Source organism: Chelmon rostratus, chromosome 24 (assembly GCF_017976325.1).
Source record: "Chelmon rostratus isolate fCheRos1 chromosome 24, fCheRos1.pri, whole genome shotgun sequence".
Lineage (NCBI taxonomy): Eukaryota > Metazoa > Chordata > Actinopteri > Chaetodontiformes > Chaetodontidae > Chelmon > Chelmon rostratus.
In genome coordinates, this window is record NC_055681.1 from 12,658,039 (window position 1) to 12,715,509 (window position 57,471).

The 57,471-nt window shown below is 44.5% G+C and overlaps 2 protein-coding genes across 3 annotated transcripts; both read right to left on the reverse strand.

Annotated features, from left to right (window-relative positions):
* Nucleotides 1–589: 589 nt before the first annotated feature.
* On the reverse strand, nt 590–28,215 carry LOC121627529 (transmembrane protein FAM155A-like). The gene is made up of 3 exons (XM_041966477.1): nt 27,280–28,215; nt 3,536–3,707; nt 590–888 (listed from the first exon to the last, which is right to left on the reverse strand). The coding sequence occupies exons 1-3, from the start codon at nt 27,964–27,966 to the stop codon at nt 590–592; spliced, it is 1,158 nt and encodes a 385-aa protein (XP_041822411.1). The 5' UTR covers nt 27,967–28,215.
* Nucleotides 28,216–31,946: 3,731 nt separating this feature from the next.
* On the reverse strand, nt 31,947–37,381 carry lig4 (ligase IV, DNA, ATP-dependent). Of its 2 annotated transcripts, none has more exons than XR_006008021.1 (3): nt 37,310–37,375; nt 33,576–35,646; nt 31,947–33,266 (listed from the first exon to the last, which is right to left on the reverse strand). XR_006008021.1 is itself a non-coding variant. In XM_041966238.1 (3 exons), exons 2-3 carry the CDS (start codon nt 33,917–33,919, stop codon nt 32,603–32,605), a joined length of 1,008 nt encoding a protein of 335 aa, XP_041822172.1. In that variant the 5' UTR covers nt 33,920–35,646; nt 37,310–37,381; the 3' UTR covers nt 31,947–32,602. The 2 variants fall into 2 exon arrangements, 1 of the variants encoding a protein (XP_041822172.1); XM_041966238.1 differs by having other exon boundaries at nt 37,310–37,381.
* Nucleotides 37,382–57,471: the final 20,090 nt, after the last annotated feature.

The window sequence follows — 57,471 nt, forward strand, 5'->3', positions numbered from 1 at the left end:
TGAATGATGGATGAGCTGTTCCTGGCAGGCCCTCGAGCAGCATCACATACAAGGTAGTAAGACGATGCCTCGGAGGTGATGGGGAGTAGGAAGTGGAACACAGCTGATATGTCAAAACATTCTGGCACCTTAAAAAAGAAAATACAGCGAAAAAAAATCTGAAGGTAATGATGAGCGAGAGCGCACACTTCATCAATGTCCATTTCTTCCTGTGACGAGCCATCCACACACACACCGAAAACGTCGGGAGGGGAGGGGAGGGAGGGAGGAAAGGAGGGAGAGGGAGGGACAATATGCTAGAAAACATTTGGATGGAATAGAAACAATGAGCAGGTTTCAAGTGGCAAGAGGTCAGTTCTTTAGGGGGGTGGTTCGCAAACACCTCGGTTCGGTCCGTGTCCAGTCCCAGCACCCTTAGCTCCCGTTAAAACCCTCCCACTTCCTGTGGTTGATGGTTCATCTGCGGCAGATTGTAGAGGCATTTCCAGCATGTCTCGCCAGACGTGTCCCTGGCAGCCATGACATTGTAAAAGCCATAATCCTCTCGAGCGACATCACTCATTACAAGCACCAGATTCAACCCCGAGGTTCACTCCTCGTTCGAAGCGCTCTCCTCCGGCGAGAAAATGGCAGCCACGCCCACCAACGTAGAATTATGGGAGGCCGAAATGATGATGACAGTGTGTAGGAGGACGAGGGCCAGCAGGCAGATCTTCAGCCGCCCGCTGCACAGTCTCGGGTTGGCAGCGGAGGTGACCGAGGCCCCCTCGGGCTGGCAGGAAGAAGCAGTCCTTTTTAGTGTCCCGCCTGAAGGGTTGTCCATTTTGGAGTCCCATCGGACGTCGCAGCACTCCGCCTCACTGTCTGATAGATGATCTCCCAAGAGCCCTGAGAAAGAGATGACACAGGAGAGAAACGCTGACTTTCCCCTGCTGCATAGTGTCTGTCTATTAATAACAGTCAAGGTGATTTAGTGTGCTGACAGCTGATACCACTAAAAATTTGTTAAAAAAAAAAAATCTGAATGAAGTTGCCAATAAATGACTTTCTGTTGAGCAGAAAAGCATGATGGGACATTAAAGTCAGACTATGTAACTTCTGATAAATAGCAACCACTGGCAGATACAATTACGTGATCAGGGTGAAATAAGTGGAAGTACAAAAGAGTATTGAAAGCCATGAAATGCCTCAGTGACGTCTGTTCTACAGGTATGTCTGTCAAAGGTTTGCTCACATAAGCTGACATTCCCTGCAGGGGCCAGGCCCACTGAGAGAGAGTGCATTTCATTCAGTTTATTTGTGGGAGGAGAAGAAAAAATGTGCATTGTCACTTTAAAATTCTCCAGCGAAAGTATCGTGGGTTCAGCTTTTAAACGCCCTTTAAAACTTGATGTCATCTTAAAAGGACAGGTCCACAGTATTTCCACCTTAAAACAGCAGTGAGGCGGCCTTGTTAACAGCGAGGCAGTTTTTGCTTCCTGTAATCATGAGCATCCCTGTCCCTACTGGCCATTGAAAGGTCCCCTCCTAACATGCTTGCAATGCAGAAATGCAGAAATCCAGCCAATTAAATACGTGATAAAACAACTGTGCTTCATGCTAACAGTGATGCAAAATGAACATTAGGTAGTCCTGCTCATTGATTTGCAATGGCAGAATCTCATATGACACATTAGACAGATTTCTATTGTCTCATGACATGGATATCTTATGAATGACTTGCTAATTTATGTCCAATGCTAGCCAGATAAATCACACAGATACTGTATAGGTATAATCCAACATAGCCCGTCTTTAGGAATAATTTTAGGATTGAATGGAAGTAGGGCATCAGTTCAGTTAAAAACAGCATCTGTTATTAACAACAATCAAATTTGCATTCAGTAGTTGAACTGCAGCAGTGATGGTCACCGCATCCGCGCTGACCCTCCTTTTGGACGTCCATCAGCTCTGTAGACGGATCACCGGACCTCCGATTGTGGCCGTGTGATCAGGACGCCGAGGGCCAGACACAGTGACCGTGAGCTGAACTCAAATTAAAGCCCGCGTCCAGGCAGAGGGTGACGTCTCGCTGCGTCGGTCGATGGCTCGGGAAGCGTTAACTCGCCAGCGTATGAAAGGAGCTGTCGCTGCGCTCTGCTGCACGGGGCAAACCCTCACTCACCGAACGAAAGCAGAGGGAGAGAGCAGTCGGAGGATGGTGAGAACGGATCTAGACCTGGCTCATCTGACATGGATAAAGTTTATTTCTGGGCTGAAAACTCATCAGGAATTGCGAAAAAAAAAATTGACCAAAATCCTGCATTAAGGACGTTAAATGTTGCCACACTGGTAGACTAAATGTGTCTCATCCACAGCTCACCTGCACAGGTGTTTGAACTTATTCTCCCTGAACAGACCCCTCCTCAGGACTGCATGGGCATGTACAGATGGTTTGACTGACATCTCCCTGAGTCCCCTGTAGCTTTTATTGCTCCTGTGAAGGTGAAACTTACACCCTTGTCATTCCTATTAGGGACGGTATGAAAAGTATATTTAAATTTTTAAATATAGCAAGATCCTGTCCAAATTTTCAAGACCAGTAACACCCTCCCCCCTCCCCCAAAATAGCTCAAAATATATTGCTGAGTTGACCACGACTAACTAAATTTGAGGTTGTATAAGCGAAACCTTCATCTATGATTGGAAATAGCCACCAATATTCACATTAGAAGTGGTTAGAAATGTCTAAATGAATGGCTTTTAACTTACATTTACAATATTAACGCCTGAAAGAGTGACGGGATTGTCTTCTGGGAATGATAAAGCGCACCTTTATGACCCAGTGCGCACACTAAACCCATCATCTGCGATGCGATTCGCCTCTCTGCCGCTCAGCCAAACGAAAAGTACAGCACCACCCTCCCCCTTTTCTGACCGCCCCTCCTCCACTGTTCATTTTGCCACCGTCCCTTAGCTCTGGAACATTTCGGTGACCTCGCATAATTCCACCGAGCATCAACCTGAGCAGAGCTCTCAGCAGCCAGAATAACTGCAAACACCAGCGTGGCTGTGCGGGGACTTGAAGATGATGCTGTTGCGTTGCTCAGCTCTCCCAGATAACTTGTTTGTTGACACACAGCCAGCGCCCGGTCCTCTGAGACAGAGTCCTTGCTGAGTACTACTGTCTAAACTGCAGTAAATATTGAGAGACAAGCCAAAACCAATTCATCAATGCATTGTTAAAATGTCCTTGTCTGAGCTCGGCTGTGCTCAAAAACACCACTAGATGTCATCAGAAAGCCTTCAGAAGCGCTGTGCTGTTTTCCTGGAGGAATGCCGTCCAGTAAATAAGGAGACCCACACTGTGCATGAATTAATACGTGCATTCATTTATAAAACGCTGTTCGCCGACAGAAACGAAATTGGGAGGTTTTCTCTGAGGCAGTGGAGAATGCAAGGCCACCCAAACACCCACACATGTAAACATGCACTCCGCTCTTATCTGCTGCAGATGTAAACAGGAAGTAGCATCGGACGGTGAGCGGGTATTCACCTGTGCAGATGAAGCTGGGGCTGCCGCCGTGGATCAGGTCATCGTTGTCGGGCAGGATGAACGGACAGCTTTGCTGGACCTCCAGGCAGTACTGGTGGCACGGTACCCTCTTCTGACAGGACTGCTGGGTGGTGGGGAAATACTGAGCGCACAGCCAGGGCTTATAGGCCGTCTGAGGAGGAGAGGGAAGAAGAGGAGGTGACGTTAACAGATGCTGGTTCATGATCCACTTAAAGACTGGCCCTCCCTCTGTTAGCAGTCATTTGTCCATTTGTTATCTTAACACCTTTTCCCATAAAGTAATTACCTGTGCACTTAATCCACTGAGCATCGCTTTTCCAAAATGGATTCCCGGCACTTCATGCATTAATGGAAAGCTCGGGAGAGTCGAGGCTAGTCTGCTAGCAGAGCCGCTGGGATACTGGATCAATCCCGCCGCAGAGCCGTGCCAAATACAGTGTAATGATTTGCTTCTTTATGCAGCAGTGTGAGGATTTTTCAACTTTTCACAATAACGTTCACAATAATAGAATCTCAAATAGATTATAAATATAGGCTTTTCAAAATCCAAACTTATACAAATTATATACAGACAATATATATATTTCACAACTCTAGCTGGCAATATCTTACTTTTAAAGGTGCAACATTCATTTGGGACATAGGCGCTTCAAATAAATACTCTGAAGTATCAATTCACATAAGCAGTTTCTTTCTTTTGGCTAGTTAAAAAAGTTAATATATGTAACATCAACCCTTTTACACAAAGCAGTGTACCAGATTGTTCACAGCACCGTGGTGGTACACTTCCTCCAGAGCGAAATATCTACATATAAAGTTGCACCTTTGAGGTGAACTTACAACACAAAAGGCACAGAGGATGCAGTGAAATTCTCAACTGGGTTTGTAAAAAAACATTAGTATTATACTAATTTTAGGGCCAACCCTAATTTCTTATTCATAATGTCTGTTATAATGTCTTTTATACGCCAGACTAGTGCTGCAACTGTGTAATAAATTTCTTCAATAATCTATTAGTTTCATCTGGAAAACGTGGACGCTTAGGTGATTTTACTTGAAAAACTTTCAATATTGTTGCTGATTAAAATTTCTGTCAATCAACGAGTCGTTTCAGCTCTACACCACGCAGCTTTGGAGTGGATCACCAAAACCCTTTCAGTCCTCTTCCGAGTTAGACTTGCTGTAGTTCACTGTGATTGGGGATGTAATACTAAATGCACAGACTTCTGTGCATAAGGAGACAGATGGTGACATGTAATAGCCAAAGCCTCGGGCTTGGAAAGCTTAGCAAAACAAAATGAACCAAGGGCAAACCACAGTCTGGATTCATTCTCATTTTTAGCTGTTTCTTCATGTGCTTTTTACTGGGATTAACACCAGAGAAGGGAAATTACAGCAAAGAGCACAGACAATCCATTGTACAGGGACTTTAATCGGATTTGTTTCGCCAAAATCTCCACCAACCTGGTGGGAAGAAAGGTCATCCGAACTCTCTCTGATAAACAGCCTACATGTGGCCGTGCGACCTATGCTACGAGGCTGGTTTGCTCGTAAATGAGCAGCATGGCCCTAAGTAGGGTTTAGAAAAAGGGCTACATGCGACGTGAGAGCGACGGGCCAAACTTTGGATCGGACAAAGCAAAAGAAACACCGCATGTGCCAGCAGAAAACACGAGCTCACTGTGCGTCGACACTAAACCGACACTGGATTTTCAAGATCCAATAGTGATTCGAGAGCTAGAATAATAAGTCTGCGTTTTTCTTTCTAATCATATACACACAACATAAACACAAATGTTTCATAGGGATCTCCTAAATTTGGTCTTGAATAGATTGTGACCAATATGTAGTTGAACATTTACAGTTACAAAACTTCAAGTCAGTCATTGAATTTCAATACACGCCTACAATAAACACAAAAACAACAATAATATTCTTAAGTTGATTAGCAGCATTTAGAAGACAGACACATAGAGCTATAATCAACTCATGAACTCATGTAAAGAAGACTACGAGTAAAGCCATGCTAGAGGTGCTAAGGCCAGCATTTTAGCAGCTATGATGTTTAACATGCTAACTGCGGCTAATTGGGAACCACAAAGTTTCTCATTGATGAGACACCTCGACATGTGCAGCCCACACAATTTCACTCTGTTGTCAACATCAGCGACTTGGACCTGCTCGCGTCACAGCTGTTCCTATCAGTCAGCTGCGTCTCCTGATGACGCCACGGTGTGTCACCTCTCGTCTTGCAGGATTCGGTAAGACGTGCAGGGGAAAGGTCTGTACTCTAAATAATAGAAGACGTGCCAGGATTCAGTGAGGAAAAGTGTTGAGAGTCGTTGGACTATCGGACGCATGCGAGCAAAGGGGTACAACAACCATCTCCAAGTCATTAATCACAGACCAAACAAACCATTAGAGTAAATCAGATAATTACCAAGTGCAAGAATAATGAAGTGTTCAGCATTAGGAGAGTTTTGCACACACACAAATGCAATATTTTGTAAGACACGTCACCTCGTCGCTCGACGCTCTGCAAATCGGCTTCACTTGAATTCACATGTCACTCAAGTAAAAGCAAAATTTCAGAAAATGTTTGCAAAAAATGTGCTTGTTTGATGTTTTTTTGCCTTTTTCAAAAAAGAGTTAAAGCACTTAATTGTGTTGTGTTGTAATGGTACAATAGCTTTCCGACTAGAGAACTGGCGGCGCCACCTACTGCTTATCTCCATGCATCCACTTCCAATAACCGCATAGTGGTAGTGGATGGACACAAGCGTTCATTCACATTTTCTTTTGCCGATTTTCTTGATATTCGCTTAAAATGTGTGATGCTTTGTCAAAAAATGAGTAGGACCCCATCGCGCATAGTTCAAAGATCATTGAGAAAATAGGTTTTTAGGGCCTTGAAAGTAGTAATATGAGGAATTATCATGGAAAAACACTTTCTGTCTTGCAGTTGAGAATAATTGGTTTTACATTTCCTGTTTGTTGTTCAAGTTTAGCCTTTGCTATTTGCAATTACAGCCACCTACAGAAACGTCATCGCAAACACAGATCCCACGGAGAACGATGCCACAGTGGAGAACACGCCGCACGCACAGTTAATTATTCCCTGTGTTATTTAACCACAGAGGAACATCTATGGCTTGAGAGGGAGGGTGGTTAACTGGCAGTGTGGTTTTAAAGTGTCATGGGTGTTAAATTACAGCCAGGACCTCCACGTGGCTAAAAAGGTAAATCTGCCCCTGCGCCAACCTCCCCTGCGCTCTCAAATGCAGAGAAATCAAATGGGCGTCTGATTTGTTTCCTGTTTAGAGCGACATACAAAGATAACAAACACTGCACAGGCAATTATAATAATTATAATAATCTGATTATGGTGATGAGAATGATAATGATGAGAACAGCGTGGACCCAAATGCTTTGTAAAATCAGAGCTATTCCAGACACGTATGACTTCATGTTGATACACTGTGTGTGTGGTAGGGTTAAATCCCCGTACCTGTTTGCCAGGAAATACACTCATCCCTCAAAAAAAAAGGTCACCACTCTGGATTTCAAGATCTGTCTGGATCTACCCTGGCGCAGGGTAAAAAACGTTTTTCTGCTGATATTCACGTTCATTCTAACCGTGGTGACTACACCTCCTTGTATGTTCGAGGGTAATTTGGATAAATCACACCGACAGTTTAATTCCCATGATCCTCTGCTTTTGGCAGGAGTGTTCTCACCATAGAGGGGCTCTGCGTAGAGGAGAAACTGGCTCCAGGCCAAGATAAAATCCCTCAGATCATTGATTACATGTGTGTTTTAAGAGTTTGTGGTATTTTGTCGGAGCCAGAGGTGTTAAATCCATGACAGAGGATTTTCAGCGTGGCGGCTTCCTGTCTGTGCAAATGGCTGCTGTTTAATTCGCGATGATTTAGCATAAATTCTTGCCAGCGGTGAGATAATCCGTCTAGGGATGCTGCGGCTATCAAAAGAGAACCAAAACAATACGATCGCAGTCAGACAGGAAATCTGGGTCCTCCTGAAGATGTATGCTGGCAGTTGCCAAGGTAACGGCTTGTTCTGCTTTTCATTAGAGCTCAATGGGTACTGCCCCACTCTCTGTTGGTTTTCTGTTTGTGTGCACATGTTTAAGCGTGCAACCAGGCCTGTGTGTGTGTGTAAATGCGTGCGTGCGTGTGCTCAGCGTGAAAAGGGAAGCGTATGAGAGCAAATTGAGTTAGTCAGGAAGCAGGCCTGGAGTCTGATTTGATCAGTCTAATGTGTGATCAGTGTGAATGGGAACCTGGCACTCAAAAAGCCTCTGTCGCCATGCAGCTTAGTCTGCTTCAAACAATGTACTGAAGCCCCGAGACACAGACAGGAAAGACACCAAGCTGGCAACCGTTTCAGCCTGGCCTTTATGTCTGCAGCTGATTTCATTGCCATTCGTACACACAGCGTTTCACCCCCCCATCCTTTGGGTGGCCAATACTTCAAATCAAGATCAAGACGGTGGTCCTGATGTTGTGGACATTTTCATTAGAGATGAGATTAGAGATGTAAAATATGCCAACGAGACATTTTCTGCCAGTGCTTACATGCACTTCTTTTGTAGACTAAAAATAACATTTAAAAATTAAGATTCAAACACTGCTGCTTTGGCAGATAAGTGTCAGCGCGGCGCTGGCATCTGTATTTCACCACAGTGATTACTATTATATAAGAGGCAGACTGTAGAACAGTCATGGACGGCTTCTTATTGTCTGTAGCGTGCAGTCCTTCTACTCTGGGACCAGCTGCTGCACCAGCCAGAACATACTGTTCAGAACTTTATTTTAAATTACTCTTGGTTTGCAGTATACATTACTTCTTCATCCATATTTTATTAATTAACTTCAAACCTTGACATCTTTTTGCCTTGTTACACATCAAGAAACCTCAGACTTTCCTCCTGAGTCCAACCTAAATGAGAAGAGAGCAGATGCATCAAGGTGATTTTAAAAAGTCAAAGTGAATTTTGAATTCTCTTCACTTTTTGTGTAAAGTCATATTAAGTATGGTGATACTGCAGCTACTTGACACAAATATTTTTAGGTGTATTTGGAGAAATTGCAACTTTTCAAGCCTCTTTTCCCTATGTCAACAAGCCCACGTGGTGTTAGTAATTAATTGAATCTGTCCCTTTGCAACATTCAGCATTTATGATTCAAGATTGCCATTATTGTCATTGAGCATAACATGTCAATGAAATTTGCGTTGCAACCCCCATGTTAGAAACAAGATATTAAGAAAGATAAGAATGAAAGAAAGAAAGATAATAAAATAGGATAAACATACTAGAATAAAATAAACTAACATGCAGTAAAAATATGTGTAAATGCAATAAAAATATACCAGAAATGAAAATATACCAAGACAATAAAAATATACTAAAGCAATAAACAATAAAATATACCAACAGCTGCTGAAATATACTAAAATGTATATACTGAGTGCAAATAGCTGACAGTTTAGTTAAGTGTGTGTGGACTAAAATGTTAAGTACACAGAAGGTGCAGGTCGAGGTGGAGGTGAAGGTGGAGGAGCACCCATTGTGCTGTTTAGTGTGTATTGCAGTGGAAAGTAGCACGCTAGTTTAGCTAGCTCGAGTGGAATTTGCTAATTCTCCCACTCGGAAAGTGGAAGCTACTTAAATTAAGTTGAGTGGAACCAGATAGTATTTTCACTTGGATGGCGGGAGCTAGTTAGAGTAGCTTGAGCGTAAGCTGCTAGTTTCTCCACACAGAAAGTGGCGGCTAGTTAGCATAGCTTGAGTGGAGGCTGCTAGCTCTTCGCTTGAAGAGTGGAAGCTACTTAGATTAGCTTCAGTGGAACCTGCCAGTATATACACACAGAAAGTGGAAGCTAGTTAGCCTTGCTTAAGTGGAAGTTGCTTGTTTTTCCACACAGAAAGTAGAAGCTAGTTAGCATAGCTTGAGTGGAAGTTGCTAGTTTTTTCACACAGAATGTGGAAGCTAGTTAGCATAGCTTGAGTGGAAGCCGCTAGCTCTTCACTTGGAGAGGGGAAGCTACTTAGATTAGCTTCAGTGGAACCTGCCAGTATTTACATGCAGAAAGTGGAAGCTAGTTAGCCTTGCTTGAGTGGAAGCTGTTCGTGTTTCCAATTAGAAGGTAGAAGCTAGTTAGCCTAGCTTGAGTGGAAGCTAGTTAGGCTTGCTTTCTCATATTATAACTGATTCCCACTGGACAGTAGCTCTAATTCACGTTATCTTTACTCTTGCTGACTTCCTGGCATCTCCCACACACTCAGTGTTGTCTTCGTTACACATTAGAGGAGCTATTATGATATCATTAGCATTAGCTGTCGTTGTTTCATGCTCGTAGTCCTGAGCAGTCCTCTGCACTTGAATCACTGAATCACAGGTGGGATTAATGCCACCTGGAGATTAGAAAATGAAATTTAAATTTCTAATTTCTGGTAATAACAAATTTAACCAAATAACTGCACAAGGCAAAACGAACATATATGCTGATGTCACAGCAGAAACGGATTTTAATTTCAGTTCAATTTAAATTCTACTAGTTTGAGTTTTCTGCCTGGCACATAGAATAATCAACAGTTTGGACAAATGTGCATCTTATGCCTTCAGGGGGGGTTCTGCCTGTGTGCTGTCATGTAGCATCAATCAATCTGAGAGCAAAAAAACATTTTCAAATCGAATGTCGGCTCAGTGGGAAGTGTGTGTGTGTGTGTGTGTGTGTGTGTGTGTGTGTGGTGGCCCCTCTCTTTTGATAATGTACAGATTTTACGCCTGGCAGGAAGTGAGCCGTACTTGTGAAAGGATGAGGAGAATTACTTGGCTGTTTTGGTGCTCAACGCGATATAAATTAGCGACCACAGAGAGAAATGTCACGTTCGCGATGTGATGAGATAACCTGTGTTTAATACTACAAAGGGTTTCTCGCTGCTCGGCTTCAAGGGGATCCACGGCTCAGCTCAGATGGATAACACACCCCCCTGTGACTTTTCTGTTGGAAGAGCGGGTCAGCTTTGGTCATCCCACCGGCGTCCAGCAGCTCACCGGCATCGACCGTCTCAGGCTGACAGCTCCTGGAAATCTGACATGCAAAGCAGCTCTTTCCTCCATCCCACTTCGCCCTGGCGCAGGGCTTCCCCTCGCCGTTCCCATTCACATGCCTGTCATTTGACACAGCGAGGACTGTGGGAGAGCTTGAGCAGCTGAGCAGCGGAGAAATATAAGTGCTCAGTATTTATTCCCGAGCAAAATTACCACCACCATGAGAAACCGTCAAACTAAAGTTACTCCTCAGCGGCAGCCGCAACATAAAATCACAGAAGAAACACTTAAAAAAGAAGCATCCGCGCTATTAAATGTGTTTTCATCCATTTCTGCTTCACACTTGTGCCGAGTATTCACTTAGAAGATGCACTTGCAGTATTTCATCAACCAAAAATCGATATTCTAAATATCCAAGATGCATCTGAGTGTTGGAAAAGTATTCTAAGTATTAGAAAAGGGCAACGGAAAGAAAATCTCCACCAGTCCAGAATTTATTTCTTTTATGAGGTGTAACGCCTGCTGGACAGATGTTTACGTAGAATATTAAAAGTAGCTGCTTTAAAAGTAATTACTAGAAACTGAAAGAAAATAAAAAGTAATGTTGACTGCTTTGAAACAACATGGGTTAAATAGCTGTGCAGTTAAAAATCATGGAAGTATTGAAGGTAAACTAATGTGTGTAGGTACATGTACGTGAGAGGATATGTATATTTGTACACATGTATAGGTTTATTAGCGTACATAATAATGCATGTACTGCACCTAAGTGCACATGTATTTATTTTGATGTATTATTGAAATGCTGCATTCAGGACCCATTTTTTCTTTCTTTCACTTTCTTATTTTCTTAAAATAATTTTTATCTTGTTATTAAAACTTTTTTTCAAGAAAATATTAGAAATTGATATTGCAGCTTACATCCACAACTGTTCCCAGATCGCCGCAGAGTCAGCCGTGTTGTGGCTGGCTGCTCGCAGCGCCCAGCGTTCGGTAATGACATCATCCACGTCAGAGGTAGTTGTCTAGAGACGCCGGATGTTAATAACATGCCACCACGAGCTCAGAGGGGAATAGCACCAGCATATCATAACAAAATATTGGAATATGCGTTTATAGAGGCTGCACATGGATGCCCCGAGTACTCGCATTATACGGATATATGCGCCGCTCCTCTGGGGGCTAATTTCTTCAGAACGAGTAAATGGTCGTATTTAATGCTACAAATAAGGTCCAGGTTGTAAAAACCGAAAGTTATCCTTTCATTGTCTGGGTAGTTAAAATGTGTGTGTGATGTTTAATGTATCTACAGTGGTGCAGTACCAAAACAAATGTCACAAAACCACAAATTTAGCCAACAGCAGCCTATCCCTGAACTACACTTCCTAAATCAAGCGCCACATTAACTGTACTCACGCTGGTTTAAGCTCGCGGGTTTGTAAAAACTTTAACTCAACACGCCACCAAGTATCAACTGTCTCTTTGTTCCCAGCAGGACGGTGTTGTCGCGCGCACACGGCGGCTATAAAGTGGAATGACAGAGACGGCTATAAAAAGCGTATGAGTCAGCTGCAGAGTGAGATCCCGGTTAGAAGCTGAATGACACAGATCATTACCACTCACACAAATCACGGCCCGGGTAGAACAGGAAGCAGCTCTCACACTACCTGGACTATTTTCAGCTGTGTTTCTCCCTTTGATGAGGAGCTTTTTTTCTTTTTTTTCTTCAAAGCACCAAAATGTACTGAGTGTGCACAATATAAAGCAGATTCCTGACACTGATGACACTCAAATTAGGACATTTTTGAGGTGGAGCTGAATATGCAGTCACCTGGTCTGCTTCATGAGTCTGGGTGGCCAAAAATCGAAAGAGCATTTTCATATTTCTAGACACACTACATGAAAGAAACGCCATCAGTCCTGACAAAATGTTGTTGACAGGACTTTGATTCACTCACAACTCAAATCTCAGCGGCCGCCTCGGGTCACTGACGCAACCCTGGGATAATCCAGCAGGACAGGGACGCGTACTGGAGTCTGTCTTCCCGCATTGATGTTGGTACTTATTACATCCCATTCCCTGGTGATGTAACGAATCCAGGCGCCGTATGTGTGCTTCTGGAAAATGACACTCTGAGGCAGAGCGTTTTTCGTCAAATTAGATGGTTTGCAATTTCAGTGCAACCCTTGTTTGTACGTTCGCCGTGTCATCTTCTGCCAATGAGTGCTCTCTTGAAAAAACAGGGTCAAAGAGGGGCTGCGGCGGAGGACTACAAATGTGACTGAGCTTAAAATGGGTTTTCTTTTTGGAATAGCATTCTGGCAAGCAATGGCCTGAGGGTTCGAAGACAGAGGGGGAGCTCAGCCCAACCTATAGGTCCTGCAAAGATCAATAACACCTCTGACACGAGCAGACTGACACTCCACGCAGGGTTTTTCCCTCAATTCTAAGCAAGCTGTTGAATATTTTTAGCTTACTTGCATTGTCAATAATGAAAGCATATTTGAAGTTATAATCCTTAAATTTTCCAGTATAACTTCCTTGGGGAAATGCAGGTGTGCATGCTTGTGTGATGCGCATGCTTAAGTGGAAAGCACTTAGGGAGCGCATGCACAGTCCTCTAAATTTGTATTTTAATAATGATAATAAGGAAAGAGCAAAACCTCGAAGACTGAGGGTCGACAAGACAGAACAAAAGCACACTCGGTCCATCCTCTTCACTTGCAAACAGAGATATTAAATTAAATATTACTTTATATATATACCCTAATAGAAATATTGAATCTGTATGGAGATAAATAGTCTCAAAAGTGGGGACGGTTGTGTGTTTCATTGTCCACAAATAAGAACCAAGATTTGCAAATGTGTGTGACGACCTGTGAGCAAATAACTCTGCATTGTCCAATTAAACATACAATACAAGCAACAAAAATTCACATATATGCGCAATAATTTAGTCAAGCTGGGTGTGAATTTGTGAATTTTTAAGAAAAACAAAATCTGGGTTTATGCTCTTTAACTGAAACTGTGTATTTATGTCAGTGGATTACAGAATATGCTTACAGTTAATGGTACACAAACCAACCTCTTCAACAAGACTGTTAAACATCATCATAAACCTGAATGAAGCCAAATGTTTGAACATATGTTGCTTCTTTTTAAAATAATGGAACAGTATCTGTGTTTCTAATGAGATAGAAAACACTTATTTTCCACAAGCCCCCAAACAATTGGTCTTTATTTTTTGTCAAATGGTTATAATACACATGCTCCCCTGAAACAATGCTGAAGCTCTCTGTGTGTGTGTGTGTGTGTGTGCGTGTGAGACACTCGGACGTTTTTTCAAGTCAACATCTTGTTTCAAATCTCAGGTTTAACTAACACTAATCAGAACTCATTTATTTGTGCAAATGGCTGTAAATAAATGCTGCTGGTGCATCCTCGCGTTTCCTTTGCACACAGAAATCTCAAGTACTGAAACATTCATATTCACGAGCGATGCAGCTTTGCATCAACCTGTGGACATGATGCTGAAACCATAAGAAGCAGATTTTTTTGTACAGTTTTAGTCATAAAGCTTTTGTTTTGTCCTTCACATCAGCAGTAAGTCAGTAAAGTAGCATCAGATCCGCCCACAACATGAAGATGTACATTCTGATCTTGCAACGTTGATTAGTGATGCATCAATAGTATTGACAGGCTTCCAGAAACCCTGAACCTTTTAACTGGAAATGCCCTGTAGAGCATTATGGAGTGCCGGCGCATGAGGTCTGACCGGCCAGCTGGGTGGACATGAGGAACGGGTGGCATCCGCTTCCCTGAACCGTGTTTTGTAGATCAGTTCTGAGAAAACATGGTCATGAATGTGTATGGCGGGATTTGTTTTCAGCCCGGTTGAACGCGCAGGCGCAGCAATGGATCGTTCAGATCACAAAACAGGTAGATCTAAGAAGCGGCTTTCCATCTGCTGTGGGAGACAAACCCGATTTCCGGTAGACACGAGATTGTTTCCCAGGTTTGGTTTCACGTTGCGTAGATTAAGTCGCGCTCCGGTCGTAGCATCCCTGTTGGCTCGGTTCCAGCTCTGCAGCTCTCCTCTCCGAAGGTTTAAAGAATTCATTTTCGGCTCGATCAGAGCTCTGGGAGGCTGCTGGATGGGTCAGGGTGGCTCTGCTTTGTCTATCGATGCAGAGCCAGCCGACTGCGTGAGGCCCGACCGAAGCCCCGGGCGGGCAGATAGATGCTGAGTGGGTGCTCTGACGCTTTGACACAAACAAACTGGACTGAGCTCAGCTGTACAGTTCGAGTTACGCACATTATCAGCATCCATTCATCCTAAACTTACGTGTTTGAGTTAAACACGGCCTCATAATTGTACTTAAGTGCAGGACTTGAGGAGATGCACTTAGCTGCTTCCCACCAGCGATGAGGTTACAGCTGATCAGTGTGAACGCTGTGTTTTCTAAAACATCCTGTGTTGCAAAGACTCATTCTGCGTTTGCAGCCCGAGCTGTCTTTACAGGCCCTGGCTCGGGTCTTGCGCCGGCCATTTTAAAGCAACCGCTTGACATTTTGAGAGATTTCGCTTATTTGCTTTCTTGCTGGGAGTTAGATCGATACACCCTCATGTGTGAGCGTCAACTCCGGAGCCCGACCTCGGAGCCAATTAGCTCAGCTTAGCATGAAGACTGAGAGCAGGGCTACAAACTCCAAAAATGCGCCTGGGGAGAAACGATTCCGTAGCTCTCTGTAAAAATCACGACGTTCGGCTCGTGGTGTTATTTCCCGAAATGTCAAACTGTGTGAAAACAAGTGCTGTGTCTCAATTCCATACTACGCTCTGATTGCACGTGGTGTGCACTTATTGTCCTGTTTGTTGCAGTGAGCGTAAAACAAATCATATCTTTACCCCTTCGTACTACACTACAATCTAAGTGCGGCTTTAGAACGCCACCGCTGATTCAATGATAGGGTCGCATTCTTTCAAGTCTGCCTGAGCGTCAGCGGGGGGATCGTATCGCAAAGAGGGAATCATGTGCTACAGAGACAGCGACTGTGGATGACAACCACTTGATTGAACTGAAGCCAGCATGGACAGGACAAACGATTCCAGTGTTAATGTGCGTATGAGCGCCGCGGCTTTGTGTTAAGGCAGCCTTGAATAAATGTGAAACCATCCTTTAAGACAAAAAGGAGGGCAAATATTTAAAGGCCCTGGATACACATCTGGTTGCACTCACTTCGGCAGATGTGTGGGCATGTGCAGGCTCTGCTTGATTGACATCGCCCAGGCTCTCCTGTTAGCTTTTTTTGTGCGGCTATTACCTGGATCATTCTGATGAAGTGAAGGAATACGAGGACCCAGAAGTCAGTATCATCTTTGTAAATATTTATGAACTCTTCTGAAGATTGGGTGTCTTCAGAAAACAGTACATGAGGGGGGGACGGTGTCACTCATTATCCCTTTTCAGTGGCCGTCATTACCAGCCAAGTGTTGGCAGTAATGACAGCGAGGGAATGAGGAGGAATGGCCGCCCCGAGGGGGAGAGCGATCAGGATATAGATTTATTAGCCTTAAAGGGAGGGAAAATGTCACAGGTCACTGTGAGAGTGATGGAGGCCACATAAATGTGGCCAAGACCCCGATCCTTGCGTAACACTCCCGGGTGTTAACATTCACCTCAGTCACTCCCTCAGAAAGAGTGCGGGTGTTATTCTCGTTTCTTCGGGGAACAGGATCATGGGAAAACAACGACTGCGTGTCGGGGAAAGATGCATTTGCACATTCTGGCCGTGCTCTTTTCCCCGTCTCATCAAGAGAACCAGGCTAATGCTAGCAGCTCCGTGAGGCTGTGTGCGGCTAAATGCTAACGCTGACATGTGTCCATGTGTGATCTCACTCATAGTGAGAAGGTGGAGTTGAAGTTTGAAGTTTTCAGTGCCTGTAGTTTTTGCATGTTGAAAACATTATGCACTTCCAGGCGTCCTCCCATCCCTTGGTAGTAGAGGGCACAGGTGTAAGCACATTCTTGCTATCATGTTATCGTGTTTAAGGTGCGACAGGCTGTGTTTACACATCATTTATGTATCAAAAAGCTCCTAGGAAATGGAAATAGGTGTAGCATACAGCTAACTCTCTCAGACGCCTGTTTTCAGTGACAGGAATAAGCGGAAGTCGTGCACACAAGTCATGCAAGTCAAGAAATGAACTCAGGATTCATTAAACCGACTGATTGGTCTGGAATAAAGCCTGGCTGCTATGTAGAGCTCTGGTATATTATACATCAGAGCTATCGGGGAGTGGAGGATTCATATACAAGGACAAAATGGAAGTTAAACAGCCAAGAGGCCTCCCTTTCCGCCCACAAGCTCCTGCGATGATACACCCCCCCCCTCCTCTCCGTCTCCCCCACCTCTGCAGTCAACATCGCGGCCTTGAAAAACCAAACTCCTCGAGTCACGGCGAAAGAACTTTTCTGATATCTCTGGGTCCTATTAGGGCACAGAAATGAGACACAGCCCGGGATTGAGCGTTCCCGTTTAACATCTACTGTTACAAAAGAGCCGAGCGCTGCTGAAGAGGGAAGGGGGGGGGGCTCTCGGCGTGACAGCGGCGCAGCTCCTCGACGCGCAGCGGAGCAGCTCTCAACTCAGGTGGCCACTTGGCAGATCAGATGTGAGGATTTGGAGGAGAGGTCACGCGGGAGCGGCATCAGGACTGTGGGCGTAGCAGGTGGCTCTGGTAATTGTTCGACACCCTCTGTCTCTTCCCTACTCACGCTAAATGGAGCAGCTCACTTAGACAGATCACGGCTGAGTGTGGACCCCTTCAGCCAGACGAGAACGCTGATAATGGACCGCTCTGCAAAACATTTTTCACTTTCTATAATATCTGTGCGTGGCAACTGTGATTTTAGGGTGAGACAAAATCTCTAAACTACAGTTAATATAAATGCAAACACGACTTGCAGGTTTGTGAGGCGCTTACAGAAAGCCCAATTTAACGTGGATCATTTTGCTGACAGTGCAGTTCTACTGGACAATGTGATGTGGAATAACCTTTCAGACACGTGGAAGGTTTTGGTTTGGTTCCAACAACATGGTCTCTGCAAAGGATGCAGCAAAGCCTCCTTTCCCTCCTTCAGTTCGCTGTGTTCTAGTCTAACATCATAGCCCAACTAGAAAGAATCTGCTCTTCAATCACTGCTTTTGTTTATGGTGCACTTTCTCTGCAGACTCGCCTTCTGCGCCACCAGTTGTTCTTGTTGTTTTCAGTGCTTTACATGTTTGCGCAGGCCTACCTTAAGTTCAAAACGGCCGCACCGACAGAAAAGAAAATCTCAGTGTTTGTGATCATTGCGTGAAACGACTAACTTTGGAGTGTGAAGAACTGTCTTTCTTTTTTCAATCCTGCATAATGATCAGATCTTGGTTCATCTTGGGGGAACAATGTCGCTCGCTGCTGTGTGTCAACACCTTCAGAATCGCACCGACTGAGTGACGCTGCCATTGCTGGTCGTCCGTCGTTTGTGAGAAATTACATGTTTGCCGACGCTTTCTTTGAATATCGCAGCTAATCTCAGATGGAATAATGATACACTGCAGTTCAAAAGTCTGAATGAATCCAAAACACCACCGAGCCTCCAGCTGGTTCGTACGCTTGTACGACAATAAGTAGTGTGTGTGTGTGTGTGTGTGTGTGTGTGTATCTACAGCCTGATCTCATTCTTCTGTGCCACAGAGCTCCATTGTTATCAAAAACTATTAAAAACACATCAATGAGCCACTCTATCGCACTGGCTGACATGTCCCTTCATTACCATGAACACACACTGTCGTTTGTTGTGAATCAATCCCACTTACACCGTCCTGCTTCAACAATACTCACTACAGCACCAAATGTGGCTTGATCAACTGAAAATAGTCGCCAGCAAATGGACAATTTTTTCGTTTGAGTGACATTTGACAGAGACTACGGTGGCCAGCTGTTTTAGGAAATTCCAGAGCCTTTTTTAAATAAAAATAAATAAATCAATCATTTCCATCGTCGGTAGGATCCAGTTGGTTTGGCGCCAGGTGCCACAAGCAGATTAGGGAAGCCAGAAAGTATTGAGAGACGCACAAACACGTGGGATTTGTTGACAGCATGTTTCTGCTTTGATTGGCAGACATTGCTCGGGATGACATCATAAAAATGACCTCACACGTCTTTAAACAAGCGAGGAGAAGGTTCATCAAAGGACCTGTTTGTCCGGGTGAACCAACTCTCCGTCCAAAAACACCTTCCAATCCTTTTCAGAGTCTCTTCCAAGGCAAGTGGATACACAGTAAATCAAAGCTGAAAGGGGAAGGGAACAACAACTTGTCAAAAAGAAAAAAATCATTCAATTCAACTGAATTTGACAAATTCTCGACGCTGACCAATAAGAAGGTGTCCTGACAGCGCCGACCTTTGCGTGAACAAACAGCTGGAGAGTCTAAACTGGAGGAAGCTGTCGAGGCTGCGTTCCACCGATCACTTCTCCTTAACCTCCTCAAGAGGTTGGCCTAAAAACTCCCAAAAAAAGGGCCCACATTCTGAAGTGAGTGGACCTGAACCCCGGCACTATAGTTTGTTGACTTTTAAATTTCCTGTTCCTGTTTTTCATACATGTCAGAGCAGAGCAGGAAGGTGATAAACAGGCCAGATTGATGTTACAGAATCCTGGTGTGGCGCGTTTTAATACACTAAAGACCTTATACAATCGTATAAATCGCAGGTTGACTGTCATACTGTACATCAGCTCATTGCATAAGATGTCAGCGTGCATTAAGCAATTTAATGGAAAGAACTCTAAGTGTGGAGCTGGAAGATAGCGCTGTTAGGCAAACCGTCGCACTGCGCTCCCATAAACAGAACTCATGTCCAGTGGCTGACAATTCATTTAACAGGACAAGCATCATCCTCAATCATCCTAATGGGCCACACGGAGCTTAACAGAGATTCAAACCTAACCTTTTACCGAGTCCACTGTATACATGCGGCCCTGGTTCGAAAAAAGCTTTTAGGGAGGGCACATGAAGAGAGAGGTACCTTGCTGGGGAGTCGGCCAGATAATCCCATTAGAGCCAAGTGGTGGCGAATTTTGATGTGATCATCTGAAGGTAGCACACAGGATGTTCGAGTTACCAAGTCATCAGTTTTCATATCTGACGCCACCAGCTGTAGACGATGCTGGTCAGTCCCCCCCCCCCCTGAACAAGGGCACAAAACCTCCACCCTGCTCCTGCATTTTCCACATTAGTTAAATATGGGGTGGCTGGGATATGCATTCAGGCTTATATCTGTCCCTGTAAAAATAATCCATTCAAATACCTATGCAGACAATAGGACTGTTAGACTAATTGATGTCATGCCCATAAATGAATGGAGGTATTAGTGTGACCCTTAGGTGTTTCACAGGAAAAAAAAACAAAACATCCTGCTTGCAACATCTTCATTTTCTCGCAATTACGAAACCAAAGTAATGAATGTTTTCACCATAATTAAATTCTGGTTATTCCATAAACGGGGGGAACAGCTTGGCAACTAAATGCAGTTCATCTCCAGGGACGATATCTATTTTTTTTCATCTTATTACGGAGGTGCTAGTCTTATTTGGGGGAAAATGAAACAGAAAATGAAAAAAAAAAAACACAAATTTTACACAAGATCAGTTCGATAGGTATGTAACAGTTGTACGTGGGCTTCAGACTTCTAATCTGAACAGGAAGCCTGCATCATGAAGGTGAGGGTGGAGTTTTGAAAGATGTGGCAGTTTCCAAAGTAGGGGGCTCTAACAAAAAGAGACCACTTAGACGCGTTCTGGCCAGTCTCAGAGCCCACTGGCTATCGCCTGACAGCGGTTTAGCCGCTGGGAGCCAGTGTTTCAGGGCTTTAGGTGAGGACTTCCTCTTCCACACACTTGAGTGCCGTGGCGGGGCGAGAGGAAAAGTCAGGAGATCACCAGCAGTTCAGTCTGGTTAAAAGCAGTTTGTTAGATGGATTCGTTCCTGCACACAGAAAGAAGGCAGCTCTAATCACAGCCATGACATCAAACAGGCTAAAAAAAGAGGCCACTTATACATAAACTCAGTAATCTATCATGGCTGTTAGTATCTTTTCGGTTGTTTGCCCTGTGTATTTTGTTCTATTATGGGTGACTGTTTGTTTTCTGATCTTTATGCTTGCCTTACACTGCCTTTTTTCGGCCTTATTGATTTTAATAAGTATTTATTCTTGTGTTAATGAGGACCCCGGGATGGCTAGCGACCACTTTGTGGAAGCTAATATGGATCCATTAAAGAAAAAAGAATAAAGAGTTATTGCATGTGAGTGAGTGTCTCCTAGAATGAAAATGCCACAGAGGTTAAATGAGGCCCATTAACGGGGTAACCCGCTTTAACCCCCGTTTGCCTGGCGCGGCTTCCCTCCCTCCTCCAGCCCTGCCGTGATGTCACGTGATCCGCTCCCTGTACAGTTAAAACAATATGGAAGCTCTGCCGTGCACTGCAGCAGCCAGCCTCCCCTCTCTCCCTCCTCCCTCATTGGCATGCTGCTCAGGGATATGCCCATTCATAAAAGGCCTGTCGTGGAGTGGGCCAGGCATCTTGAGGGGATGAAACCCTCTCCAAGGTCAGCGTTCACAGCCGCTGCAGGGAGGCACAATGGCGGAAATCCCGCGTGAGCGCTTCCGTTCGCGGCTCTCGTGCGACCTAGACAGGTGAACAATGCGATGCGCTGCAACAATCTGTCATTCATTAATGCACACGAGGCTCCGTGAGACTGGGGCACACACACACACACACACACACACGGTGTCTGCTAATATGAATAATGAACAAAAAGCCGACAAAAGCAGCAATTAAAAGGAGCATGGGTGATCACAGGATATTCATGCAGATGAGATAAACCACATTAAGACTGCAACATAACGGATAGATTTGGGGATGAGAAAGTCTGTGTGTCTACGTCTTGTTGTCAAGTCTGAGATACTGTGGAGTGAGCGAAGGAGCTAATGAAAGCTACTTCCACACAGTGAGCCATCATAATCACTGGGAATGGGTCAGCTTCCACATTAGCATCCGTGTTGCACCGCCATATTTCTACAGTAGCCCAGAAGAGACAATCCAAACCCTGACTCTAGAGAGCGCCTTTTGTGTCTTTCGCAAGTTTCCGTAGGTTCTCCTACATGCTTGTAAAAGGAGGCGCGAGGTGAGGCGCGTTTCGTGCAACCTCAGCACTTGATGCCACTAAATCCCTTTCAACCAGCAGTGACAGAGCAACATTAGCATTCATGTTGGGGTCAAGTTCCTGCCAGGCTACTTGGTGATTTGAGCTAAATGCTAACATCACCATGCTAGCATGCTAACAGTGACCATGCTAACACGCAGAGGTATAACACTTGCTATTTTCGCCATTGTAATTTGGCATGTTAGCATGCCAGTATCTGCTAATTACAGCTGAGGCTGATGGGAATGTAATTATTTGTCAGGTGTTTTGCATTCAGCTAGAAATTTCGACCTGATGGTGGCACTCGAGGAAGAGTCGCGGGACCACCAAAGTAATTCAGCCTGGAAGTGGACACGTATGCGTGTGCCTGATGGCGTGACAATCCGTTCAGCGGCCGTTGAGATATTTCAGTCTCTAGCAGGCTGCAAGCTAAAAATAAGATTTTGAAGGAAACCTTTTCCAAACCCAAAGAGGAAAATACATTATCTCACAAGGCTCCATCTGTGTTGAGGCTTTGTTTCAGGGCCCCCCATCTGAGAACTGATATCCTTGTTGTTACACATCATTTGCTGCACAATTGCATAACTGCCCATATTGTAAATAGGGAAATGATGAATCGAGTGCAACCGTAACACTTGTCCACCCAAACTAACACACACACACACACACTCCCAGGTCTTATGGCACAATCAGACAGGTTCAGATAGTAACATGATGTCTTCACTGAGCTCAGGCGCTGCCCTATTTTGGTCAGAGGAGCTGCCCACTATCAAATGAAGGACAAGTGAAAGCGGAGGGCTCGGCGCAAATCAATAGGGATCAACCTCTTGGTATTGCTGCCACCCGTCCCCCCGGCTCAAAAAGAGCTCAGATCAATGCAGATGTGTGCGGTTGACAAGGATCTAAAGAGGGAGCACGCTGTGGACGCTGTCCTCCTTTCCACTTGCACACAACACCGGCTAAGATTAGACATCCAATTGGACCTGGGGGGCGGGGGAGGAGCCGGATTTGTGCATAGACTCGTCGGTGATTGTGTTCTGAAATGATTTTACATCATAGCAGTGGTGGCAAAAGCAGAAGAAGTAGCACTCGGCGTAGAGGTCGCAGGGGGTCATAGAGGTAGAAGTAATAATAGATGTTTTATTGGAAGCAGACAGAGTTCAGTTCTGGAGACTCCAGGTGCTGAGAGTTCTGTCTTTGACACTCACACAGGTGAAATTACGTGGGAGGAACGAGTGTTTTTCGTGTGGTTTTGTGAAAAAATATTGTGATCACGTCAGGTGGGAACTGAGACGTTTCCTACATGGACTGATCCAAAAGGGAAAGTCCTCAAGCTCATCATCAAACGTCATGTCCTGTGTTACGTCCCCACCAGGGATGGTGGATGATGAGCTGAGGGCCTGAACTGACCCCCCAGTCTGTCACAGTCTCTGTACATTGTGCATACATTGGTTTGTAATTTCTTGTAGCGTAGCTTGATTAATTCATTCAAAACTGGATTTTACCTTGAGATCAAACTACAGATCAAATAACCACCAACATACTTCCATGCAGCCTTTGGGTCCGCTGTCAATCATGGGCCACAGGGCAATTGCACCTATTTAAATAGTAAGCCAACCTTCATCGCCACAAAAAACAACAATCAAAACAATTTGTTGATTAACGGATTAGTTGATCGGCAGAAAATTAATCAGCAATAAGTAGGATAATTCATCGTTCATTATTCTGTAAGCAAAAATGCCTAAAAGGAGCGAGTTCCAGCTGTCTAAAGGCTCTGGAAACACATTAAGTCTTTGTCAATAAGACTAAATAAGACATGACTTGTTTATGAAAAGTTTAACACTTTTCACCAGTAAAAACCTGATTCAAAGCAGCGAGCAGAGAAAAAACGAAACACAGAAATCTCTCACGTGAAACAACCAAAACTGCTCCACGTTTGGCAGAAGACAGTGTGTTCATGTGGGACACCATCACTCCGACCAAGCAGCTGACTGAAAAACAAGCTTCAAGGCCTTTTAAATGTGAACATTTTTTAGTATTCTGTACAGAGTCTGACCAGTACTCAATTTCTGGGGCAATCATAATGAAAATAATCAGTGGCTGCAGCCCTAATCATCTGGTTGTTTTTTCAGTGTCCTGTCATCGTTGAAATGTGAAGAATTTCACTGGCTCCAGCTTCTTAAATGTGAATATTTGCCGGATTTCTTCATCTTTCACGACGGTTGATTGAACATCTCTGGGTTTTGGGCTGTTGTTCCCACAGAACAAGACATTGTGAATATGTCACACTGGGCTCTGGGAAACTCTGACGGTCATTTTTCATTGCTCTCTAACATGTCAGACCTGATAGATTATGGAGAAAAAAACAGGCAGATTAATCGATAGTGAAAATTGTTAGTTGCAGCCCCAATGACAACAAAACACCTTGTTTTTAGACTTTAAAGCAGACTATCACAAAACTATATACTGTAACATGATAAAGTTTGATGACTGAAAGCAGTTGCTAATGATAATGTATCAGACAGTATACCAGTTTTGACAGCCTCCACCAATTAATGTGATAACAGTGTGGAGAGTCCAGCTGCTGTGCTGCAGACATGCTTTTTGAGAAGCCAGGTTTGTTTTGGCTTCACTGTTTCCTGTGAAACTACTAGCGAGCCTGACATTTTGGTTAAAAAAAAAAAAAAAAAAAAAAAAAAATGCTGCTTTCGAGTCAGCACTAGTGCGTCGGCCCAGGTTTAAATGTTTGGAGGCCGGCCCCGCTGTCAGGATGAATGGTGGGTTTTCACGGAGTCAGATGATGGAGAATCCCATTGTGAGGAAGAGCACGCCGGCCGTGCCCGCTGTGTGATGTTTCACCTCAGGCTAGAGGAATCAAAGCACCACCTGCGGACCACAGGAGCCACTCCGGCACAACAAACGCTACTCTCCATGTCAAATATCCTCGCTTGAAATGTCAAAAGATCTTCCTCTGGCTTTGGACAACCAAACACTCTACCTGCCTCCGCTGTTCCCCTGCTCGTTGAAATGACACACCGAGGCAGGGATCTGTTTAGTTAATGTCTTCGCACTTGCCAGGTCAGTGTATGCTATAATCTTGCCGCATTTACGCAGACGCCATATACACCCGTCTGAGGCGGCACGCAAGCTGCACCGCCCGGCTTCTCCAAAGCAGGTATCCATTAACCCAACAAGAGCTCGAGATTATCGTTTGAGTCACGCCGCTCTTTCCTTGACGCTGCGGACCACGCAGACAGGCTCGATCAAGCCTATAATCACGGAGGTGATAGAGGGGGGTCGTTGTTAAGGAAATTAGCAGCTTGACTAAATCACTGTTTTCTCTCCAAGTGCAAAGAGGTGAGTTCAGAGGACGGTGAAAACATAAAATCACGCGGACTGAAAGAACGAACGCCACACATGGAGGCTCGAGTGCGCCGCCGAGCAGAGTCGCCAGTCGACACCAATGGGAGCATTCCTCAACGGCTGATGCTCGATGGCCGCCTTGGCTATTGATTAGGAACAAAAAGCTGCTTTCAGCAGCGGCCGTTGCCATCTTTACTCGTCTGTAGCATGATTGCATATTCTAAAGCTGGCAACTGACCAACCATGAAGTAAGACTCTGAAGTAGCTTAGCTCAAGCTAAGCTAAGGCCTTGGTGTACAGAGAGTGTTTTGAGCTATCAGAGATGGGATATAAAGCTCCCAGCTGTGAAATATCAGAGCTAAGCTTACTTTTAATGCCCGCTGAAAAAGAAATTTGTGAGAAGGGGTGCGTGACAAGTTCCCAGAGACCAAGGTGATGTCTTCTGATGTCTGGTTGTGTTTGACCGAAAGTCCAAAAGTCAAAGATTACAAGTTTACAATGACATGGACAAATGACAGAAAAGCAGCAAGCATGCAGAGGATTTTCACTATTATTCCTTAAAAAATGAAGATGAATTGATGATCAGAATAGATGGCAATTATTTTTCTGATAATGGATTAATAATTTCAGCTCTATCCAGAACAGAAGAATAGTTTGTCCTTCAGATTGACAGTGTAACACAGCTTTAAATATCAAAATAATCAGATATAAGACTATAAAACCCAATTTCATGTTTGGGCACAAGATAAATTACTGTGCACAAAGGAAGCACGTGAGTGTTTAAATGAATCAGAATGTGAGGTCTACAACCGTATGAATGCTGGATTTATCTCGCCCAAAAAGGCTGCGTTGTCTTTGCCAGGATTAAGACATCCAAGAGCAAAGAGAATATAAAAGAAAGTGAATCATTGTTTGATGAACACACACACACACACACACACACACACACACACACACACACACACACAAGGGATTCAGTAAGTCTTTTTGTGCTTCCCCTCCTCGAAATGTAAGCTAGCCTTGCAAACTGGGCCCGCCCGTGTGCATGTGGGTCTATCTGAGAGCATTTGATTTGTATAAGCAGGCAGATGGCCTTATTAGATTCGCGTTCTTGACGCCTGTGCCTGTGTCTCTGCCGCTGGTTGGCTGAATGGAGGCCATCTGGGATTGGCCAGGGCTTCTGTGAATGGAGCCGGGGAGCGCCATTCAGCACCGCGGACAGCTCCGCGCGCGGCTCCCAGGCGGCGCGGAGACGCGCGCGGCGCCGAAACGCAGCCTCCGCGGCTCAGCGCGCGCACGCGGCGGCTGAGCGGCTCTCCGCGTTTCCCGGACACCCGTCACAGCCCACTCCGACCCACCTCAGTCCCTCACAGGCTGGTAAACAAGTGCACGGCCGAAACGAGGCCTACGCGCGGGCCTGGTAGTGAGCAAACACAGGTCGAGGCGGAAAAAAAAAGCCTTTCGCCACATTAGGCAGGGAAACCACCTCTTGACTTTAATGAAACGCTCTCGATGTGGAGTGGGCGGCCATGATGACCACCTGGCGGACTGCGACAACACACACAGGACACCCAGAGTTGTTTGCATGTGCCGGCAGCCTCCTTCCTGCTCATTAAAATGTTAGAAAGGGGGCGACAGTGCAGTTCTAACGTCCCGATCTGGGTGCGCGAGGGCTGATCAGGTGGATTGTGAGCTAAAGCAGCGCCGGGCGGTCTTCAATGTCAAAGAACAGAGTGTGAACTCAAAAGGGGGGGACGCAGAAACGGCTCTGGATGCTGGAAAAAAACACTAGCAGGGCCTCCATCTGCACATTAGCATGGGGCCTAAACACAATGAGGAGATGAATGAACATGAGGCCCGGAGCCGGGAGTCTCCTTGAATCTGTCATCCGTCTCCATGGCGACAGGAGGAGGAGGAGGAGGACCAAAACTGGCATCTATCCGGGCCCAAATCAACAGATGGCCACCACATCACCCCCCCTCCCTCCCCCGCCCCAAATCAAAACACCCCCCCTTTCCCTTTCGCATCCTACCTTGCACTGCTCCATGCACGTCCTCACTGAATATGCCCCCGGCTCATATTTCTGAGTCAGGAGCTCAAAGTCCTCGTACTTCTCCTGGGCGTGCTGGTCGTAGCGCTGGTACGCCTGGACGCACAGGCTGCATCTGGTGGTGTCGCCGTCGCCGAGCACGTCGAGGCTGCAGTTCAAATTGTCCGGACTTGTCGACCCGTAAAACAAATCCAGCAGAGAGTAGGAGTTACAAAAGGAGAGGTACAAATCGCTCATATTTACAGCCCGCGTCCCCTCTTTGTCGGAAAGGCCCCCGCACAAATGGTCGGCATCTGCGAAAGCGAAGCAGTTTTTAGATAAACTATCCTGGTGGCAAGTTTCGAGCCGCCACAAATGTTTGGTAGAGTTTCCTATAAAAATAGCATCTGGGTTTCCTCTGAGGCTGCTGTGTGCTGAGTGGGTCTGGGGTGAGAGGAGGTGGGAGGATGCGAACTTGACCCGGGTCCGGGCCAGCTTGGCCTCAGCGCAGAACCACAGGTGATCAGAGAGGAGGATGGTTAAGAACAAGAGGGATGCCAAGGACAGTCGCCATCTCTGCGCCCTCTCTGAGTCGGTGAATGGCTTTTGGTTGTCGCGGGGGGGCTCTAGCCAGATTTGGAAGCCGTCGTCATCTTCTTGCTGCCAACACGTCCCAGCACCCCTGGTCATATTTTGGGAACCGGCCGACTCCACCGTGGGGGCTCCTCTGCCGCAACAGTCATTGACGTGGGGTCCGCTTCGCGTTTTCCTCCCCTCAAGTGTCAGGTGGTGGGTTGTCCCGGCTTGCTTTTGCGATCAGCGGTAAATCCCATTAAAATGAGCGTGGGCCGGATGGCAAATCAGACGCTGGCGACCACGGGCCGCATCCTCCATGGCTGACCGGTGAAGCCGCTGTCCTCCCGTCCGCCCTGAGCTCCGCGCCGCGCCGCTCCGCTCCTCTACGCAGCCTCGACTCCGTTTTTAGAAACACTCGCCGACGCGTTTACGTTTTCCCCGGCCTCGGTCGTGCAGGGACAAGGGCGCTATCCTCTTCCAACATGGCGAAGGTGTCTGCCTTTGTGTCGGCGGATGGGCCTACAGCCTGTAACGGACCTCTTTTCTTTTTCAAGCCCTCACCGTCTTCATCTCGCTGCCGTTGTCAAGTTGCCGCCATGTTCGCTCAGAGACGGTGTGTGTTTGCAGGAAGCTGCGTCAAGTCAGGAGCGTTAACCTGGTACATTTCCGGTTGCAGCATTCAAAATAAAGGTCACAAGCTGGCTTGTGTTGGTTTGTGCTACAACTAACTCTGTGATTTTTTTTTCCCTGTGCGCTGTCACCTACACCATCCGTAACATGAAGCAGCGTCTGTTTGCGATTCCTAATCAGTTTGTGAGCAGTTTAACCAAAGAGTGATTTGTCATACATGGGTTGTTTCACTTTCTTTTTGGAGGTCAGAGGAGGTGAAACTATCCAGTTTTTTGTAGGGAAAAAAGGTAAAGTTTGACAAATAAATAAAAACAAACGTAATTCTACTTGATGGAAAACTTTTTTTTCCTTTCTTATCCCCCTCAGATTCACTCTGAGACCCCTTGGGGAGGTCCTGACACTAGGTTAGGAACCAGTGATGAAGCTTTACCAGGATCTTCATTCGTTTAAAATGCTTTTAGCTGCTCTATCATCATTTTAAAGAATTTAAAATATACAAAAAACAAATAGCAGTCTTGCTGATTTTTACAAATTTGCACTGTTTAGCTCAAAAAGCAAGGGGGGGGGTGTCATATTTAAGGTGTTTTGAACCACAATACAATTGCTGTTCATATAAACTATTTGCACAAATAACCACGTACTGAGCTACCCATGGTATGACATTTTGATAGTCCAATTGCAGAACATCCGGTATTGTGCTATCTAATGCTGATAACTTGACGAAACATCTCCGTCTCTGACGTTATGCGCGCGCACCGCAGTCACTGCATCCCTCGGTACCAATGCGTGTCAAGTCCGGTACAGTCAGCTAAAGTGTCACCAGAAATGTAATAATTGTGACTTCAAAATGAAAGCGTATGATGTGAGACTCCAAAATAAACACGATCTCAGTTATTTAGGTCTGTAGTACAAAAGGTAAAGAAAGACAAAAACTACTAAAAGCAAAAACATGCAGCTGTACAGAAGATACTGAACCATAAAACGAGCTGACTAGGTATGTACATTTCGTGATAATTGTTTTATTCTGAAAATTACCACTAGCAGACTTATTATAGCCCATATTGTTGTTGACTTGACACCGGACCAGTCACACAGGTTGGTACTCACCTGGTTTCAGCCTCAGGCAAGATGCTCTCCTCAAAATTGTTTTCCCTTTAAAAGACCACCAATGCTTTTGCATGTTTTAGCCCATCTTAAACCAAGTGTACTTTACAACACAGCCACCAGTTCTTAACAGCACAGGCTGCGGTTGTGTCTCAGACATCAGACTGTGTGCTCCTGGCCACCACTTGTTCTTCTTTACTTCTGTAAACACTGCGAAAAATCCGCCTGCTAAGACTTGCACTTACTTCAGATTGCTAATCCATCACGGCCAACAGCCTGCTTCCATTTTTGCCAAAGTTGTGTTACTGTTTCGCAGTAGCGCAGATGTTTAAATCAATGAGTGCTTACAACTCCATTACCACTCACAGACAAGTCTGACAGCAGTTCAAGCAGACATGAGGTTGATTGTGATGGATTACCTCATTTAAGCAAGTCTCTGTGAGTAAATCTCAAAACAGTAATGAAATGGTTGAAAATAAGCAGCTACATGGAAGGTGGGAAAACTGCAAAAACATAAGTGTGGCTCTTTAACTGAATAACTTTTCTTAACTATATCAAAGCTGTTTCTAATGGGGTAAATAATCCTGTGCTACGCTGCAGTGAAGTGAAAGCCCGTTGTTCTGGAGAAACTGAGCTTTTGATTGAAGTTTCAACAACGAAACTGGTCTACATTGAACTAATGGTTCCCAACCTATGGGTCGGGACCCCTACAAGGGGTCACAAGATAAATCTGAGGGGTCACAAAGTGAGTAACAGTATAGAAACCAGATAAAACATAGTGTACTTATGCTGCTCTTTGAGACTTTCTTGTAATTTTTGTCATGTTTTGTGAATTACTGGATGTTGTTGCCTCTTCAGGCCTTTTCGGTTCACCTGTCTTCAACCAGTGATGAAGGTCAAAAGCAGAAATTTCTTTGTTTTGAAGAAATACTTCGACATTTTGAGAAATGAACTTATAAGTTGTCTTGCCAACAGTTCGATGGAAGGATTTACACCACTCTCATGTCTGTTCATTGAAGCTAGAGCCAGAAGGCAGTTAGCTTAGCATCAAGACTGGAAGCAGGGGGACACATTTAGCTTCTTCTTTGAAGCACAGGGGCGCTTTTAAAAATGCACGAAACACTTGGCAGAGTTGTGATAAAGATAAAAGGCCAATTCAAAACTTTTACGTTCGATATCTTCAAATATATTCTAACGTTTAGGAACTTCATGACCACTTATTCATGACACACAATGGAGCTTGATTCTCTCTTGTGTTTGATTGACTTTCTTCATTGAAGGTGGGCCACGCTAATTGCTGCAGACAGCCCTTCCCTGCAGCCACGAGCCTCTGTTTGGTCTCTGCAGGAGCTCATTTCTTTCAGCTGAGTGCATGCAGCCACTGGACATCTAGAGGCCACTTCCAAACCATTTGTTTCTGCTTGTGTCCAGTGTGCTCGCTGGTTCCATCTCTCCAACAGCTACAGCCAGCCTAATTAGAGCATTTATCCCATTAGGACATAGTATTTGTGCAATGCTAGCTTTCAGTGGCTGTTTGCACGGCTGCTGTTTTCATCTCCAGATGACTGATAACCTGTTCCTGCGAGTCCTTTTAGAGGACCACCAGTTAGACTTTCCGAGTCCAGCAGCGACAAATCACATGCACAAAGCCACACTGGAATAAGCACTAGTTGAGTACGTCTAATTAAAGCCTGTCAGTCAAACACTCGCTCCGCATCACCTGGAAATAGTCCAGAGTGGGCGACGGGTAGCAGAATGCTTACTGAGGCACTTTTTTTTTCTTTTAATCAGTAGCGAAGATCATTTTGCTCTTAACTATTTTATGCTTTTGTGTTGTTTTTGACAAAAGCGGCGTATCTCTTACATCAGCTAAAACAGTGCCAAGGTAGAATTTTAATTCATTTGTTTAACAGCAATGTGAAAATTACAAAAAATCAAACCCTACGGGAAACAATGCAACATGTCGACGAGGGCCATTATTCACAGTATATGATTAGGAACAGGTACCTCATCACTTTTACTTTGACAATGTATTCATGCGGCATTTACGCACAACAACACCCAGGACACCACAGGCAGCTACCTGCACCCTAGAGGCAATGGTAATGAAGGTTATAACATATCAATGAGTCCCAAGGAACACTGGTGACATTTTTGAAGACAGGGAAAACATGGAGGCATCTTTTTTGAGGGCCTTGAGCTGAACCGGTTTTAACGTACCCCTGTGGTGTCCCTCGGTCTCTCCCTGCCTGCTGAATACACGCTGAAGAGCCGAGGCAAAGGCCATCACTTCACAGCCGCTCGATTTCAGTTCATCGCTGAAAACAAATTTGTCACACCAGTCCTTCCTGTATTTTAAACCGAGTGAAGATATTTATTACAGTGCTATTTAATATACAATTACACAGACATAAAAGCACAAAGGCACAGATCACAAAAAGAGAGCTGTCTGTTCAGGACTCAGCACAACTCCCTTTTTTTGCGCGACTCCAATTTTACATGTCACAAACAGTACTACTAAGCCTCATATTCCCAGAAAATGAGACCAAGTTTTTAGAATAAATTCCCTCAGTTTTGGTAAAGTGGAACACTTCTTTTCCTTTCCATAAAAATCAGTTAATAACAGCTCGGCTAAAAGTTCAAGGAAGGTGTATCTAAAAAAAAGATCAATCAGCTTCTGGTTTAGAATTTATTCTAACTTTCAAAATTGAAAACCAATCATGGCCTTCCTGACTGTCATGGTGGCCCATATATTTAAAACTAATAATAAAACAACAAGGAGCCTTAATCACTCATTAAGAACACAAAAAATAAAACTCTGAGAAGTAACATTCCTGTAATATGGTGTAGTTTTAAAACACATCTCTTATCTCACCCTTAACGATGATTTTGCCAGTGCTGAATTTTTCTCTTCCGACTTTTATTAAATACTTTATTGCTAATCTTATTAGGATTTAATTAAAAAGGTAGCTATAAGAGCATTATTCACCAAACCCTGTGTTTCCACCAGAAGACGTCAAACTAAGTAGTCAGTGTCATTCATCAGATACCCTGCTGTGATTGAATCAGTCACCCATGAGTCTCTTACAATCTTAAACTTCTTCCTAAAGCAGCGCCTCAGAGTCCGTAAATCCAGAAGTCTTGTTTCCTCTGCAATAATGACATGAGAGACTCCCTCCTCTAACTTCTGCATCACCATCCCTCCATGGTAGCGAAACTCCAGCGCCCTGATGTCCAAACAGGTGGCTGGCATGGCGGTTGTAGGGTCTCCTATGTTGGCGTAGCAGTCCATGTAAACCTTGAAGGGTCTGAACATGCTGGTGGGAAGGTCCTCCCAGGCGTAACGCTGCTCCACCTGGCTGACGTTCACGGACACTTCCGCGCTGCTGATCCGGCCAAACACCTCCCGCAGCTGCTGCTCATCAGTCTCCACAAAGTAGCTGTCGCCATAACTGTCATACTCCCTGGCAAAGTGCTCCCTGGTGGAAGGCGACATGTGGATCATGTGACGCGGTTGCCACGGGACCACTTGCTTCTGCTCCATGCACTCCAGCAACCAGGCGGCCCACACCAAGTCATGCTGGTCGGACGAAATCAGGTTCTTCACACGCATGTTCTCCACACCGGCAATCACGCAGTAGGTGTCCCGTCCCGGGTTTTGAACCACGATACCTCCACACCTCATGAGAAAACAACATCAATAACCAGTTATTCGTGACAGGACACTTTAAATCGTGACTATGTGATTTTGAAAGAAGAAATAAACAGGTTTAATTCATAAGCAATAAAATGCACCATCAGTTTTTGCTGCTACAGTCTTAATTGTTCTGGTATGACCAGTGGTTTATGATGGCTCTCATCAATGTAGTTTTCAGACACAGCTGTTTTCTGCAAAAAAGGTCTTATAAACCCACTGTATGCTATATGCTATCTGACCAGTGCAGACAGATACTGTTAGCAATTAGCTGGTGAACAGAGTGGAGCATTACCTGGCTACACCCTTTTCCAGCTCAGCTTTGGAGTGATCCTCTGTGCCATTCAGGATACAGAACTCCACGTCCTCAAACATATCCGTCTCTTTTCTTACCCCAGAGAGGTCCTGGGGCTTAAAGTGGTCAATGATCCCGACCACCTTCTTGGGTTTGGCTGGCAGCTTGCGCTTCTTCTTTTGTGGTTCGCTGTCATCGATGCGAAGGTGCCGCGAAGCCAGTTTCCCAGATGCCTTGCTGCGGAACTGATCCAGCTCTGCCAGAGTCATGCACTGGTGCCACTCCTTGTCGTCACGGATCTTCTCAATCCTGGGGAAGCGCAGGGTGCAGTTGGTTTTATACATGTCGCTTCCCACTATCTCAGCCGCCTTGACCTGAATGATGACCGAGTTGCAGGGTTCGATGTAAACTTCCGGTTTCTCTGTTCAGCATAAGATGGATGCTGGTGGGTCATTTTTCCGATAGACTTTCCAGTGCTTGGCTAGCTTTAAACCAAGGTCATACAACTCCTTCATGGTGTAGCCAGAGCCGATGCGGCAGAGAGTGTGGAAAACTGAGGGTTTCTCGCCAAGCTTTGGAGCTTCGGCAACGGCACATAAGAAATGGGACATCATACCACCCCGTCTCCCTTTCCCCCAGTAGCCACCAACAATTAGCAGGTCAAGCTCATCCATCAAGCCATCCACATACTCTGGCTTTATCTTCAGCCATCCTTCCCCCCGCTTGTCAGGTTTGTAGATGGACAAAGGATCCTTCACCATGATCCCCTCTTCTCTGTCGTCAATGGCATCATTGAGGGCATTCACCACCTCCTGCATGGTTCTGGCATCGGTCTTTGGCACCAGGTGTATCCTTCCCTTGACGGGGGTGAAAACTGTCTGAAGGGTCTCATAGCGCTTCTTCAGAGTTTCTTTGCCAAGCTTCTGGTCATTGACTAACAACACATCAAACACGCAGAAGCACGTCTGTAGCTCAGAGTCCTCCATGAGTCTCTTGATGTCGAATTTGCTCCCTTTCTGCATGAAGGCCTCAGTGGTCGGGTTGTATGCCATCATCTCACCGTCGAGGATGCAGTTTACAACGTGGCTTTTAAAAATATTGTGGATGTAAGGTGTCAGTGAGCCCTCCAGTGGGGAACCTCCAAACTGCTGGGTGTATTCAAAGGCGTTTCGGCTGAAGTACTTGTACACGTCGCCGTCTTTGTGCAGTTGTATACGCTCCCCATCCAGCTTGGTCTGAATGTAAAAAGGGCTGTTCCCCATCTGTTTCTCCACATTGCGAATGTTCGCCACAGCTGCCAACATAGGCTTGAAAGCGGAGAAGAGTCCGATAGAGACTTCACTTAAAGACACGGAGGGGTTGTGGAGCTGCTGGCACAACTTGTTTAAGTCTGTGGTGACATTGTAGAGGTCAGCAGCATCTGGGTGGAAGACTTGGAGAACAGTTTCTTTGCTGATCCCAAGCTTCATATCCTTCAGGATCATTCTGATGAGCCATTTTTGCTCAAGAGCCGAGCTCTGGGTGATGAGGTGCAGCAGACTCTTTTTCACAAGATCCTTCTGCTTGCTCGCGTTGTTGATGGCCACAGAGTCCAGAAAGTCATTGACTTCTTTGACGCTGAGGTTTCCCTGACTGGTGCACCGTTTCTTCAGCACAAAGTACGCCATGCCAGCAAAGTCTCCAGCTTCTCCTTGGGATGTAGTTGGAGCACGGTAGTTCAGCAGTTTATTGGCTTCTGGGCCATTCTTTGGCAGGCCTAATACATCAATGTAGAGTTTAGCCAACATGCTTTCTTTGATGCCATACGCCATACGCTCTCGTTCGAACGGGGGGACTATGAGGCGCATAGCTGGGTAGAAAGAGTCTGTTGTTGTGGGGTTGTCTTTGTGGAGGGCAGAATGAAACTTCCTCCATGACCCAATAAAATCCCCAAGGATCTTGGATTTGTCTGGACGGAGTTTAGACTTCTGGATTTTCTCTAAAGTGGTACACAGGTGAAGGAAAGGAACCTCAGCAGCAACAGAGGGCGGGCCTGCAGCATCACTTTTGGAAGTTCCCTCCATTGTGAGATCTGTAATGTGTGTCAGAGATAAGAATCAGTGCACTGTTGGCAGATCAATTATGTACTTTGCAGTTTGGAAATAGTACAGAAATAGTCCATTTGTTCTAATGAATGAATCATATAAGGATGAAACAGGAAAAGCAGAAAAATGATCAGCAATTATTTTGATAATCAATTAATTTTTAAGTCATTTTTCAAACAAATATGCTAAATCATTTTTGGTCCAACCTTTTCAATTGTGACAAGGTTCATTCATTTCTCTTGTGTGACAGTTAAATGAATATCTTTGGATTTTATTCTGCTGGTCTGACAAAAGAAGCGATGTGATTGCGTTACCTGTGGCTTTTGGAAATTGTGATGGGCTTTTTTCATTTTTCACTATTTTCAGACATTTTAAAAACCAAATGGTGAATCAAAAAAAAAAAAAAATAAGCGGAAGCTTACTCAATAATGAAAAGAATCATTATTTGCAGCTCCAATCAATTTTACACTTATTATTATTGGTTTGGTTCAGTGACATTTTAGTGTCCTCTAAGGGTCTAAATGTGAAGGACAAAAAGTATTTGTGGGAAATTTTTTCTGTCTGACAAAGTTCAAATTTAAAGATCTGATTATCAGCAATCAACAGCTTCGACGTGAAAATATTATTATAATTATTATGTAACATCCACCTACTAAATATATTGTATGAAGACGTTTTTATTTATTTAAACTATAAAACTTCCTTTTGATAATGAAAATACTTATTTGCAGCACTACAATGATATCAATTACAGGATACAGATTAGTACACTGTAATCAGATAATCAATGAGTGATTCTCAATGGCCAAATAACTTCCTCATAAAATCAGTAGGGAAAATAATATATAACACGTAATAAATAATCTGTTTTTGTCTTTTCTGTTGTTGTCACACTGGTGGCCCATGCTAAATGTGGCTGATGCAGTATAATACAAACGTAAAATTGAGAATTAGGCAAAAGTGAACAGTATAGAAAGCCAGAATGTGCTCCTCCAATGCATATAGGAGACTGACCTGAAATCAGTGATAAATAAACAACTCTAGTTACCGATTATTGGTCTTGACATGTCCTGACATGTCTGAAAACTACAAAACTGGTCGAAGACTACAAGCAGCAGACAAGCCTCAACAGATATGAATAAGAAGTAACTAAACATGGTGGTACGTGTTTTTTGTTTGTTTGTTTGTTTGTTTTTTACCACGTTCAAAATTAACGAGAAGTACACCACATTTTACTAATTATTTGCCACTAATCGTACATTTGAAAGTATTTAATTCACGGTTGCTGCTGTCAAATAGAAAACTAGGAACTGCCGACTCCTTCAAAATAAAAGTTTCTGTTGTCATATGACGTCTGTGTTGTCCAGACAGGTCTGTCCAGAGAAGTTACGGATATGTACCGACTAACAAGTCAATATTAAAGGCTAATTTTGTGTTTTTGAAAGCGGTTTACAGGGAAATTCTGCTCACAAACGAAACGTGAACGCAATAAGCGTTTAATGTTCGCTGCGCTTTCATTTTGAAAACACACCGCCAAAGTAGGAAGTGTAATTCTTAAGCTCCATTTGACGAACAGCAACGATACATGTTTACATGAAAAATAATAACGTGACATGAAAAATAACGAAATATTTCAGGTTTGAGTGTTACCTTGATCTCTTATTCTGTCGGATTTCTTCACTGTCTGCTTCACGTTCAACACTTCCTTATACTCAAAGTAGGGGCCTCCACGGAAAACGTTCCCCTGGAAAAACTAGCGGAACTTTTGTTCCCCTGCCGTGTTAATTGGATTTTGAAACTTTAATATTAAACAAATAAATATAGTCTTGTGAGGCTCAAATTTTACACTTTACATTGTAACTTTTTTACATGTTTGATCTTAAATGTCTCATTAGGACTGTGATTTATTTGATCATTAATTTGTTGTATGTACATGTTTCATACTCATTGTGCTAGATTTTTAATGTTTTCCATTTAATGTAGCAAAAAGTGAACTATTTTTGATTTAATGTCGGATTAAAACATTATCTTGAAAAACGTGTAAATTCCCTGTAAACATAATATTGTTGTTCTGCCATTCAACAGCAGAGGGCGAAACTGAGACAGTGCAATGGTGGGGAGGTGAGGTTGTGTACCACCATGGGCCTGGAGCTAATAAGTCAGTAGTAAGCTGCTAGTAAAAGATAGGAATGCATACTTGCTGACCACAGAAGGCGTTTCTCTTCACGACAATGATCATGTAAAAGATATTTTGGGTCAGCGTCCTCTGGTAGCAGGAAGTAGTATTATCCTAACTTCATGCCTCCCTGCTCAGTTATTAGTGCAGTAACATTGCCTTGATAATAATTATGAAAGTCATGATGATCATAGGATGAATAATCATTTCACAGATATTTCAAACAAATTCTGTATGATAAACCTAATTATATCACCTGTTTTAGGAACTAAATAGTCCTGGTTTGGGGTAAGGGTTAGGATTAGGGTTCCGAGTGCAAACTGAGAAAACAAGCAGTGTCCTTTGAGCTGGACAAGGTGTGACTCTTGCCGTTCAATAACACAACCAAATCAACCAAGCCTCAGCAGAAACTGAGAAGAAAGGAAGATGTGTCAGGGGAGAACATCTGAGATGAAAGTTAATGACTCTTTCATCATGATTCTCAGCTGCCAGTAAAACCAGGTTTGGACATTTTAATGGCAAATGACGAGAGCTGCAGGAAACACCTTGATGGGCACCTAATCGTATTTGCAAATGGGTTTAAGGAATTAACAAAAACAGTTGTTGGACTTAACAAGCCTGTTACATGCGTAGATTATAAATAGTGTCATATATAAGATGAATATGTTCTTGCTCTACTATGCTGTCATGTAATTGATTCGGTCATTTAAGGTTACACAGAAGAATTTGTTTTTCTGCTTATGCCTTTTGACCTTGCGCTTTGTTTCCATTACAAACTTGTTTTGGCACTCACGCCATTAGAAGGTAGCTGGTTTGATTCCAAGTACACGCTGTTTCTTTTCAAGTGGTGCCAAATAGTTCCAGTGATGTCTTGTTCCCAATCGAAAGTATCTGAGGCTGGTACTAATGTGGATTCCACAGATGCTGAAGCTCAGGAGGGGTCAGAGGGGTCTGTCAAGCATCGCATTTACTCAACTAGTTGTCTGACTATTTAATCACTTATTTGGATGGCGGTTTTAGTGTCTTTGAGCGAAACTGTGAATCTCTTCCAGGCCAAAGGTGCGGCTCAGTCAATGAACCCTACTGTTGGCGTGTGTGTGTGTGTGTGTGTGTGTGTGTGTGTGTGTGTGTGTGTGTGGAGAGATTTTACTGCAGGGATCAATAAAGCATGTCACTGGTTATTTATTTGCATGCTATAATGGACACATAAACACACATAAAAGATGTGAAAAATAAGATAGAGATAGGGAAAGGCTTTAAGAAACAAGAAAATATGAAGAAGAACCACATTTAGATTTTTTATATATTTTAGAACAACTAGAACTCCTCCTGTGGACACTCAGAAGTGGAGGCTGCTGTATACACAGACAGTGACAGCTGAAATAGGGTCTGCTCCTCTGTCAACTAAATTAATGAAATTAATGTAAACACTGATAACATCAGCTCATCAGTAGCAGAATATCAGCCCTCCAGTGTTGCAGAAGGACTTCATTTTGATCTGAAAAATAAAATAGACTCTAGATTCTGGCCTCATCGGCGGCCCAAATTCTGTGTCGTTTATTGCTTCCTGTCGCAAACAGGGGGCGCCCTGTGCCTGTGCAGGACGAGCTGCACAGCACTGAGCCCTGAGTCACACGGCCAGAGTTGTTTACCTGTCTGCTGCTGCTGCTGCAGTGGAGGATTCTGGGATTTGTGTGGGGAGGGAGGAGGTCCATTTGGAGCTACTATGTGCTCCAGCAGTGAACCCGCTGTGTTTCCACTTCACACACAATGCAGTGCAGTGGAGAGGAAAGCTAGCTGGCTGCCTGGCTGTTTATACTGTATGTCTGCGTACAGTGTGTGCATGCACCTGTGCTCATGTGGGAGTGGGTGATGCAGCGCAGGCTGCAGCATAACCCACCCCCCAGCCCAACCCCCCCACCCCAGCTCTGCAGTAAATGGCCTGTCATGCTGTCATGCAGCAGGCAGAGGAGTTACATAAACCCTGCTGGATGTGCTGCTGCACTACAGCGAGCTGCGGCCTACAAGACAGTAAACAACTGACGTCACTGCTTCCGTGGCATGCATGAGCTCGCACCGGGATTGAGAGAGAAGAGGAGGAGGAGGGGGAGGCGGTTTGGTTTATAGTGTGTTGGTGTAGGGCTGAGTGAGATTTTGGCATTGAGGCACAGAGGGAAGGAGAGAGAACTGGGCAGAGTAATGGAGCTAAAATCCCCCCTCGACATGGCCGATGATTAAGCGGTGCGTCAGCCTCCTCACTCTGAGTGAGCTGTCGCTGATGCGTGGCTGCAGAGACAGTCGTAAACACTTCCTGTCCCCTGCTGCTCGGTGACACATTATTTGGCAAAAAAAAAAAAAGCTTCCTGCTGGTTATTTATACTGATTGTGCAACTTTTCATAAAAGGCAACAGGTAAAAGCCAGACAGACTTTCCTTATTAGATTACACACCATGAGATGGAAATAACTAGAAACAGATGAGTGGAGAAGGGTTTCGAGAGGGGCGCTCCACTTATTTTACACATGACGATCAGTTACCAGTCAGGCACTTCTCAGCCTGTGAAAACGGCTTTATAATGTATTCTGTGGCTCTGGAGGGAGTCTGAGAAAACAACACTCATGATGTCACAGTGTTGTCATCAGGGTTACAGTCCTGAGTCTTCAAAATTTAACAGACATGTGGGACTCAAAGTTTGAAAGATGCTTACCAGACCAGGCAGGCTGTAATGAAGAGAGACTATCGAATTGCATTGTGGGAAATGTAGGATCCTGTGTTTTTGGAGCTTGACTCATTCTAGGGACCAAAAGTCAGGATTTCTCTGCGCTGTTGAGTCCCCCAGTTTAAGGAAGTGCAATACTGTTCATATTATATTAGATTATATTTCAGAGTATGCCTTCGTGTAATGTCTTTTTATTGCAGATTTTTACAGTATGCAAAATAGAAGTTTCTATTACTCTATTATTACTCTTACATATATGCACTCTTGAATTACATGTTATATCCAGTGTAACAGATGTAGTTTAATATCTCATATGTGATCTTCTATCATGCCACATTACATGGTGTCTAGTATTTATACTTGAGCTGACTTTGCTCATTAGTATACGGTGCACACTGGTCGTGCATGGGTGCTATACATATACATACACAGTGTTGCTTGCCTTGTAATTTTAACTTGAATTGCTCTTACAAGGTTTTTATTTTTATTTCTACTCTCTTTTATTCTTATAATTTTATTTTACCTCTGATTTATTGGTTTCTTACATATTGTTTATTTATCTGTACTCGCTTCTCTGATTTTGTGCTGCTGCAACACCTGAATTTCCCCTCTGGCAATCAATAAGGGCGTAGCTCATTGTATTTGCTAAATCTGGTGCGAGACACCGCAAAATGAAATATGGCACATACGCTTGGTATGAGGCACCAGCTGCCGATGGTGGCCAGAAGGCTGAGGCTGACATACATTACAGACAGACACAAATAGAGAACACGTATGAGTGTGTGTTTTCAGTACAGTATGTACCCAGTCATACAGTGCCTAATGTGTGTTCCCAGCAGTTGTTTTATAAACAGAGTGAAAAAAAAAAACAAACCCATACATACTTGCCAAAGCCGCTTCTGATGCACGGCCGCCTCAAGGCACAATTGAACTCTTCACCACATAATCTTACACAAATGTCAGGAGAGATGAGGACAGGGAGATCCTGTTCACCTAAATTGCATAGCACAAAATATTGTGCTGGGCTTTTTTTCAGCTGGCAGGGCGAGCCAGACAGTACCCAGTGACCTTCGGCTAAAATTAGACTGGCTTCACACATCACTGCTGTTCCACACTGCGATCTGCCCTCTTTTTTCTACCTGTTTAATAGCTGTCTGTCTGTCTCCCTCCGTTCACTCTCTCTCATAACACGCTGTGTCATAACGGCTCTCCCTCTCCGTTGTTATGAAATTGAATTTCCGATAAAATCCCTGGCCGTTCTCTGTTTTCATCAGACTGACTGGACAGCTGACCTGTGCGGAGGTCTTGTTCGGTTACATCATGCGGCGTAATAGCAGAGGGGTGGAGAGGTCGACATCGGGGCACTTCGGTGACCCCGACTTGGCCTTGGTTTGGGTTGAAGCATGAGATCACAGCTCCTGCAGCAGTAAAGCGAGGAAGATGAACTCACGGTTAGATTACGGCCATCTAATTAAAAAGGTAAAGGCTATACCGGTAGGCAAGTTCAACCAATGAGTTTGCTAATGGAGTTTTTTTTTTTTCAATGACAGCTACATAAAACAAATCCATAGACTTTTTAATATGAATTTCCTTATTTGAGGGAGAATTGATCATAAACTATAATCCTTGTGTCTCTTATGTTCCGATATCAATATGCTCAGCTAAATTGGCTCCAGTCTAGAAAGACTCAGGTGCCACTGGGCCTAGTTAAGCCATGGAAATCTATTAGGGGCTGTTGTTGGGTCCAATTATCAGCGTGGTGGATTTGTGTGAAGGGAGGCGTTGGCTAAATGCCACACACTCTCACCCACGCTTCTTTCCACCGACACCTAAAGCCTTTCCAGTTTGGCAGTTGCCCATTTTGCTGGTGTTAAATTTAAGCGCTGCTTTTGACACCACCGATCACGCCATCACGATTTATCCATTTCAGCCATGTGCATCAGGATCTGCGATGAGATTGGTTCCCCCCTTACGTGTTATCGACAGAATTTATGGTCTCCAGTGGGAACCATATTTCTTGTTATGCTGTGGGATGTGGCGTGCCTCAGGGCTCTGCTCCGGGGCCTCCTATATTTCTCTTCTCATTGCTTCTCTTGGGCCTCAGTACTCACAGACATGTTTGTATTATTCTATCTTTTCCAAAAGTTAGCATTCCGCACTTATATTTGAATGAGTCATTGTCAAATCCATCAGCTCACTGTCAGTACAAACCAGACTTACCTGCTTCTCAATAAACATAGAGTGCTACTGTTCTATGGTGTTATCCAGATGGGCTTTCAGCATCTTAAGGGTGTGTGACTGTCTAAAGCAGGACGGATGTTATGAGTGATCTTTTGAACTCTACCTCATCCTGTTTTATGTACAGATCAAATAAAACATCGTAATGCCTTCTGAAATCAGAGAGGAAAAAAATACAATTTATAATACATACAGGAGATTAAGAAAATCTGGGTTATTGTATAAACACAACTAATGTTTTAACTCTAATCTGACTGTCATATGCATCAAATTTAATATCATACAGACTGATATATGTTACCAATGAATATCAGTACAGTTATAATCATGTGTGCAGGCAGGGCCATAACTATATTGTACCTTGAACACATTATTTTTCCAGGAGGAAACTGAAATAAATGGAAGGCTTAGGATATTTATCCCGACCATCCTTAATCTTTACCTGCTCATCCTTTGTTTAATGGAAGACGCAATGAATATGAATAACTTGAAATTGAATTTTGCCTCTTGAAAATACAGCAGCTTTTGCTGCTGTTGATCAAGGCTGGATTGGACTTGCAGAGCCTGCATGCTCGATGCAAAGCAAAGCTAAAGGCGAGCTAGCATGCTCACAGCGGCAATGCTAACCGGGGCTCGCAGCTTATTTTTCGACACATGACATGAATCATTTGACATACACATACTCTGAAATCATTTTTCATACATTTAAGACAACAATTTAGCATTTTTGACCATATGAACTAACCACTGTTGTGTTCAAAATTGAAAATGTCAGTAACCCTATTGTTTACAATAAAATATATGCACATATAGTCACATTCTCATTCATACCATGGTTACAGCATAGGTCACATCAAATTCGAGTGCATTTTGATTGCATTTCCAATTGTGTCTCCTGTGTTCTCATATAAAGACTGAAACATGCACTCGCAGGCATTTCTGTTGCCAGGCTTAACCTCCAGCGCAGCCACATTACCTATCACACTGCATTCTGAACTGCGGCGTGATCCAAGTGTTTCCTTTGAACTTTTTGAGCCGACTGAAGGAACTGCACCCCCCCGCTGGGTCGCTGTTAACTGTTAACGTGTCCCATCAGAAGCCAAACACACACATCAGCAACCTCTGCGAACACAACAGGGCAGCACCCTCTGATGCATCTTATGCAACGGCGCGCTATCACCGGGCCTGCTTTAAGATACGGCGCTCTGCTCCAAAACAGCTCTTTACATAACATTCAAATTAACGACAGGGCAATGTTCTGAGGCAGTGTTACATCTTGTTGGACACAGGGGTCAAACTTTGATTCAAACCAGGGAATGGTGCCAAGACGGTAAGCTGTGAAGTTACATCCCGGCCCCTCGTTTACCTTGATTAATCTATTTATTGTCTATATTCTTTCACGGCGGTCAGACACCAAACATACAACCCCACTGTTATTTCGCCGGAAAGGCATCAATTCAGATCATTAAGCTCCTTTAAAAGGGCGGGATTGATTTCTTAAACACAGCATTTAATGTGTCTGCAGGGACCATCAGTAAATCACATACGCTCCCATTTATGTTGTTTATTTGTCGGCGGCGGCGCAACATGTTTGTGCTTTCCTCGGGCCATGTGTGGTGCCAATCTGAGACACTCGCCGCGCTCCATAATCCAATGAGCGACTGGAGCGACTACAATCTGGCCATTTGTAAACAAGCACTCAGGCGACTTGCAGCCTCTCATCATCGAGGTGATGCTGAATAGGTGAGTTATAACCCGGTAATGAGAAAATCCTGGGTTGTCAGGTTGTGAAAAAATCATTTTGTGGTTGTTTCACCTCCTCATTGATAAATGTTAGTGGGCTTTATACTCATTGATCATTCTCTAAACCCCTCCCCTGAACAGTGATTGCCCAATCATAGCGTATCTTAGCAGCACTACTTAAATGTAAGCCAAATGTTAGCGTGTACAGCTAACTGGTTTACTACCAGTAGTGACTGAGCTTTGAGCTTATTCATAACAAGTCGTCATGCATGCAGCCATCAAGAGCATATTTAACAGCCTTTCACTGGGTTCTTCTTTTAAAATGCTAACTTTAGCCTAATTAGCTCATTAACTGGCTGACAAAGTGTGCCAGATACAGTTCTCCTTTCAGCTGCAACGGTGGGAGGCGGGGCATACATAATGAACAATAAAACCGTTAAAAATGGCTGACTATCTCTCGATCTTTGCACAGTCACACGCATGCTTTTGGTGAGTGATGCGCTCGGGTTCCTGTTTAACAGCAAACATTGCAGCATCAACCCCAAAAGGACAAAGTTCTGCTTCACTGTTGCTCTGATGTTTTAGGAGCTTGTTTTTCGGCCGTGCAAAATTTATTCCAGCGTCAAATATGGACATAATGAACTTCTCTGTATCAGAAAGCAGGTCGCTCATTGGACCAAGGCTACGGTTTGCTATTTTGATAACAATAAGCCGTCTGAAACCCTGTTCACCTCCCAGCTCTGGCTTTCTCCTTAGTAGGACAAAAACAAGTATCAAGTCCACGTTGTGTTGGAAAGACATAGAACTTTGGGAGTTGACTGCAAAACAGCCGCCTGACAGCTCTAATCATAACACACGCAGGTGTGTCTTATTTAGTTGTGTAAGCATGAGGCACCAAATGAAAGGTCACGCTTTGTTTACAGCACACTTGCCATTAATACTGAGATAATCTCGTGTTTGTTTTGTTTGTTGGACACCTCGGTGCAGCCTCTCACAGCCGCCCAGAGGAGCTGCTCCACGGCAGCTCATTTATCCTTCAAGTATTCTGCACCTGCTGTTGATTTCACGGCCGTTTGGTCCTCCGGTTTTGAATCCATTTGCATGTTTGCAGACGGCACGGAGTCCACGCGGGTCTCTTGCGCCGGGCTGTCCGCTGGATTCGGCCGCAAGGTTTTGGGTGCTGCATCTTTGCGTGCCACCGCTCTCCATTAAGCTCCTCCGAATGTGTGTCTCCAACTCTGGCCCGTTCTGTAAGCTTTAGCCTCGTGGCTGGCATGTTTGACGGATGATTTACTTGGCTGCTGCGCACGCAAACATGCCCCCGGTGTGACCTCGGTTTTGTGGGTGTTGTGCTGCTGACTAAGATTCCTATAGGCACTAACCCAGTCTCTCTAATAGGATTGGGCCCAGTTTCAAACTCCTGCAGACAGCTGCTGGTGAAAAGTTCATTTGGGGCATATAGGAAGCAGCTACACCACGGAATAACACTCCTGTGTGTACATGCTGCAAAGCTCACAGACGTACAGGAAGTAGGTGACTCAGGTCCCTGCTCAGAACATCTATAGCGTTGCTGTCACATAAAAAACCTCATATTTGTGACTATAAACCTGCCAGTAAGAACAGCTGCAACTCTGGTCTCACATAAGACCATATAATCTCTCAGCTCACTGCGACACCAACATAAGAATGAATTTCAGGTAATTATCTTGCTCAAATATAAGGTTATGTAATGTACCGTTCAGTATGTTCAACTGGAACTCTGCACACAAAGCAAAGGGTTGCAACATGTCTCTTTATTGTGCTCGCCAGCGGTTTTGTGCATATATTTGTCACACGTGTGCTTTCTGTGTGCAGACGTTTATTTTTACTTTCAATACGCTGATATGTTTATGTGGAAACCTTTCATGGCCCGTTGACATCTGACATGGCGAGTAAGAGGCTTTCTGAGGGTGCTCACGGGCAGTCTGACCCAATCCCGCAGCGGTATGAGGCCGCAGAGGAGATGCGTGGGGGGAAGCACGCCGTTTATGCCGGGTGGGCTCCGCGAATAGAAACCTACGGAAAGAAATATTGACCTTGTCTGCACGTCAATAGCACTCAAACATATAACGGAAACACGTCAGCTGTTTTCAGCAAACATGAGGGGGAATTTCCATAGATGGAGCTATGGAGACTCTATAATGGCAACACGCTCTGGTTGAGAGCACCTGATGTGTGTGTGTGTGTGTGTGTGTGTGGGTTCAGCATGTGTGAGCTGAGTGGGCCTTTATCGTTATTGTGTGACCGTAAAAGCCCGGTTATTGGCCGTAAAAGTGCATGCTTCAGGACACAGTGAGCTCAGACACGGCGTAAGACCTCACCGCTCGTGTGTGTTGTAAAGCTTTGCCGTGTGTACACAAGGTTATGTTTCTTTATATGAGCACAGTTTGGATATGCTGTGCGCGACACCCATATCCCACCCAAAGGCCATATCATTAAGCTGTTTGTCTGTGTGTGAGTCAGTGTGGACATCCGTGTGCGTGTGTGTTGCCCTGTGGCCCAGGTAACAGAGGGACATGTACTTTCTGATAGATTAAGCCTTACATAACTCTACATTCCACTCAGCAGGTAAACAAGCACCGGGACTAAGGTCAAAAACAGGGAGGCACCGGCTCGACTGCGGAGCCAGACGCTGGAGGCTGAAGCCTCAGTGACCCACATGCAAACAAACTCAAGCTGTCATTAAGATCTGCATGGCTTAGAAAGCTCAGTAATCAACAAGAACTGTAAGCATCCATTTGCTCAGTCGGTTAATTGCCACTGCAGTACAGTGACAGTCTCCAGCGAAGGTCGAGGAATGCTGGAAGAATGCTTGGGAGACTGAAATATGCTGCAAACCAAATCTTTTATTGTACTTATAATATCTTAAGTCATATAAGGAAATATTGGCGCGAGCAGAATATACTAGAAATGGTTGGAGAAAGGGAGGGGCTTCTGATACTGCAGTGTTGTGCAGAATCATGACCTGCACAGGAAAGGCAGATAGCTGATATCATGCAGACAGGATTCAAGAGGAACATTTTTTTCATCATTATTTTGCAGCCTTATTAAAAGAATATTGTCCTTTTTTATACTTCTGTGGCCCCGAAATCAAAATTTGTACATAAAGTGCATTTTTCGAGTACTTCTGGCACAGTTTTACACATACATTCAACATCTATCTATCTCTACTTTGACTTCAGGAACATTTCTGAACACTTCTGCAGACTTCTTCTCGATGATATGCTCATTAGTTTCCTTGCTGAGGGTTAAACAAGGAGGATTTATTGCAGCCTTGCGTCTGTGTGGTAAATATGAAGCTGATCCAGGAAGCTATGGACGTGTCTTAGCATAAAGACTGGAAGCAAGGCCAGACGGCTGGAAAGCTCACTAATCAACATGTTATACCACTTGCTAAAATCTGAAGTGTAAAAGGGACAAGCTGTGGTTTAGGCTGGTTATGTGCCAGACTAATTCTTCGCTGGAAGCAGTGTATTTTTTTAACTTCAGACAGAGACAGGCTGGCTGTCTCCCCCTGCTTCGAGACTTTATGCTAAGCTAAACTAACCACCTGCTGGCTTTGCACTGCACGCAAATATGAGAATGGTATCAATCTTCTCATGTAACGCTCAGGAAGAGAGCGAATAAGGATATTTCCCAAAATGTCGAGGTGCGGCTCCTTCTGCTTTGCGTTTCACCTGCACCATTGTGTCGGTAGGGTGCCGATTTTTAGGAGCACCGCCGCCAGTATACATTTTAAATGAAAATATTTGTGCATTTCTTCACAGTAGAAAGTTCTCCTCGCGTCCTGCAGCTGTAACTGGCTCGTAAGAGGTTAAGAAGTTCATGTTCGGCTTGAAGTAGATGGATTTAGATAGTTTTCCTCATTTGGCAATGCAGTGAGTACTCAAGGTTTAGACTGAGGTCCATGAAAGTCTGGGTTTCAAAAAGGAATTTGAAAGATGCACTTAAAGCCTGCAGTCCAACAGGAGTGAGCATGAAATGACTCTCGTCTTCATTCATTCAAAGGCAACACGCTCACGCTAATGGAAACACAAGATAAGATTAACTTTATTGTTCCCCGAGGCGAAGCTTGGCTCGGATTCAGAGCTGCCACCGTTCAAAGACACTTAAAAACAGACGCAGGCGCACAGGTAACTCGACAACAAGGTGATTACGCTCGTGTTGAACACACACGGGGCCCTCGTGCAGACATCCACATTTGAGCATTACTGAGAGTTTGAGGCTTTAATGGATGCAAGTCACTTTTGTAGCTGTTTAACCTAAAGGCTGAGAACAGGCTCAGAGGAGGCCGTGGCGCTGGTTTAACTCTCCTGCACAGATACAGGAGCTTCGGCTAATACGTTTACAGAGATGAGATTAGAGGAATGTGAAGGGGGAAACACAAGATTTGGCCTCAAGCCAGAACTGGAGGGACGAGTCTCTCAGGCAAATGAAATGTATTTCATCTGTTTTTTCAAAGCAAATCCAAATACTCTGAGCCATGGAAATAAAGCCTTTAAAACATAAATTGTTCATAACTTATTTATTGTTCATTAAAAAAAATTAGCTATCTAGTGATATCTAATCAGAGATTCTGTTGATCTGTTGGAGGCCGATGTAAAAGAAGCTGAATGGCTTAAGTTTTGTTGTTAAATCGGTGGGATCACTTCACAGGCGTCGCTCCTCAACCACAGCCAATGGCTGCTCCTGAAGCTGGAGTGCCAGAAGTGGAAAGTGATGCACATGTCATGACTGTATTTCAGGTTTCATATGTGTTTTTTTTTATCTGTTTCTCGCTATGTGCATTATTTACTGATGGCCTGTATGTCAATCATTCGGAAAACTAGTAGCTTGCTACCATGTCAAACACACTGAAGCTACTCTGTCATCACTCCTCATGTGTTTGATGTTTTGTTGATTGATTGTGCAGAATATCTGGATTGAAGCTGCAGGCCGCCAATACTTTGCGCTAATGTTCATTACGTCAGACTCTGGCCATCCAGGATAAAAGTCGTGCTACTGATACTAAAGCTAATGATGGAATATAATCACGCAGATGCAATTAGATTTATGCATGAGTCTGTAAAAAACAATCAACATGATGCATCAGGTCACCAGTGGAACAGTGCGTGTTCGTCTTCGAATGTGTGTTTTGTAGCTTTTAGGTCATCAGTGGTATCGTCCCAAATCCAGTGAGTCAGATTGGTTGTGTGCTGAGGGTCGCCCTCAATGTTAAACTGCCATGCTCCGCATTATAGGCTTAAGCTAATGCCTCATTAGCATCAGTGTCTCACTGACTCCGCTCTGAAGCAGCATCCTCCTCCACCGCCACAGAGGACCTGTTAGCATCACCGCCAGCCACGCAGAGCCGGGGGGAAACCGAAGCAAGAAAACGCATGTCACGCCGCCCAGCTATTCACCGCTGCTGGATTCATCAATAGTATGACAAGTGCACATTGGAAAAAAAGAGCTCTATTCAAAAATAACGCTGCATTAAGTCAGCAAATGTGTCAAACTTCTTCGCGAAAACATTTCAAGTCGCCAGGGTTTGCTGCTGCCTTTTCCAGATTGAAGGGTATGTTCCCATCAAGCACGTTTGGTGTGGTTTGTTCAAATTCCTTAGCACATGTGGCACCGAATTACTTCATACCTGAACACTTGGGCATGTGGGTGAGAACATCACACAAACCAACAACAGGAAATAGCTGCAAATGCATAGCTTTATGTGGATATTTACATATGTGCGTTTAGAGCAAGATGTAATTAGATGAAATGCTCTGTCAGGGTCTCTTTCCTGCTCCGTGTCTTTAGTTTTCCTTGCTCTCAGGCAGATGGAAACATGGATCAGCTGACAGGGTTCATGTGCATGACTGTACAGTATGTGTGCATCAAAGTCGCAGTAACTCCTAATCTCGCCTCGCGTGTTTTGTGTTTGATTGTGACGGGGAATGGCGTGCTTAAAACTCGGATATCATGCAGAGGCCGCGCTTCCTGACACGTGTGGATTAAGCGACAGAGGGCAAACAGTGTGTGATGGATTTTTTTTTTTTTTTTTGCATTTTAATGCTTTTCCATGAATTAAAAGAGATTTGTATAGTTGCAGGAAATAAAGCAGGAACTCTGCTTTTCATGATAAATAATGGATTAAATAACATAAAAAGGGAGCCTGTAGCCTATGACCCTCTTAGCCGTGCCAGCGGCATGGCTCGAGGGATTGCAGTGTTTGGTGGTCTAGAAATGTCTTTATCTATAGGATTGGATTTCCATGACGTTTTCTGCAGATATTCCTGATCTCAGGAGGATGAATCTTACAGATTTTAATGAGCCCAAACCCTCCGCGTCCTCCTCGTCTCATTTGAGATCACAAATGAATCAAAATGTGGGAATGGATTGTCTCTCGTGTGCATGCAATCATATTTAGAGCGCCTGATGTGGCAAAATGTGGCCTTGATATTTTATTTTGTTTCTCTTGCTATTGGGACTTAGATTTATGTTGCGACAGCGCCGGGGTTAAGGTCTGCTTAGGTTTAGGCACAAAAGCCACTTGGTCGGGGTTAAGAAAAGATCACGGATTGGCTCAAAATACACAGTTTTGTCACCACAAGCACGGCTGGAAAACGTCCCGATCTGTCATTATATATATCCGGTTTTGTCGCCACAAGCTCGTATGAAACATATAAATTTAACATAGCCGTGGTTTGCAGAAACATTCAGTGCCAGCGTTGCATTCTGTCGCCTACAGGCTGAGCAATGATATGCATGTTTGAAGACATCAGTTTAGAAATGCGGACGAGTCTCAGAATGTGAAGAAGTGGAGAAAGTGTTCCTCTCTCAGAAGCCTACAGCTGCATCAGGATTCCTTTTAAACTACCTGAGGGCTTTGAGTAAATGGCTTGAAACGCCTCATTGTCTCAACATCTAAAGGTTGTGCAAACTCTATACATGCAAATCAGAGTAAAGGTGACTCTGTTGTTGTCAGACTGTGGATTTGCATGTTAGCTATTAGCAAGCATTTCATTGGTCTTTGAGACATGAGTGTTCACATGTTTGGCCTGAGGCCTGCAGTGACTCATGTAGGCCAGTGTGATGTTTTTCCCATCTGAAGAACATACACAGGAATTTCATGAGGAGACTTCGTGTGCAGAATGTATGAATAGAAGCGTGTCGGTGTGGTATGCAGGCAAATTTCACATTTCACCATGCGCCTCTGAACAAAACGTGTTGGAGTTAGTCATGCTGTGGTTGGAGAATTGAAATGTTTCCTGTTTTCGCCACTGTCATCTGGTTCTTTTTGTAGCATTATAAAACAACGCTCTGAGCCTTGTGCTGCAGCTGAACTGAATGGAGTTATGATCTCGAAATTCGCAGGCTCTCACATCTGTCAGTTAACCTAGAGCCGGGGAATGGTTTGCACAGTTTATCTGAAGCCCCGAAAGCAGGGGAAAACAACAAATAACAGACAGAACCATGAATTTCTGCATCAATATCTGGATCAAACAATTGTGCAATTGTGCAATCTCAACCGGTTAGATAGAATTTTCTTAAGACAAAAAAAGGCAGGCATAAAAAAGGCAGAAAAAGGTTTCCAGCATGTTGTCATCAAGGCCATGTTTTGAACAGAAGCAGGGTAGCATGGGAGAAAACGACCCTGCAGGCTAGTCATGTCACACAGGCGATCTGTTTTCTCTGCCTTTACAAGTAGTGAACTGACAAACGATTCCACCTGCATGACTTGTTTTTAGCCCACTAGATATCATACCAGCTCATCAAGGCCACAACAACATCAGCCGACATGCGTTTGGCTCCGTTACAGCAGTGTTTTCCAGGGGAATTTCTCTTGCAAAATATGTTTACGAGCTGCGAGAGAGCGTCGGCTGATAAGACGGCATGCGGACCGGCGGGCTGGAGTCTTCCACTCCGCTGCCAGCGTGGTAAACAGCAGCAGGGGTGTTTGTGAGCAGTGGGCGGGCCCTGGGCTCCACATGCTGTCCGAACACGTGGAGTCTCGGTGCTGTGGGCCGAGGGAGGCAGAGCTGCAGAGGCTTGAGCTTTCCATTGACACACATGCTCACACAAACCCACATGCATGCATAGGCTCCCTCAAAGACAAAAATGCCCAATGTTATTGCTCTCTTTTGATTTATCCGCCTCTTCGTTGAAAGCAGCAGAGAAATAGTACCAAATAATGACAACAGAGCATCGGCGATCATTAAATCCACTCTGCGCCAACTTATATTACCTTGGCTTGAGTGAAACTGAGCAGGAACAAGCCCAAGACAATACCAGCGCCACCGCTCATGGTCCATGAGGCTCTCAAGATGTTTAAAATAGTGAAGAACTTAACGCAGAAACTGCCACCGGTATTCCAGCAAGAGTTTTATGAACAAAAATGACGCATCAAACTGAAAAATGTCCAGACTTCAGACACCAAGCCAAGCATTTCAATGTTTGCCTCGAGGCAGCTTTCTGTCTGGGCAGGCATGTAGAGGTGATGGCTGAGAAGAGCCAACAGGATCCAGAGAGAGTGCATCAGGGCTGATTGACCTGTTGACCCTCATGGAACGTGGAGTGCCGTTGCTGAAGAAGGACCTAAAGAGAAACGCCGATAGTAGATCATCGCTGAGTACACGGCCGCTCACTTCCCACAATTCTCTTCCTTCTTTTCACAAGTTAGGAACAAACAACAGACCATAAGAGCAGAAGTTAAAAGAACATCCTCAGCACCAGCCCGAAACCACAACCTTCCCATAACCTTAACTTTTAAAAACCTTTTAAGTCTTCTACTTCATATTTCCATTGTTTTTTTGGGCTCTCGGGATGGAAATGTCATCGAATGGATCATGGTATTCATGGTTCCCAGAGGATGAATCCCACTGACTTTGGTGATTCCTTGATATTTTCTTGAATGTCTCAACAATTTACTGGTTTAATTCCCAGTCGAGCTCCTCTTCCAGTTTCAGCGCAGATGACCTGTTTTTCCGACCAAATTACCGCGAATGGTGGTTGTTATTCTATCAATATCACCAGAAGTGGTGCCGGTTCCTAATGATTGTTGCACAGAAGTCACAATTCTGCAGAAAAAAACCTGATTTGTTTTACAGTGGAAACAATTAAAATGGTCTGTCTGGAATAAAATGATGGATGTTACTTGCAAATGCTTGCTGAGTGCTGGCAGTGTGTTTCCACGTGACTGCGTGTAATCAAATGAACAAATCCACTTAAGGTTGCTTATTTAGTGAACATCTTCGCGTCTTCGCATGATCCCCCGAGGAAAATAATTTCACACCACTTGCAGACACCCAAAATTTCCTGATCTTCAAAACAGGGATGTCACAAGTTCGACGACGTCAAGCCTCCGAATTGCGCGATGATGATGCAGATTTCACGGCTCCAGTGTCTCGGGCCATGATGAATTCCTTCTTGCTCGTCTGCATGTGCGTACGAGCATGTGATTGTGAATGATGAATTGCAACAATTCTGGTGATCCTTTAACCATCACCAGCTCAAAATTTTACATTCACTATTGGTTTTATGACTTAATGCAACAAGGTGCTGCCGTGGCGTGCAGAAAATCCTTCAGGACTGCATATCCCTGCTGGGAATGACTGCCATTCTGGGGAGGGTGAGTTGTCTGAGGAGGAAAAAGCATGCATGCCAAATATGTCTATGATTCTGCCTTCACACGATTGTATTTGTGCATGTGTGTGCGCGCGCCATACCACTCTTGTATGTTTCTGAATTTTTCTTTTCTGGCCCTTGGAGCCCGACTGCCTTTTTAAATGCTAATGCATTTGGATGCCGCTTTGCGTTAGCCTTGCGTTCGCCCCACCAGGGTGCAGTTTATTTTCAAGCAATTCACGGGGGTGGGTGGTGGGCGAGTGGAGTAACCGCTCGTGGGGCAGACAGCGATTTTCTTTCAAGTTTTAATGGGGCCTGACAACTGCATCCAGCGAGTCAAACCACCCAACAGACGCTGTCATCCATTATTTTCCTTGTTGCATCTTTTGACACTGTTTGACAGCGATTCCGTTCCCCATTTCTTCCAGATGTTGAGAAATCCGCTGCTGCACCTTCCGTTTCAATCTGCTGACTCTGGCTCCCTCTGAATGGCCTCCTCTTCCTGGAAGCTAACGAGGGGCAGGGCGTCTTTGTTTGTCCACCTTTTTCAAAGTATAGGCCGTCCTGGTTGATGCAGACGCAGTCGTAAAATGATGGTTATCGTTCTTTTGTTTGTTGTAGTCACCCTGATTATAGCACATTTAAAGTTGCATCGTAAGACGAGGTGAACTTGCATTTAATATCAGGATAATGTCCCCGGAGTGGGCCGAGAACAGTGAAGTCAATGCTGCAGTATATCACTCCTTACGTTCATGTGTCTTTCCAGTTTCCCGAACATCTCTCATGCTTACACATGCAAAATATTCCACACGTGAACAGGAGTTTAATATGCGCTCACATCATTGGCTGCTCGGTTGGTGAGCCGTCTATCACCTACAGGCAAAGTATCATAACGTCAACAAACATACAGCAGCGTGTAACGTATTCAAAGGTTAGAAAACCGACATGGCAGCATTTTCTCAGCCAATGGAAGACCATGTGGTCCTTTCATTGGTTTGAGTAGGGTAAGCAGCCAATGTTTGACTGGCAAAAGCCGTTTTTTTTTGTCATTAATTGTGATCTAGCACGGTATTTCTAAAATATATGTCAGTATGTTATGTTTTCATGTGGGATCACGAGTGCTATGGGCCTCAGTCATCTCCTCTGTGGAGAACCAGAGCTGGCTACTGTAAGTGGGTCACAGCTCCACCCTGCTGCTGCGCGGCGAAGTTCAATGAGCCCGGCTGAAACCCTCCTTAGGCTGATTCAGGGAGAAATAATGGGGCCAGCGACTCCCAATCCCCTCAAGAGCAGCAGCACAGCACGGCAGCATGCTGGCAGGGAGGCCCAGTGGAGCGCAGGGTGGACGAGGTTGCCAAAGGAGCAGTTATTCGCTTTTTAAGACCCTAATCTAGAGCGCATACCGCACATACTGTTCTCATGTACAAGTTCATCGGGTGCATCGAGTCCATACTATACATAAAGGGACGTTTAAAGTTCGATTTCACATGATTTTTTCCAGTTTGGCCGCATTGTGCAGATCAAGGCGCTAACGAATCAGGACAGGGTCACGGGTTTAATTCCCAGTCGAGCTCCTCTTCCAGTTTCAGCGCAGATGACCTGTTTATCCGACCAAATTACCGCGAATGGTGGTTGTTATTCTATCAATATCACCAGAAGTGGTGCCGGTTCCTAATGATTGTTGCACAGAAGTCACAATTCTGCAGAAAAAAAACCTGATTTGTTTTATAGTGGAAACAATTAAAATGGTCTGTTTGGAATAAAATGATGGATGTTACTTGCAAATGCTTGCTGAGTGCTGGCAGTGTGTTTCCACGTGACTGCGTGTAATCAAATGAACAAATCCACTTAAGGTTGCTTATTTAGTGAACATCTTCCCGTCTTCGCATGATCCCCCGAGGAAAATAATTTCACGCCACTTGCAAACTCTCAAAATTTCCTGATCTTCAAAACAGGGATGTCACAAGTTCGACGACGTCAAGCCTCCGAGTTGCGCGATGATGATGCAGATTTCACGGCTCCAGTGTCTCGGGCCGTGATGAATTCCTTCTTGCTCGTCTGTGTGTGTGTACGAGCATGTGATTGTGAATGTGATTCTAAATTTGGGAATAATTGAGGGCATCCAGGAATAGACCAGATAGACACATGCACACACACACACATATACACACACAATTACTTCAAAGGAGCATCCTGTAAACTGTATTTTAGGAACCCTTAACTGTTGTTGCACAGCTTGAGAAATTCACGTCCCTGACACACTTTATTTAGCGAGCTGTCCTTTTCGTTGAGGACGACGACCAGGAACAACAAAAGCATCATGCAACAGAGACTTCTGTTTTCGCGTCCCTCTCCTGCGGTTTGCCTTCAGAGCAGAAATGTGCCCATACAGATTTCGTTGAAGAAAAAGAGAAGAAAAACTGCTTCTTCTTTTTTTTTCCCTCTCTCTCAGACAGACAGTCAGTGCAGAGAGGGGTGAGGAACATTGTGTCCCTCCTGGTGGCGTGGTGGTGGGTTCTTATGTAAGGCTGGTTTCTGCCTGGCAGCAGAGCAGAGCCCCACTGACAGTGTCATACTGCTAATTAATACACACCAGCTCGAGGTGTGCCCTCAGTGGCTGCTTGGGCATGCGTGTTCATTTTGTATTTGCACTGTCGAGATGGAAACTTGATGAAGCGGTGCCCGTAAAGAATGTAAAGCTGCACTAGAATCACATTGTGAGCGTGTGAAATTTTTCCTAATTATAGGTTTGGCGGTTCAAGGGGACGTGCTGGGTGAGACCCAGGGCGACTCATTAAATTGATACGTGTAGAATGAGAGTCGTGGTAGCCCGAACGCTGCTCGCTTTCTGCTCCATCCGCGAATAAGTCACAGTGTTGGCCGATCCTATGTTGCATTTTCCACGTCTGCTTTTTCACCTGCCGTGTACCAACTCCTGTCGTTTCAGATTCCTCCCACTCCCCATCACCCGGCCTTCCCCGCCTTCCTGCACACCTGTTCCCACTTCCCCATCAGCCCGGTAGCGTGCATGCCAGCCGACTTCCATGCATTCCCAGTCAGATCATCTGTCGTGCTTCTGCCTTCACAGTTTCTCTTCTTGCTTGAGTTCTGCCCTACCTGCCTTCTGGACTCTTGCTCCCTAGCCTGATTTCCCTATTAGATAAGTTTTCCTCATCTCCCGTGCTTGCCTGGTTATGACTTTTGCACATTTTACATTACAGGGTGCAGGTGAACTTTGTTTCGCTGGCCTGGTCCCAGAGGCATGAAGAATATCCAGCATGCATCAGACCAGTCCGTC

Coding starts and splice junctions, on each gene's coding strand:
- LOC121627529 (XM_041966477.1), bottom strand. CDS start 27,966: ATGACCAGGGGTGCTGGGACGTGTTGGCAGCAAGAAGATGACGACGGC. Junction 3,708..27,279: donor CGTGCATGGAGCAGTGCAAG/GTAGGATGCGAA, acceptor TCTCCTCCTCAG/ACGGCCTATAAGCCCTGGCT. Junction 889..3,535: donor CCCCAGCTTCATCTGCACAG/GTGAATACCCGC, acceptor TCTCTTTCTCAG/GGCTCTTGGGAGATCATCTA.
- lig4 (XM_041966238.1), bottom strand. CDS start 33,919: ATGTATAAAACCAACTGCACCCTGCGCTTCCCCAGGATTGAGAAGATC. Junction 33,267..33,575: donor CTGGAAAAGGGTGTAGCCAG/GTAATGCTCCAC, acceptor TTTTCTCATGAG/GTGTGGAGGTATCGTGGTTC.